General features: G+C 44.7%; 1 protein-coding gene and 1 non-coding gene across 2 annotated transcripts; one reads left to right on the top strand and one right to left on the bottom strand.

Annotated features, from left to right (window-relative positions):
* Window positions 1–17,643: 17,643 nt before the first annotated feature.
* SMS (spermine synthase) lies at window positions 17,644–66,045 on the bottom strand. The gene is made up of 11 exons (XM_032389603.1): window positions 65,649–66,045; window positions 45,400–45,520; window positions 41,978–42,068; window positions 41,011–41,075; window positions 35,949–36,124; window positions 34,815–34,969; window positions 33,811–33,900; window positions 25,919–26,033; window positions 25,030–25,109; window positions 19,603–19,718; window positions 17,644–18,163 (listed from the first exon to the last, which is right to left on the bottom strand). The coding sequence occupies exons 1-11, from the start codon at window positions 66,028–66,030 to the stop codon at window positions 18,124–18,126; spliced, it is 1,431 nt and encodes a 476-aa protein (XP_032245494.1). The 5' UTR covers window positions 66,031–66,045; the 3' UTR covers window positions 17,644–18,123.
* LOC116622927 lies at window positions 26,485–26,591 on the top strand. Its single transcript, XR_004297641.1, has one exon. It is a non-coding gene; the product is annotated as a U6 spliceosomal RNA (small nuclear RNA).
* Window positions 66,046–72,089: the final 6,044 nt, after the last annotated feature.

Below are 72,089 nucleotides of genomic sequence, written 5' to 3'. Positions count from 1 at the left end.
AAAGAAATAGAGAGAGTGGCAGTAATGGACCTCTTCTCTGAAGTTACTAGACATCAAGGACAAGAGGGAAATCATTTCTTGTTCATGTCTCCTCTGCCATAACAACTCACCATTGGATTCTTTAATGTCAAGTGTTCTCTGGGTGCACTGAACCTGGTTTTTATCAAATGAACACCTGTTCTATTCTTGTTCCGTAGAACTTTCTGCCAATAGAATACTCAGTGGAAAAGAAAAAGAAAGGATGGATGCCCATTACCTACGGCATCTCCTACAAATGGGGAAAGGGAATGAAGATAAGATTTTCAAATTTCAACTGGTTATTTTCAGTTTCATAAAGTTTTGAAAGTTTTTGACTCCAAAGAGAGCTTGTTTGGGGCACCTGGGTAACTCAGTCGGTTAAGTGTCCGACTCTTGATTTTGGTTCAGGTCATGATCTCAGGGTCGTGAGATCGAGCCTCACGTTGGGCTCCACACTCAACGGGGAGTCTGCTTGGGATTCTCTTTCCCTCTTGCTCTGCCCCTCTCCCCATTGATGCGTGCACTCACTCTCTCTCTCTGCCTAAAATAGAGAAATCTTTAAAAAAAAAATAACAATAAAAAGAGCTTGTTTGACACAATATAATATTTGCCATTATTCTTCCAAACATAGCTTAATGAGAACTCGCTGTCCATATTTTTAGACATTTTTTACACAGTTCCCCAGGCTCATACCTACACTGCAGGATCTGAGATCAGAGTACAAAGGCAGGTCCATCCATATACCATTTAAAACTATAAATCAGGCTACAAACTGTTAAATGCATTCTATCCTCCTAACTTGTAAATATCTCACTTAGTCACCTGAAAGGCCAGGTTCCCATTCAGAATGCTCAGACTCTGTGAAGCTCCATGCAAAAACATGTTGGCACGCCAGGGCCCTCAGCCACCCCCTTCTCTTTACTCACACCCCCACCAGCAGCAGCACCTTGACCACCTGCCAGAGCCCGGGCAGAGTCTTCCATCAGGACGATGGGACAATAAACAGAGAAAGAGGCCCCTGTGGGCCCTGGAAGTGCTCTGAGCAGCTTGGGCTGGAAATTTCAAGTCTTGGGGATACAAACTGTGTTCCAGAAGGGGACGCGGGCACACATCCCCTCAGTGCTGCAGACCACCCACCCAGTGGCGAGGGGCACAACTGTTCGGAGAGGCTGAGCAAAAGGCCCTTCGAAACCAGGACCCAGGGCAGGGCTCCTCTTGCCCAGTTCTAAGGGCTAAGCTGTAGACCTTATCACACAGCTTACCATTTACATCCTTTCACATCCAACCTACCCAAATAGATTTAAACTACAAGAATTTTTTTTTTAAAGAGAAATATAGGTGTTGGAGATGAGCTACCTACTGCAAGTGGGGGCCTTGACAGCTTAAGCAAAAAGGAAAAGACCTCAGTTAGGCATTCTTAAATGAAGTAATTTATGCAAGTTCGTTTGTTGAAGGAGACAATGTTTTTCAACATGTCCAATTCCAGGAACATTTCATTGTGTTTGTATTATACAAAATTCATCAGGTGATATATGAATTTCAAAAAAATGTACTACATTACACAAACAGGAAAGATCATTTGTCTTCCTAAGGAGGTGATAAATACCACATTACACAACAGACTGCCTCACTGATATTATTAGCCACGAATTCCATTTGCAGTTTACTGCTCGTCTTAAAGGCTTAGCATTATTTACCTGTACTAACCCCCAATCATAACCACTCAGACAATCGATTCTGTTTAATCACTGATGTTTCTGAAATGGGGAAAAGGCTGGATTATTTTTGTTTGAAGTTAGCACAGCAAGTCCCATAGTATGGTATAATTAAGAACAACCGTTTACTTTTTCTTAAATTCAACACCCCTCACCCCCACCTCAAAAGCTAGACATTAAAGTACTAAATATAATGATCTTGGAAAACCAAATTGCTATGTTCCTGGCAGCCCTTCCCTGGTTTCCCTTAAACATTTCTATCTGAAATGATGATGAATAAAAAAAGGAAAAAAAAAAAAAGAAACCTGGAAAATACACAGCTGTCCCTTCACTGTATGTTCCACCTAACCATCAGCGTTTCCGTTCGAGTACTGAAAAACAGTCCCTCCCTCCTTCCTCTGTCCATTTTTGGCTATTTTAGATTGTTACCTGCACTGTTTCAAATGTCCATGGGGCACACCATGTAGGATCATGAGACACCAGCCTGCTATTTTATGTCTGTGAGTTAGTCTCCCCACGTAGATTGGGGGATGTTTCTGAGGGCCTTGGTCATCTTGGTATGTTCGGTATCCCCACCAGGGCCCGACTCACACAAGTACCCACAGTGTTACTGAATAAACGAATGATTATCTTTTTTGCCCTCACGAACTATGTAGTACTGACAGGTGGTCCTGGCATAAAGAATGTCTGCCTCAGTTCCCTGTGGAAGCGGATTAAGCCAGTGTGCCTACTAGCACAAGGTTTCGAATCTAAGACTTAGAAAGTCTAGATGTAAGATCCTGGATGATTCCATTCAAATCCCACTGGATAGAGGCTGACAGATAGAGAACTCCCAGAACTTGGTGGCAAAGACAAGACTGACAAGGCACGCCCTTGCGAAATCTTTTCTAAGACACACTTCATTTTAATTACATTTTATAATCATCAGGGGACTAGGCTTGACTATGCTTTGAGTAATTATACAACATTGCACTTAATACAAGGTTGTTTTTTAGAGGTGAAATTAAAAAGCCATCAGATCCTGGAAAAGCTTAGAAGGGAATCATTCTGCAAGGGGTTGGAATAGGTGAGCAATACAGTATGGCAGCTGACAGCTTTCTTCTGCCCCCAGCTACCTACTCTTTTAAATGTGTTTTCACCCTGTGAGCCGCCTGTGACCACTCCTGGGAAGAGATGAGCTATAAAGTCTGAAGACAGACAGGTAACTACGTGGATTTCATTGCTTACCTAAGCACAATTTTGTGGTCACCAAAAAACTAAGTAAGTAATGTTTCTTTTTTAAGGTGGTGCACGGAGCCTGGCTGAACATATTTACTAGCCTTTGAATTGTTCCCAAGATACAGTTTTTTTTTTTTTGGTCGATTTCATATGCTGAACTGTTCTGTCCACAAACGTAATAGACTTAGATATAACTACCACATTTGATATTTTATGCACAGCATCTTCAGTAATGTGTTGTAATGTAGTTGTTTAGCCTACGATAAGTAATCCCACACAACTTAGCTGTTAATTTAAATGTTTAAATTTAAAGCCTAAAAATAAATTATGGGGACCCCTGGGTGGCTCAGTCAGTTAAGCGTTTGACTCTTAAGTTTAGGCTCAGGTCATGATCTCATGGGTCATGAGATTGAGTCCCGTGGGCTCTGCGATCGGAGGCAGTCTGCTTGGGATTCTCTCCCTCTGCCCTTCCCCTGACTTGCGCATGCACGTGCGCGCATGCGCGCGCTGCCTTTCTCACTAAAATAAATAAATCTTTAAAAAATTATATAGTGGGCCATCAGAAAAAATAATTTCATCTAGAGTGTGATCAACATCTTTCCCTTTTTTTAATACTCTAGAATAAAATACAATTCATTGGCATTCTGTGGCCATCTGTATATCTTTTTTAAAGTACATTTTTGGCACAGCCCCGTCAAATATCACTTTCTCCAAGTCCAAAAAAGCTGCTGTACTCAGAAACAGGCCCATGAATAAATGAATAACTTAATGTAGGACAACACAGGCATTTCAAATCACTGACGAATGAATGGACAATTTAATCAAGGGTATTGGGACAAATGGTGATCACAATGGAACAAAACAACCTCACACAACTCCTAGCATACCAAAACCAAAACAAAAAATCCCCGAAAGACCCTTCCTCACATCCTACCAAAAAAAAAAAAAGAAAAAAGGATGCTAGATAAATGAAAGAATTAAGTATGAAAAGCAGAAGTTTAAAACACTGGGGGAGGGAAAAAAATATATATATATGTAAGATCAGGCTAGGGAAAAGTTTCTAAAACAAGACCAATAAACACAAACCATAAAGGAAACAGACTGACAAATATGACTACAATAAAAAACTCATGTGCATCAAAAAATGCCATGAATAAATGAAAAGATAAAGCATGGCCAAAGTTGGTCTCCTGATGATTACAAAATGTAATTAAAAAACAAAGTGCAGCTTAAAAAGATTTCACAAGGGCAGACTGGGAGTAGATACTCGTAACCATACAAGCAACACAGGATTATTATCCTGAAGATATAAACACAACAGATCAACAAGAAAATAAAAGCTCAATAGCCAAATGGACAGAAGACATGCATTTTTCCAAAGAGGAACACTGGCTAGCCAATTAACTTATAAAAATGTGCCCGACCTCATTAGTAAGTAATCAGGTAAATAAAAACTTAAACCATTACCATTCACACCTCCGGGCTGGCAAAAATTTTTAATTCTAACAATACCAGGTGTTGGCAATGGAGGAACCTCAACTCTGATGTCCTGATCGTGTGTAAATTGGTACTTTGTGTAAATTTCCACTTTGGAAAGCAATTTAACAACATCTAATAAAGTTGAAGCCTGAAGAAGCAAACCTGTGAGAAGGTCCTGGAAGAGTGGTTTGTTTTTAAATGAGTCTACCACGAGGTGCTATTTCTAAAAGAATTGTAAATTTAAAGGCCAGGAGCCAAGCAGTAGGGGGTAGCAGATAATTAAAGAAGAGGTGTAGGTCACCTGACAAATGTTGCCAAGTACCTTTCTAACTTCTGATGATTTTATTAGCCCTTCACATGCAGTGTTGTTTTAAAGGGGTGATGTTTTTAAAGGAGCTCTTTGGCGCATAACAGAAACCCACAATAATGTTATTTTCCAACTTCCCCATTGCTTTCTTCCTAGTAACGTTAAGGTAGCATTCTGATTCTTCCATGAGGATGTTGCCGTTAGTCTTCCAAATTTTGATGGCCTGTGGATTTCAGCCAGGTTAAGTGCATTTGTTCCATGAAAGAGAAAGCTGGTCATCTCAGTTTTTTGGTTGTTAATTTCTTTATATGTCAGTGCCAAGTTGAAACATAAACTAGTCACTATTCTTACTGTTAAGTTGAATCACTTGCTAAGGCTTTTGTAGGTTACTGGGTCTTTCATACCCAAACTATCAGATACACTATCTTTTTGATGATTTACATTCCATAGAATCTCCTTTGATCATTTATATTTTCATTCTCTTTATTGGGTACTGTGTGCCTGCTCAACTCTGGGGATGTCAAGCTCCTTAGCGCATGGTTCTTACTCTCCAGGAGCTTATATAATAAATATCTAAACTTAACCGATTTTAACACACAAAGAGTTCACCCAAACCTGCCTTAAATGAGTCTTTCTAGGACACATCAAAAATACCCAACCTCCGTACTGCCCTCACTTAATTATCATTTAATATAGCCAGTTACCTTGAAGATGTGTGGAGAAATTGGGAGAGAAAAAAAATGAGCATTTGGGAGAATTACTGGTTTTTAAAAATTAAGTAAAACCAAATCTGAATAATTGTTCTTGGTGAGTATAAAGACTGAAGAGGGCGTGGCACTTAGAATTCCTTAAGATTCTACCACACGATTTCTTGTAAAGGCAGCAGTGGCCCAAAAAACTTGAGTTTGGCCGCAGTGGTATAAATTATGACTTTGCATAACTCATTTTTTGAAACTTGATTCTTGCTGGTAAATAATAAAAAGCTAACATTTGAGCCCTTACTCTGTGCCAGGCACCAATCTAAGCCTCACAACGACCCAGAAGAAAGTTGCTATGGATTGAATGTTTGTGTCCCTCTACATTCCTATGTTGAAATCCTAATGCCCAAAGTGATAGTATTAGGAGAGGGTGCCCTTGGGAGGTGACTAGGTCATAAAGGTGCGGCCCTCATGAACAGGATTAGTACCCTTATAAAAGAGACCACAGAGAGCTCCTTGACCCTCCCACTACATGGACACAGAGAGAAGAGAGCCATCTATGAACCAGGAAGCTGGCTTTCACCAGACACTGAATCTGCCAGCACCTTGATCTTGGACTTCCCGGCCTTCGGAACTTTGAGAAATAAACTTGTTTATAAGCCACCCAGTGTATGGTATTCTCTTCTGGCATCTCGAATGGATGGAGACGGAGTCACCATGATTATTCCTATTTTACAGATGCCCAAAAGATGGCCAACATCCCAGAGCCAGGAAGTGGCAGGGCCAGGATTTTAAGCCAGTAGTCTGGGCCCAGAGCCTCTGCTCAAAATCACCTTCACATTCTGCACCCCATGAGTAAATCGTATTTGCAGGAGTCAGCACTGCTTGTCGTGAATGTGAGGAGTAAACTGTAACATCACTAAGTATGTCTGAAGCACTATTGACTTCTAGTTCTGGAAATTTATAATGGTTTCTCAAGCCAGGTCTTGATCCTGCTACTAAAAGCAAGGAGTGAAGTAACAATGCTGACTTGACTTCCATGTGCAACAATTCAGTCTTGTGTTTCAGGCTCCCTAGTTACCAATATGTTTGCCAAATGGCACCTTTCCTAAGTTTCCTGAATGATGTTCCTTCCAGGGAGCCACTGACTTTGGCATCTCATAGCCAAGTAGTATATCTTTACAATTCACAGTACTATTTTACCTTATGAGGCACCTGTCAGTGCTTTGCTTTTTTCCTTCAAGATTTTACCATCTCTTCGCTACTAAGAGGTCATCTGTTGACTGCTTCACTCAAAATGCAATACAGGGTTTTAAGATTCAGTCTTCACATATTTGTCAGTTAAGATGGACAGTCTGTGCTACTATCCCTGAAAAAGACATACTTCCTCGCCTCTCAGCCTTGGGCTTGGCAATGCAATGTGCTTTGACCAACTGGACAGAGACAGACCTGAAACAGAGGCTAGAGATGTGCCCCATCATTGTGCTTGCCCTCCTGTCTTCCGCCATGAGAATGTCTCAGGTAACCACTGGTCCAAGGAGGATGAGAGGCGTGTGGAGCAGACCTAGACCCAAAATACAGCTTGGAGAAAAGCTCAGCAGAGCCCAGCCTGGATCAGCTGAACCCCAGCTAACCCACAGGTGGGGGAGAGAGAAATCAACACTTGCTACTATAAACTGTTGAAATTTGAAGTCGGCTTGCTAGGCAGTATTACTGCAGTTAACAGCTGACTAATACAGAATAAGCCCTCCTCCGTTTGCCGTCTAATTATCTTGAAGACCACCTGTATTCATTTCCCGGGATGAATGTAACAAAGTACCACAAGCTGGGTGGCTTAAACAACGAATTTATTGTCTCACAGGTCTGGAGGCTAAACCTCTGAAATCGAGGTGTCAACAGGGTTGGTTCCTTCTGAGGGCTGTGAGCAAGAATCAGTTTCATGCCTTTCTCCTGAGGCATTCCTTGGCTTGTAGAATAATGTTCTCCTGTCCCCACAATGTACGTTTCTGGGTCCAAATTTCCCTTTATAAGGATACCAGTCATATCAGATGAGGGCCCACCCTAATGACCTCATCTTAACTTGACCACCTGCAAGGACCCGATTTCCAGACAAGATCATGTTCACAGGTACTGGGGGGTTGGGACTTCAACAGCTTTTGTGGAGGACACGATTCGACCAGAGCAGCAGCCCAGATGTCCTTCTGGTGGGGGAGAAATAAGACTGGAAGGGCTGATGGCCTTTGGTTAAGGCAAATCTAAGAGTTGATCTTTTTTTTTTTAAGATTTTGTTTCTTTGAGAGAATCTCAAGCAGACTGTGCTGAGCGCGGAGCCCGACATGAGGTTCGATCTCATGATCCTGAGATCATGACCTGAGCCGAATCCAAGAGTCAGACGCTTAAAAAGGCTCATCCAGGCGCCCAAGAGTTATTCACCTTTTTGTAGAGCTGTAGTTGGGATAAATAATTGGGTTTTGCTGTCTTCTTCTAAACGGATGGAGTTTTAAAAACCACTTGTATAAATCACCTCCATCCCTACCCATCCCCTAGTGAAAACCTGTGTTTTCTTTATAGCCTTCACCTTACGAAGTCTATGCTTACTCCTGTGTGCTTCCGTTTCCTGCAGCCCTCATAGTGTGCTGTTGTTTTGAGCTGGTGTTCTGCTTATTGTTCTTTGCTCCTTAAGAGGCTGCCCACAGGTTTTCTTCCTCTACACAATGCCCTGAATAGCCCCCAAACATTGTCTTCCGAGACCCCCTACACAGAGGCTGCGGTGGCCAAAGCGGCCAATAAGTGCTACTGAAAGCTCTGATATGTAACCTCTAATCCTTCCCCTTATTATTCTTCGCATTTTGAATAAACCTGCAAAAGACCCAACCTGGAATTGAAATTTGTTCTGGGTTTTACTCTCCACAGAAATAAACAAACTTAACCTAAACCCATGAAATCAAAGCACAATCCAGGCTTCAGTAAGTTACATGTTTAGTTGAATAAGAAGTATAATCCCTTATCCTTGTGTTGAGAACCTTCTAGCTGTCGGGGCAATGTCCGCACCCTGAACGGGGGTTCTCCATATCCTTTCAGAATTGTGAGGACAACTCGAAAATTTCGACACTGTTCCTTGCCTCAAGGTCTCCACTAATTGGCCTCCATCCGCTGCCAATTTTTCAAATGCTGGGGGTGTAAATGCCTTTGGTTTGGGGAGTATTGGGAGCTTAAAATCAAGCCCCAAATTAATGGTTTATCCAACTGCCTTTTTTTTTAAGATTTTATTTATTTATTTCGACAGAGAGAGACACAGCGAGAGAGGGAACACAAGCAAGGGGAGTGGGAGAGGGAGAAGCAGGCTTCCCGCTGAGCAGGGAGCCCGATGCGGGGCTCGATCCCAGGACCCTGGGATCATGACCTGAGCCGAAGGCAGACGCTTAACGACTGAGCCACCCAGGCACCCCCCAATTGCCGTTTTAACAAAATCCACGAGAACATTTCTAACCCTTGGAACTCAAACAGAAACTCACTTGAGCAATTACGGCAGCAACAACTATTACTTTTGAGGCTACCTGACACAATAAGTTGATATTCAAAACATTTGGATTCAGCAGTGGGCCATGCAAGAGCTTTCTGCATTTTCCTACAGGGCCCCCCATCTTTCTTTCCACTTACAGCACTCTCGCTGAGAACTACTCCGAGCGTGGTCCGCACCCGGGCTGCACTGACGTCAGCCGACTGGACTGTGAGACATGCAGACTCCGGGGCCCGGCCCCAGACCTACTGATCAGACTGTTTTTTAAGAAAATACAATCAGGTAATCCTTCTGCGCACTCAAGTTTGAGAAGCACTGCCCTCTTTTTTCTATTCCTGTTTCTGAATAGCAGGACAACTACTGTTCCAGCTGAACCTTTTAAAGTCCTCAGCCAGTTTTCCTGTAGAACTAATAGTTTTTTTTACTGTGATCCTACTTGTAAACCTAAAATAGTATAATGTGGGGCTCTTTGCCTTCAGTAAAGAGGAGGCTTCAGGCTCGCTCTCCCTCTCTCCATTCCTCTCCTCTGCCACAGACCTAGGGAAAGAAAACAACCAGCCTCTTCATGCCCTGCAGCATCTTAGCAGAAGCTCAGGAACAAACATCTCACAGCAAAGAAACAGTGGTGTCTTTGAAGAGAGATCTCTGCCCGAGACCTTTACCCTCTAAGCCAGCAGGACCCACAAGAATCCGCAAGTGGATGGAGAGCCAACTGCCACACGATCCTCGTCCCCTTGCTGGCTCAGCCTTCATGGTCTCTGGCGGGGACCCTGGCAGGTACTGTGTAGGGAGTCAGAAAGCCTCAAAACCAGTGTAGCCGTTAGGACTTCTGCCTCAAGAGCATCGCATCCTGTACTAGATCTTAAAAGCAGCACATACTTATTTGGGTCCCTTGAGCCTTATTCCTCTTAGGTTTTTGGTTCTGTGTCCAAAAACCTTGCTATCGTGTCCATCAGGCAGACGGGAGACCAATTGTGCCAGGAGCACCCCTTTCTTAATTTTTTTTTAAGATTTTATTTTAGGGGCGCCTGGATGGCTCAGTCAGTTGAGTCTGACTCTTGATCTCAGCTCACGTCTTGATCTCAGCTCACGCCTTGATCTCAGGATCGTGAGTTCAAGCCCTGCATTGGACTCACGCTGGGTGTGGAGCCTACTTAAAAAAAAAAATCATTTTACTTTAAGCAATCTCTACATCCAACATGAGGCTCGAATTTAGAACCCCGAGATCAAGAGTTGCACTGTCCACCAACGGAGCCAACCACGCATCCCTATTTTTTTCTTAATGTTTGTTTTACTTGGAAAGAATTTCAAACTTAGAGAAAGGTTGCAATAAGGACTTAAGTAAATTTAATACCAATACAATACTTGTATCGAAAGTACCGTTCATATTCCAGTTTGTCAACTGATGCAATAATCCCCTTTAAGCATCTTTCCTCCAATATGGGACCCAGGGTAGGGCCAGGTGTCACATTTTGTTGCCACATCTCTTCAGCCTCCTTTAATCTGGAAACCTTTTCAGCCTTTTGTGTCTTTTGACATTAATACTTTTAAAGAACACAGGCCTTTTTAAAACAGAATATTCTCCTTTTGGGTCTAATGCTTCCCCGTGATCAGATTCAGATATGCATTCTTAGCCAGCCACAGGGCTGCACAGGTGGTGATGGGCCCTTCACAGAGTACTGGACGCACGTATGTCCATCTGCCCCTTGTTGGTGATTTTGATCACCTGGGCAAGGTGGTGGTCAATTTTTCCATTATCAAGTTGTTTTCTCTAGCAGTAAGTGGGAGGCTGAAGAAGGGCCCCCTCTGGATGTCTACATCCAAATCCCAGAACCTTCTCCGTTACTTTATGTGAATGTTTCCTTATATCGCAAAAGGAACTTTGTGGCTGTGGGAAGATCTTGAACTGGGGAGACAGTGGATCACTGGGGATTATTATGTAATCCCAAAGGGGCCTTACCACAGGGACACAGACAAGTCAGAGAGAGAAGACAACGTGAAGACAGAAGCAGAGGACACTACAGAGCTGGCTCTGAAACTGGAGGGAGAGACCAGAAGCCAAAGCGTGCAGATGGCCTCCAGAAGCTAGAAAAGGCAGGAAAATGGATTCTCCCCTCAACTTTCCAGATGCAACCAGCCCTGCCCACACCTTGATTTGAGCCCTGTTACGACTAGTTTCAGACAGGCACCTGGCTATTTTAAGCATCAGTCGTTAAGCGTCTGCCTTCGGCTCAGGTCATGATCCCAGGGTCCTGGGATGGAGCCCCGCATCGGGCTCCCTGCTCAGCGGGAAGCCTGCTTCTCCCTCTCCCACTCCCCTTGCTTGTGTTCCCTCTCTCGCTGTGTCTCTCTCTGTCGAAATAAATAAATAAAATCTTAAAAAAAAAAAAAGACTAGTTTCAGACTTCTGATCTCCAGAACTGTAAGATGATAAATTTTGTGTCCTTTTAAAGGAAGGAAGTTTGCGGTTAACTTGCTAGAGCTACAATAGGAACCTGATACACAACTCATAAGCAATCTGTAGGAGACGCTTTACAGCCACATAAACAGGCTCCTTGTCAAATTTTCCCCAAGATTTTACATCAGAGGGTGACTTCTGCCTGATTCGGTCTTCACTGTGATGATTACAAAATGCTAATTTTTCAACTCCAGCACTCACAAAACATAGTTGGCACTCAGCATTCTATGGTAAGCACGTTATGTTTATGTGTCCCCATTTATTTGTACATGTTTTCCATATACCCTCTTACAATTTTTTTTCAATGGCTTGTAATTCATTACTATTCTTAACTATTTTAGTGCACAAACCCTTCTGGATTATCCACTGGAAGCCAAGGGCCAGGCTGTCCTGTGGTCTTGCTGCCTGGTCTCCGTGGACCGGCACTGGGACCCAAGCCATGGCCCAAAGCAGACGCCTGGTGCAAGAATTCCACCTAATGGGTGGGGAGTCACCAAGGACGGAGACATTCAAGAGTGTAAGTTGACAGTGGACCACAAACAGGAAAAAAAAAAAAAAGAAAACTCACAGATATGGCTGACACCAAAATGGCCGCAGATCTTCATGTCGTTCAGTTTTACGGTCTGAATGCTGTACACCTTCCTGAGTTTCTGTGCTTCTTCAGCCCTTTAGGGCACCAAGAAGGAGCCCAAAAGACACAAGCCCTAGTGAAAGGCCCCTTTCGCCAACACAGCACTTTCACCCATACTGGGACGGTACCCTCACTTGGGTAGGGTGGACATTCTTGCTCCTTCTATGTGTGAAGGTGCAAGGACTTCTCCCTGTATCTCTGTTTTTCTTCTTGAACATACCCAACCCTGTGTAATGTCTTCACACCAGCCTATTTCCTCCATGTTCCACTTGGAAAATGCAATTCCAAGAACTCCCTTTACGGCGCACTTGAACCTCCTAAGTGCCTACTACATGCGCAAAGCGTTAAACAAACGTGACCAAGAGGGACCGGGTCATGGCCGTTGGAGCGTACATTCTCGCCATCTGTCAACCAGACTTGGCCTCAAGAACTTGCCTCCTCTGCCCCCAGACTTCAGTTAAAAACCTCCAGCTCTTACAGGGCAGTCAAAACCCATACCGAGGTGTATTCTTTCTCACCAGGGCACACTGTCTCTTCAGACGTTAAACGTTTAAACATATGTGGACGATACGTAATGAAGAATATTTAATATGCCTTGAGGAAAAAGTAGAAACACTGAGTGTGAAGGGCCTGCACAGGGCGTGTTGGTAGAAGCTCCCCCTCAGCACTGGGAGAGAGGATGGGGAATTTCGTGTTATCAAATTTAACTCGCACAACCGAACGGAGGCAAAGGCAGAGTTGTCTAGAAAGTAGAAGACATGGAATGTAGCCCAAGGAGCATTTCTGTCCCTCTGCAATGAATTTAGAGCTGTCCGAATCACTTAGTGGAGAACCTAAATTACCAACATAATCATCAACCTATCAGGGGCAATCTCTCCTAAGTTAACACCCGAGTCAAAGCCCTTGTCTATGGAGACCTGCCCGTTGCCTGTATTTATAATCCTGGGTTTTCATCTCTAGCCAGTGGGGTGGGACAACCCTCCAGGCTTCCCTCTTGGGATATTGGAGGGCTTCTGTCAAAACAGACCTGGCTTGTTTAGCTTGCTTTTAATTTCTTCTGCTACATTCCTGAGCAAATTGGCCAGAGAGGGGCCTGTTCCCTGATACTTCATCATAAAGCCGCTGCTCACTGAAATGGCCACATCACTGGCTGCCGCCCAGGGACCGCATCTGCATTAATGAGCTGGCCAGGGCGTCTGCGAGACCCCCAGATACAGGAGATAAGCATACCTGTCCAGTCACATTTATCATCGGATTTCCCAGGGAAATCACATCCAAGAGTATTCAAAAAGCTTTCCAAAAGCACTGGGCTGTTTCTTGCCCATGTTCTATTTCTCATTTTTGAAATAATGAGTAAAGCACGAATCAGTGGAATGACGGCAGTAGGTAATTGAGATTTTAAATGGTTCTGGCCGAGAGGAACTGATCTGCCAGCACTCATTTGAGGTTCTGACAGCAGGGTGAAGGGACCCAGCTACCCCTCCCCACCACCTAAACACAATCAAACAATGGAAGCAAACACCGTAGGCTAGAGGTTCTTAAACTGGGACCTATGGACAGAACTGTGTGTCCCTAACTTGAATGGCAAAACATTTCTATCTTTACCTGCACTAACCTCTACCGGAGCCGTAGCACTTCCTTTAAGCACGAACGTAGGTAACAAACCATATTAGTACTGCCAGTAACTAGGACTCTGTCAACAAGAGAAATCAGATGCATTCTTAACCACATTGCACTTGCTGCAGGTCTTATAAATATTTGTGTCCATTACTACTCCCAAAATATGGTATCTGATCCACCACAAGATCCAGCTATGTAAGAAGTTATGACAGCTCGAATACTGACATTAATTTTTAAAAAGCAATATAACTCGTTTCCTCATCATCAATCATATCTACTTTATGTATTAAAAAACAGGTTTCAGCAAGCTGCCAAAGGAGTCCAAGGTACAAAAAGAAAGGTTAAGAACCCCTGTGGTAGGCTTACAGATAGCCAATTCGGAATGCTGGAACGCAGAGTCAAATCGTGACTAGCTGTGGGACCCCTGAGGCACATTTCACATCTTGACTACTGGCCCACTCGGTGATAGGAACACTGAATTCACAAAGCTATTTTCAAACTGTGCAAGATAATGTAAATAAAAGGGGTTTATTAGCCCAACGCACAGCAATATAAAAGATTATTTAGTACAAAGACACGCAGCAACAGGGTGATAGAAAGAGGCTGAGTGTTTCTTCACGGCCACATAGCGGCTCCTATCGTCAAGCAATGCTGCCCAACCAGCGTCTAGAACAGTGTCACAGCAAGTGTTATTCCAGACTGGGTGAGGAGCACAGCTGTAGTGTCAACCAGCAGACAGCTTGCTTCTTGAAGAAGGTCTTGCTAGGAACGAGAAATTCAGCTGAAGTAAACAAAGTGCTTAGAAACCAAGAACGGGCCGAAGGACCACATTTTGAGGAGTGCTGCTCTCGAGGCTCAAATACAGGTCAGGGACATGTGACCTCACACACACACTTCCTGTGCCCAATCCCAGGAGTCATGGGAACGGAACAAATTTCATCCATCCGAGACAGACGCAAACTCCTATTCAGTAATAGTTAACGCAAGCAAGGGGGTGATTATTCAACTGCACCGGAAGTAGTAGGCACCGTTTTATTTTGACATCAGCACTGCTCTAGCCCAGTAAAAAGTTAACCCAGCCTTCCTCCGCCCACCATTACTGGAGTTTTTAAGATATTCAGTCACCCTCTCCCTCTGCCCTTCCCCAAGCTCGCTCTCTCAAATAAAAAAAACTTCATTTAAAAACCGGGGGGGGTGGGCGCCTGGGTGGCTCAGATGGTTAAGCGTCTGCCTTCGGCTCAGGTCATGATCCCAGCGTCCTGGGATCGAGTCCCGCATCGGGCTCCCTGCTCCTTGGGAGCCTGCTTCTCCCTCTGCCTCTCTCTCTCTCTCTCTGTCTCTCATGAATAAATAAATAAAATCTTTAAAAAAAAAAAAAAAAAAACCGGGGGGGGGCGCCTGGGTGGCTCAGTGGTTGAGCTTCTGCCTTCAGCTCAGGTCATGATCTCAGGGTCCTGGGTTCGAGCCCCACATCGGGCTCCCTGCTCAGCAGGAAGCCTGCTTCTCCCTCTCTCACTCTCCCAGCTTGTGTTCCCTCTCTCGCTGTGTCTCTGTCACATAAATAAAATCTTTAAAAATAATAATAATAAAATAAAAACCGGGGAGGGGGTGCCCGCCGGGGTGGCTCAGTCGGTTGAGCATCCGACTTTTGAGCTGGGCTCAGGTCATGATCTCAGGGTCATGGGACCGAGCCCCACATTGGGCTCTGCACTCAGCAGGGAATCTGCGTGTGATTCTCTCTGCTCTCTCAACTTAAAAAAAAAAAATTGCATAAAATATTCAATCACATTTGTAGGAGAAAGCAGCATTTTTAAAAATAAACCAATTCTTGATATCTGCTCATGTGTTGAATGGAATTTCTATTATAGCCAGTATTTGTCTTTAATTAAAAAAATGGCTGTATGATAAGATGGTATATTGTTTGATTATATATAGATCATATAAAGCATAACAGCCATTAAAGTAAAATAATGGTTTAGATCGTATTACATTTCCTTAAAATGCAGCAAAAGTAGAGGTTGTTTTTAGCTATCACAGTTCAGTTTGCCTTAACAGTTACAAAGATGTTCAAAAACAAGCAGGCATCATCCTTTCTCCAATACAAAAAATGAGCAGGGTCGGAATCTACCACATCACCCCCAACAAGTATCTCGTTTCCTTCTTGCTCCCATACCGCACCCCTCACTCTCTCCCAAATGCATCCTCTATGGTCTGGCCCAGCCCGCTCCACCTCAGTTCTAACTCTCAGCTCTGGGCGGGACGAGTGTGTCATTAGACTCAGCACTGGCTTGGGCCTTGGCACCAAGCTCGCCTTCAAGTATAAAGTTATGCCCCACATATTAGTAACACCATATCCAGACAGCAAATAGACTTAGTTTCTTTTCTAAAATGGAAAAAAAAATCCAATTCCGTTAAGCTAAAATGGTGTTCTAACGGTCATAATACCACCATTTTGAATCTCACACGGTAGGCAAAAACAAAGCCTTTGCAAAGCATTACAGAAGAGTCTGAGGGTGTAGGTAGGATTCTTAATGTCCACCAATGCTGCTTTTAAGCTCTATGCACAAGAAAAATATTTGCTGAAAGCCGATCTAGTTCCAACATGACTAACTCTCCCTTTATTCTGTTACGGTTTCTTCTCCCATGCCAATCCAGTAAAAAAGTAAAGTCGGCATGCACTCACTTTTTAAAGAATATCCATTAGAGAGGCGTCTGGCTGCCTCAGTAGGTAGAGCATGCAATTATCTATCTTGGGGTCATGAGTTCAAGCCCCACGTTGGTGGAAATTACTTAAAATCTTAGGGGCGCCTGGGTGGCTCAGTCGTTAGGCGTCTGCCTTCGGCTCAGGTCACGATCCCAGCGTCCTGGGATCGAACCCCGAATCGGGCTCCATGCTCAGCCGAGACCCTGCTTCTCCCTCTCCCACTCCCCCTGCTTGTGTTCCCTCTCTCTCTCTCTGTCAAATAAATAAATAAAATCTTAAAAAAAAATCTTTAAATGAACAAACAAACAAAAGATACCCCACCAGGGCGCCTGGGTGGCTCAGTCGTTAAGCTTCTGCCTTCGGCTCAGGTCATGATCCCAGGGTCCTGGGATCGAGTCCCACATCGGGCTCCCTGCTCAGCGGGGAGCCTGCTTCTCCCTCTCCCACTCCCCCTGCTTGTGTTCCCTCTCTCGCTGTGTCTCTGTCAAATAAAAAATAAAATAAAATCTTTAAAAAATAAAAATCTTAAAAAAAATGAAAACAATGATTAAAAAAAAAGAACATCTGTCAGACAAACCTATCTTGGGAAGAAGGATGTTCTGGGTTGACTCTAATTCTATCTCAAAACACACACTGAGTATTTCCATTTTGAATGCTTTGCTTACTGCAAATTCACCATAAATGAACTCAATCCCTTGATACAGCATAAACCTTTTATGAAAACAATATAAGCAGTGATGTCTAATAATCGCAGTCAGTTACATCTCCACCCTTGATGTGGCTTGTCACCCACGTATACACTACACCAAGCCGCTACTTGCCTGCCCTTCCTTAGGGGAGTTTACACTCTCTTGTTGCGGGTCTCTCCACAAACTAGCATCCTATCTCTGTGCATCTAAAAATCTTAAAAAGTTTCACTGCAGCAATCCAAAATGATCTTTATTTCCACATCTAATACACCACTAAGAGTGGGAATAGAAATAAGCTTCTGACTTTCAACTTTACAGTAAGGCCAAATCTTTTCCTATCCTCGGGTCAATTTTATAATGAAGAACTGGTGAATGTAATAGGTTGTGTATCATTTACCACGGCGGTAAACGAAGTCATTACTACTGTTCAAAAAAGGCCGAAAGGCCATCCCGTTATAAAGAGATAAATGGCGCTGAGTGATAGAATAGAACTAAAAAAAGACCAGTAGACACCTTTGTTCTGTGAGATCAGCAGTGAGAAAGTAGGGACCTGGCTGAAATAAAACAACAAACACATGAAATTTCTCATTTATAATTTTAATCGAAGCATTGCTATTCATTTTTTTCTTAACTCTTTCTTATAAGCACCAAATTTTAATAGCTAAGTCAATTTTGGGGGAAAAAAACACCATCAAAGAACTTCCCTCCAGAACAAAACAATGATGTTCATTCCTCCAAACAACCAAATTCAAAGTCTACCAAAACAAAAACAAAAAGCCCACACACACACACAAAAGTAACAAAAATCACATTCTAGGGGTTCAGTGCATTTAGCAGCCTTCGCTGTGCTGTCTAATCATCCTTCAGCTGACTTTCAAAAAAATTAACACCCTAGCGCATCAAAATATACATTTTCCATTTGCTTTGTTTAAATTAAAAATAATAATTAAAAAAAGAAAACTTGAAGGAAATCACAATCAATTGCCTGACTCATTTCGATGTCATGTACAGCATGTGAAGGTCAGGAAGGCTATTTGCAGCACACGTGATTAGGAGAGATTGGTCTTCAAGGTTTAGCTTTCTTCCAAACAGTGTAAAATACCCACCTGGACAGGGAGTCAAGGAATAAGAGCAGGTAAGTCAAAGAAGAACAGGCAGCACTTAAAATTTGTTTGCTGGCCTACAAATTGGAAGACGGATGAGTTTCATGGCTCGAAGCATTGCGGCGATGAGCATTAAGGCCTCTTACCAAGGCCACTTTACGGCCTGAACGCCTCTCACCTGCGACCAGGACGCCAGTGGGGTGAAGGGAGCAAAGTGGAGAAAAGGCTAAAGGCATGCAAATATTCCCTCCGGTAATGCTACTGCTTCCTAGGTTTTAAGATGTTTTAGGGCATCAGTAGGACAAGGAAGGGTGGGAGGGAAGTGAGAGATTGGGAGGGTGGGGGAGGGCAACAGGGGTGGGAAAATGAGAGGGAGGGTGAGAGAGGAAGAGAAAAAGACGGAAGGATGGAGGGGAGCCAGAGGGCAGAAGCCTTTTCTCCAATTGTTATCAAATGATTTCTACAGTCTCTCAATATATAAACAGATCTGACTGTAAAAAATGCTCCAAAAGGAAGCCACGATGAAGGTGGACGGCTGGGGGGTGAGGGGGAGGTCAAGGATCTCCTCAGGCCATGGAAGAAAATGGCTGCCCCACAGACAGACCGCTCCCCTCCTTCCAGGGGGATCTAGGGGGCTTCCTAGGGCCTGTGTCTCTGTCAGAGGCTGCCGGGGGCTTGCAGGCAAGGACTTCCCTGAGGGCCTAGTAGTCACAGGATCCTAGACAGCAACGCAGACTGCTGTGACAGGAAACTGGACTTGGCCACCTCAGATAAGGAAGTTTTTATATCTGTTGACCAGAGTCCGCCTTTTAGGAGAAAGAAAAGCATTTTAAATTTCCACTGACAATCCTCACTCTGGTTTTTCTCTGGGTTCCTTTATTTCTCTGGACTAACTTCACTAAGGGGAACTAATGAAGAACACCAACATTAACTCTGCAATCCCCAGCATTATTTTTAGCTCGTGGTTTCTAGTGCAAATCAGGATCAAGTGAAGTGTAGAAACTAGTATTAAAGTGGGGTTAATTTTAATATAAAAGCAGAATGAGCATATTCATTCTTTTTGCCTGCTGCAGCTCAGGGGTGCTTTCGACTAGGGCTTCTGAAGCTTTAGATGCACATCAGTCTCCAGGCAGGCCGGTTAAGATGGCTGCCCAAGCCTTGGCTCCAGCCTCTGATGGGTGGGGCTTGAGAACCAGCGGGGCTTACTCAGTAGAACTACCTGGGGAGCTATGGTAGGCCATGCCCCAGAAGCTGAGGGTGGGACCCAGAAATCAGTATTGTTTTAAAGTTTCAGGAAATTCCAATGTGCAGCCACATTGGAATACCATGGCCTTATGGAGTAAAGAGCGAATCCCATTTATTATTGGATTCAAATGTTGAAGTGGCATGGGATTTACTTGGGTGTTGTGATCTGACAACACAGTGTTTTGGTCTAAGGATACAATTCCAAGTATGAAGGAACACAGACGATCTCCTTTGAGAATTCCACAGGACAATACAGGCGCCCGAGCTGTTCTTCATAGAGCGACAAGGCTTCTGTCAAATTGACACAGTTACCCTAAATCAAAGAAAGAAAAGCAAACAATGGGATTCTTGAGTCTCACTGAGGGCCCCCCGCTCATTTGAAGGTCTCTAATAAATGAAAACAATTTTAGCTTTAGATGAAAGTTCATCTTTGAAAATGAGATAAGGCTTCTGTACTTTGACAAATTGCATCCAGTTCTACTTATAGATCCATTAGCTCATTATTCTTCTACCTCATTTACCAAGCCATTTCAAATTATTCAGAGTCTGAAGCGACAGAAAGCAGGGAGACCACTTTCTCACTAGTAATGCAGCCATTGTATCAACACCACACAATTAGCAAAGGTTCATACACATCGCCATTCAAAATGTTTGCCCAGTCGTCACCACGGTGTTGAGAATGAAGTATCAGAACGATAATGTTCTCGATTTCCAGAAGGGCTTAAAACTACAACCCTAATCTAAGACAATGACACAGAACTATATTCCCATCTCCATGCTTTCCCCCAGATATGTGATTTGCAGGCTTATGAGAACAAAAGTTTATTCAGAATATATGGACTAAGGCTAGCCCGCAATTCCACTCCTTATCAAACATCTTCTCCTGACTTCATTGTTCTAATTTTTCTCCCTTTCTTGCCACCACTTTTTCAGCTCCCCCCAGCAGCCAGGAGCAGTCAGGGAGAGACAGCGAAGTTGGGGGGGGGAGGGGGGCGACCGGGAAGGTTTCTGCTTCCGGACAACCAAGGATAAACAGAGTGACCCGCCTCTTCACTTACTTCCTGCCTAGAACCTAGAGGGGACATTGGAAGCTGCAGCAGCCGCTCTGTGACCACGAAGGAAAAAAGGGTGAATGAAATGCAGGCCAAGAACCGAGCAGAGCTATGGGTGCAGCATCTGCGTAGCTCCAGGGCAGTGCTGCTGCGGCTTTTTTATTTTTGTAAAGTCATCTCTCCGCCCAACGTGGGGCTCAAACTCAGGTCCCCAAGATCAAGAGTCCCACGTTCCACTGACTGAGCCAGCCAGGCGCCCCTAAAGCAAAGCTTCTTAATCTGTAATGTGCATGTGAATCACAAGTGATTTTCATTCCGTAGGTGTGGGATAGGGCTTATCATTTTAGCACAATTTCCCCCAAGGGCTTTTCATAATGGGTACTTAATACCATCTATTTCCTTTTAACCTCTGAAGTTCTTAACATTCTGAAGACTACTGAATATATGTGCTGATTCTATTTCTTCTTAACAACTTCACTATCAATGAGCCTCAGAACAGCCAAGTACAATGTAAAATGAAAATCATTTACAAATGAAGGCATCCTGTGATGTAAGCATCCCCACGGAGGGCATTTCGAAACCAACCAACCAGCCACAGGCAAGTGGGCAAAAAGAACTATTCTGAGAGCTACCCTCAGTGGTTTTAACTTAGCACATTCGCTCAGCATGACATCGTCCTTCAGTGCCAGCCTGTTTAGTAACCCATCATCTAGGGTCCTGCAGTGGGATTTGGCCAAAGTGCCCTTGGCCAGTATATAATTTGGTTTCAAGATCAAGTTCACCATGAGAGTATATAAACACCACACGTGTAATTTAAGGTTCACAAATAGAAAACACTGCCTGGATGTTTTTAGAACACATCACCACTGGGGAAGCTATAGAATGGAAAATGCCACCTAGGTGCACAGTTCAATGGTTTTTCTTGCCATCTTAAAATTGACACCACACTCTCTTTATTGAGGTCATATGGGAGGACGTCATTACTGAGAATGTGGTAAGGATATAGGAAAGTTTCAATTTGTTCTTCCTCAACATTGTCAAAAAGCAGTTTAAAAAAAGAAAGGAAAAAACCTCACCACAAATGGAGACCTACCCAAAAAAAGTAATGTGATACATTTTACTTTCCTGTGTTTTTAAATGGAAATACATTTCTTTCTTTTCTTAAGAGAGACATATTGGATCTTTGCTGCCGTAACGGTGCACATGAATGTCCTGGCAGATGTTCTCAAGAGCACTAACAATGCTGAGAAGAGAGGCAAACGCCAGGTACTTAATAAGCCAGGCTCCAAAGTCAATGTCTGGTTTCTCACTGTGATGTGCATGTGACTCACAAGTGATTTTCATTCCGTAGGTGTGGGGTAGGGCTTATCATTTTAGCACGGTTACATTGGTGAATCTGAAATCACTGATGATCACAGAGCTGGGAACACTGTTGTGAACCTCACGGGCAGGTGAAACAAGTGTGGAGTCATCGGCCCCAGATCTGATGTACAACTCAAAGATCTAGAAAAATGGCAGAAGAATCTGCTCCCGCCGCACCAGTTTGGTTTCACTGTACTGACACCCTCAGCTGGCATCATGGACCATAAGAAGCAAGATGAAAACACACAGGAGGGAAAATCCTGGGATTCTTTTTCTAGGGATGTAATACATATGTGCAAATAAAATGTCTCAATGGACAAAAAAAAAAAAAAAAAGACATTGGAGATGCAGAACAAAAACCCAATAGCAGAGAATTAAATACCTCTTAAGGATGGGAAGGGAATCACTGGAGGGGAAGGCATTCTAACAGGTGAATACCAATTCAGTAGTTTGGTCAAAGTTTTCCTTGCCCCATGTTACGTGTGGGTAGGTGACACTTGCTTTTTTACTTTATAGATTTCTGTACTGTTTTTATTTTTTATTATTATTTTTTTTAGAGAGAGCATGGGGGTGGATGGCGCAGAGGGGGAGAATCCCAAGTAGGTTCTACACCCAGTGCGCAGCCCGACGTGGAGCTCAACCTGAGTCAAAATCAAGAGTAAGACACGTGGGGTGCCTGGGTGGCACAGTCGGTTAAGCATCTGACTCTTGACTTAGGCTCAGGTCATGATCTCAGGGTCGTAAGATCGAGCCCTGCGCCAGGCTCTGTGCGCAGCAGGGAGTCTGCCTGAGATTCTCTCCCTCTCCCTCTGCCCCTCCCACTCGTGCTCTCTCTCTCTCAAAAAATAAATCTTAAAAAAAAAAAAAAAAAGCGTCGACACTTAACCGACTGAGACACCCAGGCACCTGTTTTTATCTTTTAAATTTTACAGTTAGCAGCATAAGATTTCTGTAATGTAAAAAAAAAATAACAGGTCCAGAAGAATACATTCTTAACAAGTTCAAAAGCAAGGTAAACAATATAATGATTTAGGAAATTACACATATGTGAAACATCTATAAAGAAAAGTACAGGGGCCCCTGGGTGGCTCAGTCGTTAGGTGTCTGCCTTCGGCTCAGGTCATGATCCCAGGGTCCTGGGATCAAGCCCCGCATCGGGCTCCCTGCTCCGCGGGAAGCTTGCTTCTCCCTCTCCCACTCCCCCCTGCTGTGTTCCTTCTCTCGCTGTGTCTCTCTCTGTCAAATAAATAAATAAAATCTTTAAAAAAAAAAAAGAAAAGTACAAGGGGGCTCCTGGCTGGCTCACTCAGGAGAGTGTGTGACTCTTGATCTTGCAGTCATGAGTTTGAGCCCCACATTGGGCACAGAGTTTACTTAAAAAAAAAGAAAGAAAGAAAAAGAAGAATACGGGAATAAAAAAGAAATGGGTTACCTTCTGGAAGGTGAACAGGAATTAGGGAGGAATGTGGATATGCCAAGCGAGGGTACTAGTAACGTCCACTTCTCAAGTGAGGGGGGTTGGTATTTAGCATAATCATTTACAAGAATGCCACATACATAATTTTGTATCAAAGAACCTCTAGGGTTTTTCTTAGTGGGAAGTGGGGAAGAGAAGGGAGGGAGGTCAAGTCCCAGGACCTGTCTCTTCTAATCTCTTAAAAGCCGATCTTCCTTGGATTCAAACCCACCGGGCCCACCAGAGCCAGCTCAATTCCCACCCGCTCCACAGCGCAGCTCTTTGAAGCCCTCCCCATATAGACTTCCTATAAAGCATGGGTCTGCAAACTTCTGTCAAGGACCAGACTGAAATTGTTTAGGCTATGCAGATCACACAGTCCTCACCACAACTACTCAATGCTGCCCCTATAGCATGAGAGCAGCCAAAGGTAAAATGTCATGAATGGGTGTGGCTGTCTGCCAAGAAAATCTTATCAAAACAAGCAGTAGGGGAGATTTGGCCCATAGTTTGCAGACCCCTGCTTTCTAGAATGTGTTAAAAAAAAATCATTTCTAAACATCAGGCCAAAAAAATCCATTCATAAACAGTTGTCGGTTTCCCTCGAAGCTTCCCAGTATTTTCACCAAGTGCAAGGCCTAGGATTAATCACCATGGGGGCGGTGGTGTCTTCGTGCAGGGAGAAAAGAAGGAAAACAGGATGGACTGAACACCAAATCAAGGTGTCTCTTAGAGTTGCCAAGTTGTTTTCAGCATTATTAATCTCAGATCCCATCAACTCCCCCGGGCCTGCATTAAAATGCCTCCTTGGAAGAATAAAGTTAAGACCTCTCTACTAGTTTTTGACATAAATATACTAATGCTTTTTAAAGGGGTGGGGGAGGTCTACCGAAAGCACTTTAAGAATTACAGGGACCGGGGCGCCTGGGTGGCTCAGTCGTTAGGCGTCTGCCTTTGGCTCAGGTCATGATCCCAGGGTCCTGCGACTGAGCCCAGCATCGGGCTCCCTGCTCCACGGGAAGCCTGCTTCTCCCTCTCCCTCTGCCTGCCACTCTGCCTACTTGTGCTCTCTCTCTATCTCTCTGTCAAATAAATAAATGAAATCTTTAAAAAAAAACAAAACAAGAAGAATTACAGGGACCATAGTGCAATACCACCCAAGTAAATGTTTATCTTCTGCTTATGAATCAAGGGATTGTTGTACCAAGTAAAGAGACTCAGATCATCTTCAGAATTTTCTTCAGGGCTTTAGTAGGTTATATATATGTAATATATATTTTACATAACAAGATATACAAACTTTAAGCTTTCTTTTAAATTTAAGAATCCCATAGAGAATGAGAAACAAACAATTTGCTTCCACCTGGTGGTAGGAGCTCATACTACAGGCAAAGCAGTTTATGAAACTTAGGTTGATAAATTGGCTTTCCAATGAAGACTCTCCTAGAGCGTGAGAAGAGCGAGAAGTCAAAAAAAACCCCAATCCCAATCTGTGTCTCCATCTGGTGGCAGCAGCGCATACTACAGCCAGAGCCCAAGGTTGCTCAATCGGACAGTGGGCAAGGGGGACACGCACGGACTCATGAATTCCCAAGAGATGACAGGTCAGCTATTTATAAGCTACTGCTTGAAAGAACATAATTCAGTTACGACGTTCTATCCTTAACAGATATAAATTTCAATAAAATACATGCAAATTTCAAAATATACAATTCTCATTGGGAGTTTTGGGAAAAAACAATTAAGTAGTCTACCTGTGTAAAGTATTTCCCATCCTGTTTCAGTACTTTCATTGAGAGGTCAAGAATCAGTCTGAGAAACTCCCATGTGGAATCTGGATGTTAAAAAAAAATTTTAAGTTATATAAAATATAGGTTTGCATTCATCAGAAACAACATCTAACAAGTCAAATATCCACAACAATACCCAAAAAAGAAAGAAATAGCCAAGAGCTTAAGACCCAATATTCAAGAGCTCATTCATGAAAATTTACTGTCGTTTTTGGGTGTCCTGCACACACGTGCACATACTCAAGCAAGGTCAAAAGCAAATATTCATGTGCTTAGCACTGCTTTAACGATACCAATAAAGATTTAACCAAAAAGGCAGTGGCTGAAATCTGAAAGACAACAGCTTAAGGGGGAAGCAGCGACATCCCAAGAGAGAAACACCAAGAGTCATCACGTGGGGACTCAGTCTGCCAGCTCAGCAGGAAGGCAAGATTATAGGAAAAAAACACTAACACCGAAATGCCACACCAGCAGTTGATTTGGAGCGTGTGGTTTGAGCGTGTGGTTTGAGAATGGGGAATTATCTCTGGTGTTGCAGAGAAAGCTCACCAGTTTGTCCCAGTACAGGTTAAAAATCACATAAAAGAAATAAATTCTCAAACAAGCTAATTTCTCAATGATGTAATTGTGAGTCATTTTATGTAATGTTTCTCTCCAACGACTGAGTAAATTTGCTCATTCAGTGACTGAAATCCAGCCATCTTTTCCACTGTGGGCCTCAGCTGAACGACCTTGAAAAAATTAAGGAACCAATTAAGGAGACAAGCTCTGAGATCCTTCCATTCTCACAATGCGCCAAGTAAAACATTTTCATGAACATTATCTTGGTTATATAAGAAAAAACAGAACCTACCTTCTTCTGGAGATGTGGAGATTGGAACGGCTGTCAAATCATTAATCACATAATCAAACTCTCTCCCTTCTTTGGCGTACCTCTTCAGTACTGGAATACAGTCTTCTATTAGAACCTTCCAAAGAAAAGAGGAATAGATGCACGTGAGCTGACGCATGTGGGTGGAAATATTTAAAGCCTCGTAGAGGAGGGAGGAAAATGCAAACTGCTGCTGGGATCCAAACAAAAATGACTTCCATCCATGCCTCTTAACAGCGACAATTCAGTGCCTGCTAGAGGCTTTGTCTGCCTTCTCATTTAATCTAAGCAACAAATCTACAGGTACCATCAGTATCCACAGTGTACAAATGGAAAAACCAAGTTGCGAGGTTACGTAGGGGCGCCTGGGTAGCTCAGTCGGTTGAGGGTCTGACTCTTGATTTCGGCTCAGGTCATGATCTCAGGGTTGTGGGTTCGAGCCTCACCTCGGCCTCCGTGCTGGGAGAGGCATGAAGCCTGCTTAAGAGTCTCTCTCTTCCCTCTACCCCTCCACCCCTCCCTCTCTTAAAAAAAAAAGAGATTATGTAGTGTTTTCTTCGGCTGCACACATACTAAAATTGGAATGATACAGGGAAGATGAGCATGGCCTCTGCACAAGGATGAAACACAAATTCCTGAAGCATTCCATACTTTTGAGAGACAGAGTGAGGGAGGGAGAAAGGGAGGGAAAGGGGGTAGGGGTTATGTAGCTTGCCCAAAGGCACCCAATAAGAAACAAAGCCAAGAAGTACGCCTAGATCTATATGAAGGCCAAGTTCACACTTTTAACTCTAATCTGTATTGCCTCTCCTACTACTGTCTCTATTTTCCTCTACTTTTAGTTTTTCTTTTATGCTAGGCACTGAATGACTTCATTGTCTATTGATTTTTTGCATCTCACCTCGAACTATTAACCTACAGTTTTTCATTTTTTTAACCACTTTGAGTACTGTTGGTAATACAACCGTGTAAGAAATACCAACTCCCACAATCACAATTACTAACAAGTACAGCAGTTAAGAGTTGGAATTCTCGAACAGATCCTGTGCAGTAAACACATTTATCCTTGAACAACGTGGGTTTGAACCGTCTGGGTCCACTTATTCGCAGTTGTTTTTTTTTTTCTCCTAATACAGTACAACATTGTAAAAGTATTTTCTCTTCCTTATGATTTTCTTAATCACATTTTCTTTTCTCTAGCTTACTTTATTGTACGAATACAGTACATAACACATATAAAATACAAAATGTGTTAATTTGACTATGTTCTTGGTAAGACCTCCAGTCAACACTATGTTACTAGTTAAGTTTTGGGGGAGTCAAAAGTTATATGCAGATTTTTGACTGTGTGGGGGGTCAGCACCCCAAACCCCCATGTTGTTCAAGGGTCAACTGTATAGGAACTCAGTTTGGGGCTTGCCTTAATCTTTGAAGTACTGAAGCTACATGCTGGGGACCCATCTGGCTGTAGGCAACAAACTAGCAGGAGTTACTCTCCTTGTCTTCTACTTTTCTAGTTACAAAATACACTCATGAAAAACAAATTCATACAAGTCAGAAGTTTGTCAAAATTCCCTAAAATAACCTATTCTAGAATTTTTCCTCTGAATGTTCTTACACAGATCCTCACTCACAATTTTAAGAAGCTGATCTTACAGCCCTACTGTTTTAGAACCTGCTTCACTTAATGCATCATCTAAGTACAACCACAAAACGATCTAGAAGACACTAATCAATCCTGTGGGATATGCTCAGTGTTCTCCTATGCTCATATACTCTTACCAACACACATTCTCACATAAACACATATGCTGTTCTTTTTTAGAACTAGGATCACACACATTCTGAACTTAAAAATTTTCATCTAACATCGTTCTAGGTAAGGATAGATTTTTTTTGAAGGGTAATGGTATTTTTTTTAAATTATATCATTCCATAAAAAATGTACTACTCTTTAGCCTCCTCGTAGGCCAGACATTCAAACACTGGGTTGCTGAGACCAAAGGCATGTCCATTTTAGTTTTTATAGTTTAGATGGCAATTCACACTCCCAACTAGCAATGCATGCAAGCACCTGTTGCCTGGATATTGTCCCTCTTTCTATTTTGTCAGGTCCCTTGCTAATGTTTTCACACGAACTTGCTGGGCCACTAACAGAGGTGAGCATCTTGTTATAAGTTTATAGGATATTTGATTTTTGTCTTCTGAGAAATACCAGTTCATGTCCTTTATTATTTTTCTATATAGTTATCTTATTTTTTAAATCTTAAATTGTAGGGGCTCTCTGTATTATTAAAGGGATTAAATCCCTGTCGTGTTTGTTACCAGTTTTTCAGCTTCGTTTATGGGATTAGGTTGTTGTTGTAGTTTCTGGGTTTCTTGTCTTTCTTTAAAAGATTTTCCAACTCCAAGGTTAAATATGTTAAATTTACCTAAATGTATTAGTTTTTGTATCCAGAGCTTAAGCCATCTGAGATTAATTTTTCTATGGCTTCTAGGGTCATGTTAACTTTGTTCTCATGGAGATGGACAGCCCATTGTGTTGGCATCACCTATGAAATCAACTCAATCTCCTTTTCCCAAGCAAACTGAAATATACCTTAGGCCATCTATTACTTGTATGAATACACACTCAGACATGTTCAAAATCTCTGTGCCATTCCTCTTATATGTGCATTCCTGTGTCAACATCACACTCCCTATTAGATTACTATGCTTTAACAGTAAATTACTAAACAACAGGGCAAATTTCCCTGCACTATGATTTTTAAAAAAATTTTTTTCTTGGAGGGGCACCTGGGTGGCTCAGTCGATTAAGTGTCTGCCTTTGGCTCAGGTCATGATCCCAGAGTTCCAGGATTGGAGTCCCAGGATCCAGCCCCACATCAGGCTGCCCATTCAGCAGGGAGTCTGCTTCTCCCTCTGACCCTCCCATCTTGTGCTCTCTCTCTCACCCTCTCAAATCAATAAATCTTTTTTTTTAAGATTTTATTTATTTGTCAGAGAGAGAGAGAGAGAGCACAAGCAGGGGGAGTGGCAGGCAGAGGGAGAAGCAGGCTCCTCCATTGAGCAGGGAGCCCGATGCGGGGCTCAATCCCAGGACCCTGGGATCATGACCTGAGATTAAGGCAGGTGTTTAACCGACTGAGCCACCCAGGCGTCCCAATAAATAAAATATTTTAAAAAATTTTTTTCTTGGCTATTCTTAAGTATTTATTGTTACAAATGAAATTGAAAATCATTTGATCTAATTCTAAAAACCTCCTTGGGATTCTGACTGGAATTACTTGTAATTAGGAAGTTATAGACATTGTTCTGGTATTCTCATCCTAGAAATGTAACATGTCTCTCCATATATTCCAACTATAGTTGTGGTCTTTCAGTAAGATCTCGACATAATTCTCGTAAGATCTTGACATAATTCTTATCAGTCCCACAATACCATTCTTATTTAAATATATTCCTAGGTATTTAACAATTGGTCATTATTCCTAAATGTGAAGCCTGAAAGTACAAAAATCCTAGAAGAGAACACAGGCAGTAACATCTCTGACATCAGTCATAGCAACATTTTTCTGGATATGTCTCCTGAGGCAAGGGAAATAAAAGCAAAAATAAACTACTGGGACTACATCAAAATAAAAAGCTTCTGTACAGCAAAGGAAACAATCAACAAAACTAAAAGACAACCTACGGAATGGGAGAAGATATATTTGCAAATGACATATCTGATAAAGGGTTAGTATCCAAAATATATAAACGACTTACACAACTCAACACCCAAATACAAATAATCCAACTTAAAAATGGGCAGAAGACATGAACAGACATTTTTCCAAAGACGACATCCAGACGGCCAACAGAGATAGCCAAGAGACACATGGAAAGATGCTCAACATCACTCATCATCAGGGAAATGCAAATCAAAGCTACAATGAGGTATCACCTCATACCTGTCAGAATGGCTAAAATCAACAGAAGAAACAGATGTTGGCAAGGATGCAAAGAAAGGGGAACCCTCTTACGCTATTGGTGGGAATGCAAACAGCGGCAGCCACTATGGAAAACAGTATGGAAGTTCCTCAAAAAGTTAAAAATAGAACTACCCTATGACCCAGCAATTGCGCTACCGGGTATTTACCCAAAGAATACAAGAACATCACTAATTCAAAGGGATACGTGCACCCCAATGTTTATGGCAGCATTATTTACAATAGCCAAGATATGGAAGCAGCCCAAGTGTCCATCAACTGATGAATGGATAAAGAAGTGGCGTTTATGTGTGCGCGTGCACACACACACCAGAATATTATTCAGCCATTAAAAAAGAATGAAATCTTGCCATTTGTAACGACGTGGATGGAGCTAGAGAGTATTATGCTAAGTGAAATAAGTCAGTGAGAGAAAGACAAATACCGTAAGATTTCACTCATACTTGAACAATCAGATGGTTGTCAGAGGGGAGGTGGGTGAGGGGATGGGTGAAATAGGTGATGGGGATTAAGAGTGCACTTATCGTGATGAGCACTGAGTAATGTAGAGAATCGTTGAATCACTATATTGGACATCTGAAACTAATATAATACTCTGGTTAACTACACTGGAATTAAAATTAATAACTTAAAAAAACAATTGGTCATTATTCTTGGTCATTCTTCTGAATAGGATCTCTAGCCCACTCTCTACCTCCAATTTCCATTCAAACTGTTTTGCATTTAGCATAGCTTAAAAAACATTTTTTTAGACTATCTCCATCCAATCACTTCACCAAATTCTCATGAACTCGACTAATTTTCTAGGTGAGTTTCCTAGATTTTCTAAGCATTCATATCATCTGCAAATAATGATTCTTTCTATATTTATACTGTTTTCATTTTCCTACCTTACTGTATTAGCTAATGCCTCAAAAACAATGTTGAATAAAGTTAACAAGCATCTTCGACCTTATTTCCAGTTTTACTGGAAATGCCTTAATGTATTTTGCCTTTTTATATAACATTAAGTTTCTGACAGTTTGTTACGTTTGGGTAGTTTCCCTTCTATTGCAATTTTATCTTACTTAAAAGACTTTTTATTAAGAATGACTGCTAAATATCCCCCAAATGCTTTGTCATCTGTTAGTACATTATTTTCTCTTTTAAATAATTCATATAATAAATCATGTTGACAGACTTCTTAAGATTCCCATCTTTATGTTTCTGAACTAAATCTTTCTTGGGTCTAATAGAGTTCTTTAAATAAACTGCTAGATTTAATTTACTCTTTTACTTGAAAATCTTGTATACTCATCAAAACCAATCTTTAGTTTTCTTTTTGTACTACCTTAAGGATTCTAGTATTAAAGCTACTCAATCATTATAAAAGGAATGGGGAGCACTTTGGAACATTTTCTACTTTTCTAAACATGGTTAACAGAGTAACCATGTGTTTTTGAAATAAACATTTGCAAAGACCTGGTGTTTTTTTAATGGTAGTATTTTAATGGCTAAGGGGCTTGCCTGTGAATACCCCCAGACGAGGAACCCCCCACCCCTTGAGAGCACTCAGAAAACCCTCAACCTCAGAAGAATTTTCCAGGCTCCCCCAATGGTTGTTCTAATCCAGCAAGAAGACGGAAGGGGTGGGCGGATGTATTCAGACACCCAACTTCCTCAAAAGCAGAGCCATTTCAAATAAAATACTACTTTTCCATTCCCTAGACTGTCCCACTGTCAATGTCACCACCTGCCTTTGGTGCTCTGCTTTCAGACAGACATGCAAGAGTTGTTTTCCAAAGCCATTAGTAAAACGTCCCACGTACATCCAGCCTCTAATTACAAGAATCTACAACTCCACAGTACTGCAGGTTTGGGTTTGCAGTTCTGCTTATGCTTCAATTGTTTTTCCGAATCCATATAAGGAAGTTCCAGAAGGAGCCAGGGAGCCGGGTATCGGAGTGAAATCACTCTTCTGAAGTTACCCTATAACCTTGAATAAATGTCCTTCGAACTCTCAAAGTTGAATCTTCTTCAACCATAAAAGAGAAATAATAGCTGCTTGGTGCAGGGTTGAGGATTACAGGTTAAAACACCTTAGGCAGAGAGTCTGGCTAACAATGCAAACATTATTTGACAACAATGGTAACTTTTAGCTCCATGAAACAAATGAGTGAAACAAACCTGTCATGCTCTGATGAACCTAACTCCCCTTCCCCGCGTCCCTTATTAAAACTCTCAAACAGTACATGTGAAATACATATATCCTTCTTTCTCTTTTGCCCACAAAACAATCACACCTACATGTCAATATAGACAGAATTCTCTTTCAGCTTAAAAAATTAACATGCATGCACCATGAAATCAAATTTGGATGCAAACACATTAGGGAAGATGGGGTAGGGATAAGCAATTTACAGATCAACAAATGAAAGCACTCGTCTAAATTGTTTATAAATCTAGAGTAATACTTTTTTTTTTTGAAGACACATTTAAGATTCTGTTCAAATAAAATGTATTTGCTTGGTTATCTTGTTCTAACAAGTATTGTAGATGTAAGCACTGGACACGTGCATGTTTAAAATACAATACAAAACATCCAACAAACTGTAATGATTGGTCAACTTGGAAGTACAGTACAATTTAGGACAGAAGCGAATTTGCTTAGCAAGAAGCAACTGTTGAGATGTACACGTAACTCACACAGAGTCTGAAGAGTAGCAGAAGATGCCACCTCAAAGTATGCCACTTTGGTGTATTATTTTGAGCTGTATAGGCACTTGAAAAACAGCAAATGCAGAAGGCAGCTTTCTCCGAACTCCCCTTCAATCTACCTAAGATAGATCCTCCGAAAGAAACTCAATTGTCCGAGATCCCCTCCCTAGTGGGTTCAACCAGGGACGGATGACCTCTATCACAAGACAGGAAATGGATACCACACCCAGACAAACTTAGTCACAAGTATCATACCTACCCCATCTATTCTTCCAAGGGCCCATTATCTTTCCTTAAAAGTCACTCACTCTCCCTAAGACACCTATGACCCCTTTTCCTATTAAGTTGGTATTTAAGCCTAAATTTTAAAGCTACCTCTGAGTTACTCACTGATCTCTGGGTCTCTCCCAAGTACACATGAGGTATATATGTTACTCGACTTCTGTATTTCTCGTTAATCTGTCTTTTATTACAGGAGTCTTAGCCAAGAACTAGAAGGGCAGAGGGTAAGGGTGCTGATAATACTGAGTCCATCTTTGGCCCTCTTATCTTGTTCATGTTTGCTCAATGACTTCTCTTGGGACTACGTGTTCTGGCACCTTAGAGATTAATATACGTACGTCAAAAATGCCTGCCAAGGAAGGCTGGCATTTTGGTTTCCCATGAATCTGTTAGAGATAACGGTCTTTCCCCATCCTCATACACAGGTCGTGCCATAAAAGCTAATGAAAGGTTAACTTGATTAAAGGTCAATTAGTGCACGCATACCCTCTGAGGTACATGGGAATGGTATGATCTCACTCCAGTGCCCTTCCTGCATGTCCTCTCCCTCTATAAAATCCGGGGACTACAGTCTGGACTTTGCAGAGAGTAACTACGCAGCTGCCACGGACCATCCTCCACCCAATCCCGCCTGTCAGTTAGGTGTCCCTGAGTAAAACTCGGTGTAAACTCTATGGAGTGGCCCACTTCGCTTTCCGGTCACCAATGCCTTCTCAGTTTGGGGGGATACTTTACTGTCCCTCCTCCACCTTCTAACAGTAGAGGGAAAAATTATCCTTCCCTCCAAGATGATCTATTTATCTTCTTAACCAACTACCCTTAGAGCTGTTTTAGGAAGGTACAATTCAAGTCAATAACATATTATTAGTTGACTTCAAAATGTTATCTAGAAAACATAATTACCTGATAGCAGTCTCCTTTAAGATTGTCTAAGACGTTGCCACATGTTTTTCGCATGTATTTCTTACATCCATCAATCACCATTTGGTCAATGTTCAAACAGGTCAAGGAGAAATTGATCCTGAATTTGATCTATCAAAGAATTCTGAAATAGTAATACTTTAAAGAAAAGGTAGGGGCACCTGGGTGGTTCAGTCGGTGAAGCGTCTGACTTTTTTTTTTTTTTTTTAAGATTTTATTTATTTATTTATTTGAGAGAGAGAGAGAAACAGCATGAGAGGGGATAGGGTCAGAGGGAGAAGCAGGCTCCCCGCCGAGCCAGGAGCCCGATGCGGGACTCGATCCCAGGACTCCGGGATCACGACCTGAGCCGAAGGCAGTCGCTTAACCAACTGAGCCACCCAGGCGCCCGAAGCGTCTGACTCTTGATTTCAGTTCAGGTCATGATCTCAGGGTTGTGAGATGGGAGCCCAGCATCCAGCTGTGTGGAGTCTGTCTGAAATTCTCTATCCCTCTGTCCCTCCCCATGCTCTCTCTCTTTCTCAAATAAATAAATAAAATCTTAATAAAGTAAAATTAAAATCTTAATAAAGTAAAATAAAATCTTAAAAAAAAATAAAGGTAAGACAAACATGAATTTTATAACACAAACTTGGGTATCAGATTTACCAAAAAAAAAAAAAAAAAAAAAGATGAATGAGACAATGATTTCATTGTTATACCAAGGTCACTCAAAAAGAACTGAATTTTCCCTTTTCATGAAGAAGCCCTTTCACAAAGTGCTAAGCAGCAGACGCAGTACCAAGGTTGCTTTCTCGTTTTCTCAACTAGAGGATCTCTGCTGCTTTGTTTGTAGCCACATGAAAAGGCTATTGGTACTAAATGGAAATGTTTGTTCAAGGCAGTATTTAAAAGGCATTTGCCTCATAACATTAGCTGGAGTCTTAAGACAAAAAAAGAGGAACAAAACAGAAGCCAATTGAACTTGATCTCCAAACAAAGGATATCTCTACCATAGTGACCATCTTTGGTTTCAGTTTGACTATTTCACATAATATGCCCCCATCTCCACCCCCAAGAATCAGCACGTCTTTGCCACTGTAGTCTTCTTTTCCACTGCCCATGATGGCCTGGGTATACGCCAAATCACTCTCTGCCAGATCTAGGGAGGAAAAACACAGGTACAAAATGGTGATTCTACCCAAACCCACACAGAGACCTGACTTGCCATGCTAGAAAGTGCTGGAATCTAGTCTAAAATTCAAATTTTTTTCATTTTTGATCTTTAAAAACTATCAACAATGTGCAGAGGTACTTTTTTTTCATCAACCCTACTCATCTGACACCTAATATATTACATACACATATACCATGGTCAGTGGAAAAAAAAAAATTCAGTCTTAAGAATGTTCTGATATGCTAATTAAAAGCAATCATCTTTTATTACATGAAATACGGCATCTGAGAGTTGTTCCAAGTAATAGGAGAGACAAAGTAAACCAGGGTTTAGGGGAAACAAGATTGGCCAGGAGTTTCTAATTGTTAGCACTCAATGGTGAGTATACATGGGTTCATCATACTATTTTGTCTACTCAGTTTTGAAATTTTCCGAAACAAAAAAATTTCTTAAAAAATAAGGAATCATATTTTCTTTATATGAGCATAATTCAAATACTCAGCACTAAGAATACTAAGAAAAAGGAACATCAAGACAAAGTTTTCATGGCTCTGCTATAAAACATGAAAGCCTAAGGGCGCCTGGGTAGCTCAGTTGGTTAAGTGTCTGGCTCTCGGTTTCAACTCAGGTCATGATCTCAGGGTCATGGGTTGGATGGAACCCCGGGTCCTGGTCGGGCTCTGTCCTGAGTGGTGTCTGCTTCCCCTCTCCCTCTGCCCCTCCCCCCCGCTCACACATTCTCTCTAAAATAAATAAAATAAAATCTTTAAAATAAAAAATAAAAATAAAACAGGAAAGCCCAGACAATCCACAGGTTAATATGACATAAATATTCCTTTCAAAAAAACAGCACTGCCAAGGACAAACTAGGACAAATCCACAATGGTGCTATTTGTCAGAAAAGCACCATTATCTAAAACACTGTCACTCTGCTATGCAATTGGGGTAGGGATGGAATACTTACTAACATCCCCACTAAGGATGAGAATATTTCCAAATTGCTTCGAGTGTAGAATTTTAATGTTCTGATAAGGTGAATCTTCATCATACACCACTTCATCTATGTCATACTCAACCAGGCGACCATCAGCAGTGGGCCAGTATCTGTCGATAGCTCCTCCTCGAATTATGGGTGGTAATCTGGAAAAAGGGAAAACAAGAATGAGCCTTTACAGGAACACCGCTTATGGTGCCGCTGCCTTAAAGTGAACCTGCAGGGGCGCCTGGGTGGCTCAGTCGTTAAGCGTCTGCCTTCGGCTCAGGTCGTGGTCCCGGGGTCCTGGGATCGAGCCCCGCATCAGGCTCCCTGCTCCGCGGGAAGCCTGCTTCTCCGTCTCCCGCTCCCCCTGCTTGTGTTCCCTCTCTTGCTGTGTCTCTCTCTCTCTCAAATAAATAAATAAAATCTTAAAAAAAAAAAAAAAGTGAACCTGGAGGGGCGCCTGGTTGACTTAGTCAGCAGACGATGCCACTACTGATCTTGGGGTCGTGAGCTCAAGCGCCACGTTGGGTGTACTGATTACTTAAAAAAAAAAAAAAGTGAACCCGGAAGTGTGAGTGTACAAAAGCAAGCAACGTGCCCTCCAGCCAATTCCAGAATAGTATACAAATCTAAAGCTTGGGCTTTCAGCTTTATATACAAATATGGCCACTACCAAATCTCAGCAACTGTTGTACATTAAGAGGTTACTTTTTTAATAAACCTTTCTGGCATGCCTTCAATTTTTCCTAAAAAAATGTTGGAGAAGGGGTGCCTGGGTGGCTCAGTGGGTTAAGCGTCTGCCTTCGGCTCAGGTCATGATCCCAGGGTCCTGGGATGGAGCCCCGCATCAGGCTCCCTGCTCGGCGGGAAGTCTGCTTCTCGCTCTCCCGTTCCCGCTCCCCCTGCTTGTGTTCCCTCTCTCGCTATGTCTCTGTCAAATAAATAAATAAAATCGTTTAAAAAAAAAAAAAAGTTGGAGAAAATGGCCACCTCAGACATCACACTCACCCCAAATACTTCAACAGGAATCTCTTAAGACCGCCTACCCCACCACACTTCCACACCACGTTCATGCAAGTGCACGGGGGTGTAATACCATCATCTGGTACACAATCCACATTCAAATGCCCCCAAGACCGTCCCAATCATGTCATTTACAGCTGTTCTGCTTTTGAATGAAGGATCATATGCTGTACTTTCTTTTCCTTTTTTACCCTCATTTCGTCTATTTTAGTTAAGTTTTTCCACCCAATGTGTTTCATAACATCTCAGGGAAATGCAGACCAGGTGTTCTGCAGAAAATCCCTAAGGTGGGTTTGCCTGAAGACCTCTTTCTTCATTAAAGTCAGGGTGGTAGATATTTACAGAAGCATCACATCAGGGGCAAAAGATGTGTGCTTGTCCTATTATTAGAGATGCTAAGTGTGACCAGTTGGTTCAAGTGAATGGCACCAGATCCCTCCATTTACAAAGGTACCTTTTTTCCCTTTGAAATTACTAAGCAGGCTGTGGGATAGCCCTCTCAAACTGGTGAAGCCCCTGAGCTCTCAACAAACCTCCAGTAGTGGTTTTGGCATCTAGAAGATTCTTGCCTGTATCAATTATTATTACTAGAAGGACCGCAAACTGAGGATTTTCCCATTCCATTCTTTTGCAAATGCTCCGTATTTCAGAAAACGTGAATGTACTAGAAACTACCAGCAGAGGACACTAAATGACAATGAAAACCAGAGCCAGAAAAGGGGCTTGGCAAATCTAACAGAAACACAAAGTGAGAACTCGCTGCATACTAACACAACTGTGTGCAAGTCATGTGTTCTCAAACACAGTGGTATTCAACAGTAAAACAGCTGGATGATGGGGTATGCTACCTCTTGACTTGCTCTGCTGAGTCTCTGCCCTCCCACTCACCTGTTACCAGGAATACAGTCTGAACCTCTTTTAATGAAGCTTCCTCTGAGCAAACACTAACAACCATAAAGAACACTAAGATTGGGGCGCCTGGATGGCTTAGTCGGTTAAGTGTCCGACTTTTGATTTCAGCTCAGGACATGATCTCAGGGTCGTGGGATCCAGCCCTGCATCAGGCTCCGTGCTGGGTGTGCAGTCTGCTGGACATTCTCTCTCTCCTCTGCCTCTGCCCCTCCCCCTGCCTGCACGCGCTCTCTGTCCCTCAATAAATAAATAAAATCTATATATAAAAAAAAGAACACTGAGATTTACAAAGCAAATTCCCATGAACTCTCATTTAATCCTACCAACTCCTGATTTAACCACTTCTTGCACCGTTCAAGTGAACAAATGCAGCTGCTGGAATGTCTGCAGACTAGGTTTGTCTTGTAAAATGTGCAGCCCCAAACAAGACAATACCACCCCTCCCCCGTCCCCTGCCCAGCCTGGCCTGGCCCAGAGCAGGCAAACAGGACTTGGGGGAAGCCTCTTCCACCCTTGGCTGATGGTTGGTGGGTAGACGGAGGTGGGAGAGTAAACCACCTGTGACATTAGATGAAGGTGACAAATATCAAGTCATGGGTTTTCAGGAGAGAAAACCCACCCCCTGGTTGACAGCCAGCCAGCTATACGAAATTACTAAACTGCACAAACCCGATGAAAATAAATGTCTATTCTCAAGTGTGTCACTAAGTGCCTTGGCTAAAGTAAAGAGCTCTTCCCTCAATTGCAACACAATGGTTTTCATTTTTTAAAAAATTTTTTTTAAAGATTAATTTAAGTAATCTCTACACCCAAAATGGGGCTCAAACTCACGACCCGGAGATCAAGAGTCGCACGCTCCACTGACTTGAGGCAGCCAGGCACCCCGAAACACAATGGTTTTTAAAGACTGGCAAAGAAACAACAAGGATCTCTAACAGGATGAGGAAGCCATTTATCTTGATGAAATACTCATCCTAGCATGAAGTGCATCTCCTTGTAATGGGCTACAGGAGATATTCTGGAGCCCAGCACAACTCTTCTTTCAACTTTCACTGCTGAAAATTGAAAATGGATCGTAGAGAGAAAGTCAGACAGAGTATGTCCTGGGTCTCCGGTACACTGTGTCTACTGCAATATCTCCCTCACCTCTAACCCCCAACAAAACTTAACGGACGTAAGCTTGTTTTCCTGTTCCTTTTCTTTGGAAAGGTAGAATATAAAAATAAATTATCTAATACATCCCATGGCTTCTTAATTAAAAATTCAGATTTAACTCACTGGCCACAGGGGAATAATGATTTCAGATAATGTTATGAGTTACTTGTTAATGACTAAATTTCTAACCATGTCATTCACCAGACAGAAAAATGGCGCCATCCTTCTCCTTTTGAGGCCAATTAAAAAAGCCTGCCACCAAGTACTCCCAATAACTTCTGGACCCCTCTACCCTGATTTTACGAAAAGTTGTAAAAGCAGTGACGAGCAAAAGCAAGGTCTGTATTTTGAACTGAAAATATGAAGCTTAACTCCACTCTCACTTAGCTCCTATATCCAAAACAAAGACTTCTCATGAGTGCTGAAACCCATAAATGTATTCCATCTATTTACTTAGTCCTAGAAGTAACCCTAATAAAAGTGAGACCAATAAAACTCAGAGGCATTTCGATGTTGGCCAATTCATTATCACGGAGTTAATACATTTTAGAACAGAGTGGGAACCCGCTGAATTCAGGTTGGTGCAGATAGGTCTGCAGCAGTCGAAGGAATGCTGAAAACCTCTGCAAGCAGGGAAAGGTGGAAAGTCCAGAAAAGTGTGTGGGTGTGGACATGCTTTTAAGGACTGGGAAGAGGGAAATATGGCTGAGGAGATGTACACTGAACTTAGGTGGGGTAAACAAATCTAGGTGCTCTGACAGATTTCAACCACGTGGGCAAGTTGTACACGGTTACGTTCATTTACCTGCAGTTCCCTGCTTTCTACCCTACCAGAGATTAACCAACCTTCTAGTTAACCTTACACCAACCCTGGAGCTTTCCTATGGGCTGATGAAATTTAGCATGCTGAGCTAGTAAGTCCCTCACATCCTAGGTCTTGCCAAAATGAATGCACGCTTCTACAAAGTGCTGTCAACTAGAGACATCTGTATTCTGGTCGCTTCCATCAGTGATGGCGTGACCTTGATAAAGTCCCTCTAGGTCTCTCTGTGTTTGCTGTTGTGAGTAAGGGACAGGCCTCCTACTTTTTGGGGCCTGATAAGGATCCACCCAGACAGGACAGGAGCAAACTGGTGAGAATTACCTGTTGGGTATCCATGATTAACTCCTATTCTTAATTCCCAGGACTCACACAAGACTCTATCCATTCCAACAAATGCCAAAGCTGTTACATCTATTAAGGCTCTTTTAACATCTGTTACCATGGACAAATACTGCTGCACTGTTCAAAAGAAATGTTCCATATCTGCATGGTACACTGTGATAGTCACTAGCCATTAGCTACTGACAGGAGGCTAGTGAAACTGAGGAATGGAACTATCTTTATTTACTGAAGTTTAAATAGCCATAGTCAGGACAGGGGAAGCTTAACTGTCTTTAGTATCATTTGAAAAGAACCAACCAGTGGCTGCTCAAGGTAGGTGGCCTCTCAATTCTTAGTATCTTGCAAAGTCACCTTACTTGAAAGCTTTGAGGCAAATTTTCTATCACCTCATCTTGTCATAAATCTTAGAAGTGAATTCCACTTTGGAGCCCAGAGCTCTGAGCAGAGACAGCAACCTTTTCACTTTACTGGACCAGGTTGGGGAGTTCTCTCACTCTCTTTTGACTGAGACGGAAGCCCCCCCCCCCAGCTCTCTGCTTTATACAGTTCCAGCTCCTGAGATTCGCCCCATTATCTCCTTTCTACCTTTGTTTCATTTTACACAGCATGCACGCGTTTGTGTGTGTGTGTGTGTGTGTGTGTGTGTTCATACATTTTGTCTTGTTTGGATGTGAGGCATCCATTAGCTCAGTCTACCCATGTTGCCAGAAGCAGACACTGCTCGGGGACAACACCACCATTCCAATTTTACCAGTTAAACAAATATAAAAGGACATTCGGGAGTGGACTTACCGCTTCACCCGCACAGCACTGTCCTGACTCAATTCTTTCATTCTTTCTTCTACTTTGTTCAAAAGCTACAATTAAAAGAAAAACTACAATTAAAAGAAAAGAAGTCAATGGGCTTATAGAATAAGGTGAGTGCAACAGCTAAGTTTCCAGGAGGCTGAGGCCGTGGTGACAGCTGTGTGATATTCCTGACCTCCCCCATCCCTTCAGCAGCCTCCAGGCCTGGCCCAGTTCCACACACCCACACCAACCAGCCCTCATGGTGCTACCCTCAGTGCAAGTCACCAGCAAGATAATGGGAAAGGGGAGAGCACATGGATAATGCAGATATAACATCCTGCTCAAAGGTTTACATTTCATCATGGAAAGTAAAACTCTCAGTTTTTAAGCAGTCAAGGGAATGAGGACAAGCCAGGTTCCTAACAACAACTGAGGAACCACTATTTTTCTTCTAAAATCACTTATCTGGAGGGAGGAAATTTAAAGTTAACTGGGAGATCAGCAATTACATAAAATAATTTTATCATTAAAAATATGAGATTTTCATATGGTTTCACTTATTTGTGGAACATAAGGAATAACATGGAGGACATTAGGAGAAGGAAGGGAAAAATGGGGGGGGGGGGGGAATTGGAAGGAGAGATGAACCATGAGAGACTATGGACCTGAGAAACAAACAGGGTTTTTGAGGGGAGGGGGGGGGGGGATGGGTTAGCCCGGTGATGGGTATTAAGGAGGGCACGTACTGCATGGAGCACTGGGTGTTATACGAAAACAATGGGATCGTGGATCACTACATCAAAAACTAATGATGTATTGTATGGTGACTAACATAACATAATAAAATTTAAAAAATAAATAAATAAATAAAAATAAATAAAAATATGAGATTTGATGATCCTCAAATACTTGTAATTACAAATAAACAAAACAATAATTAAATAAAAGTAAATAAAAGTGAAAAACCAACACTGTCAACTTCTTGGCCTTGCGAATCACCGTCATAACTCTGAAGATCCAACAACACCAATCCATGTGGGTAAATTCTCAAACTGGCAAAGCTACAAAGGAAAGCATAATTTTAAGGTTAGGAATTGTATCATGGCATTCAAAAGAAGAAAAGACACCAACCCACCCAACTAAAAGCAAAGACCATTGCTCTTTTTTTCCTAAGTTACATGGTTAACCCTTTTGCTTTCTTAGGAGAACCTCTTCTTGGGGGTGGGAAGCCCACCAATCATTTAGGGAAGATTTAGACAGTCACCAGATGCTAACGTTTTCAGATAACGGGTTCTTGGGCCCAGAAAGTGATTCAGTAGCAGTTCTGTGAACCAGATTTTTTTTTTTTTTTTTAAGTAAACTCCACCCAACTCACGACCCCGAAATCAAGAGTCGCATACTCTACCAACTGAGCCAGCCAGGTGCCCCTGTGAACCTGATTTTTAAGAAGGTTCCCTGGCACGTGATTCGGCCAAGTTTAGTGACCATGGCCCTCAAATGAAGGGAGGGTAGGAAGGACAAACTGGGTCCTCCCAATTAACCTTCAGAGAGTTCAAAACAGAGCCGTGGTTTTCCGACTGCAAGCGGGTGGTGGTTAAACTGATTTAGTTCGGGGTTGGCACACTCCAGCCTACACACTGCAAACCACCAGATCCAGCCTGCAAGACTTTTTTTTGTAGAGCCTGCAGACTAAGAATGGTTTTTACATTTTTAAGGAGTTGTTTAAAAAAAAAGGAGAGAGAGAATGTGACAGACACTCTATGTGGCTCCTTACGGAACAAGCTTTCTGACCCCTAATTTAGGGGATCTGCTCATTTTTCTTAAAATATCAGAGTGTATCACATGCAATAAAAGTCAATGATGTGGAGAAATTTCTGTTTTGATCATACGTGTATCTGTACTGTCTAGACACAGATGACTATGTATGGGGTTATGATATAAAACTACTTCTCGGGGCGCCTGGGTGGCTCAGTCGTTAAGTGTCTGCCTTCGGCTCAGGTCATGATCCCAGGGTCCTGGGATCGAGCCCCGCATCGGGCTCCCTGCTCAGCGGGAAGCCTGCTTCTCCCTCTCCCACTCCCCCACTTGTGTTCCTGCCCTTGCTATCTCTCTCTCTCTGTCAAATAAATAAATAAAATCTTTTAAAAAATAAATAAAATAAAAAATAAAACTACTATTTACTAAAAGTCGTGGTTAAAGAAACATTGGATTAAAAACTAAACACTACTAGTTAATTTCACCTTCAGCCTTTAAATGGCCCCCAAATCAAGTTCAGGTCCAGGAAACCACAAATCATTTACACCTGAATGCGCCTATCATTTTTTTCCCCCTCCACCACCCACAGCACAAAGGAGAGGGGCTGGAGAAGGGAAAGGGTAGAAAAACCTCACCCCTAACCAGCTGGGTGGTTCTAGTGCAGTCCTCGGCCAATGGAACTGCAGGAACACAGGAGCACAGACAATGCTGGAAGTTAGTACAAAAAGCTCAAGGGATTAAAACCAGGCTGAGGACCAGGACTTCAGCATCACAAAGTGGCTATTAACCAGAAGTCAGGCCAGAAGCTGGGTATGGTCCCCCTGAGCTGGTGCCTGGTCGCCCAGGCACGGGTGGGAGCAGTGAGGTTTCAGGACAGGCACCATGGGGATGGGTCCCAGTAGAGCAAGTGAGAGAAGAGGGAGACCAATGTTGAAAATACGTTTTTAAACTAAGCATGTCAATTTTCATTTTTTCTGCTTTCAGAAGCAATTTCTAAACAGCTCTTGTCATTAAAAATTCCCTTCTGGGAAGAATTCTAGGCCCCCCAGACAACTGGAAATGGTGTGTATGGTAGAAGATTCAAGAAGTGAGGCAGAGAAGTGCCTGGATGCAAAGGCAGTTAGGAGATTCTAAGAGAATCAAGGCTTCAAAGAACTTATGGGGTGGCAAGGTGACATGGTTCCATTTGCTGTGGTCCCCCCAAAGGATGGACCACATCCAGGATAGCAAGAGACCGTGGCGGGGAAGGTGGAGAAAAGAGGCTAGGACAGAGAGAGGCTGAACCCAAGCCTGCAGGAGCTGAAAGGATCAAGGACAGCTGCAAATCTCTACTTGCAGGAAACGTGCTATTAACTGGGCCGGGCACGGAGGAGGGAAGGTAGGAGAGTTTGGTGGTGGCGTTGATTTGGGATCACCCTAGAGAAGAAATGATTTTAGATACATCTGAGGTATCTGCTAAACACTTATGTGGAGATTTGCTGCATAGTTAGAAATACAAATCTGGGCTTAGGGAGAGAGGAGCTGGGAAGTCCTTGAGAGGCATCAAGAGAGGGAAGACCAGTAACCCCCATGGGGTGGAGCATGTTGACTTAGAAAGAGAGTAACCGAAGGGGGCACTCAGAAGTCAAAGTTTCCTGATCTCCCAGCATTGCCTTCTGGGCCTCTGAGGTCGTGGGGGTGGTTATTTTTCCTTTTAATAGAGAAACAAGGGACAGAATGTGGGACATTAATGAAACCATGTGGAATTCTAGTACTTTGTACCCATTGGGGGAAATGGAATTAAAGCCATTGAAAATACCCAGGAGTTCACATTTTAAAATTAATAGTGCAAATTACGAAGACTCTTACTAGTTTTGCATACTAAACCAGTCTAGATAGGATACAAACCTAGACTTAGGAAAGCACAAAGAGCTCAACATGCTGGGGTCTTCTGTTCTCGGTCAGTTCTTAATTTAGGTTTCCTTCCCTATTCCCAGAACATATTGGCTCTCATCTACATATTGATTAGGTAAAGTCTGGATAGTCTATAAAGGTCTTAAGGAAAAGAAAAAAAAACCCAACTTGAAATCTTGGGTCCCCTCAGCTTCCTGTCAACCTCCCCGTAGACATTCTCATTCCGCATTTGATGATGGTCTGCATTAATTGCTAATAACTTATAACAGTGCTACTCACAGTGGGGTCAGCCGACCAACAGCATCGGTGTCCCCTGGGAGCTTGCTGAAAATGGGATTTCCGGTGCTACCCCAGAGCGGCTACATCAGAAACTCTTGGAGCGGGGCCCGGGAATCTGCTTTAACCACGTGTGAATCGTGGCCTGCAGTTCACACTGCTTCTGCTTCCCAGGGGTTCTGGGTCCTGGCCACACAGCAGAATCACCTGGCCGGGGGGGTACTTTGGAAAAATACTGATGCCCACTGGCCTCAATCTCTGGGAGAGTGACTGGGGTAATGGCGTCTTGTGAAAGCACTCCCGGGCGATTCTACTGTGCAGCTAGGGCTGTGAAGCACTGAATTCTAGCCCCCCTAACAAGATGTCACAGGAGGAAATAAAAAATAACCTGGACGCTACCCCTCCCCACTTTGTCATCCGCCCCCAAGCCCCACCAGCTGAAGTGCTCAGATCTGAAGGCCACCTCACCTGCCGTTTTTGTTGATGTAGGTCGCTAGATAACCGTGGTCTTGCCAGTTGTGCACCGACTCTGTCATCCCTTGCTCCTGGAAAATGGACCGGAGGCCTTTTAGAATGGTCTCGCCATCAGCTGGAGAACAAGGGAGAGAAGGCAAGGTGGTCAGGATGAAACACATTCCAAAGGAAAGCCAGCGAGGCGCAGTTTGACGACTGAACTTTGGAAGAAAACCTGAACAAAGATTTGCCGGCGTCACGCCCGTTGTCAGGAGCTATGAAGGTTCTCAACCCCGTGAGGAGAGGCTACACGGATTACCGGGTAACAAGACAGACACAAAAACACCAACCACAAAGTCATTGCACCAAGGATGCAGACAGGTCTTCAGCCAACCAGAGATGACACAACACAATGTTTAGCCTAACCAGAAATCAAAGAGATGCAAATAAATGAGCTTCCATTTTAGGGTATATAAATTAATGAGCCTATACAGTGCTAGAAAGGGGATGTCCACCCACTCCTGATGGGTATCATAAAGGACTTCAAAACTTTTGCCTTTATGTTCCAGGTGTCTCACAATAAGCATGGGTTGCTATTATAATAGGGAAAAAGAAATTAAATGGGGCCACTCAGTAACATATTTCTATACAGTAGCGACTGAACAATTCCTTATGGAATAACCTGCTATGTACTGACCCTATCCTTGGCCAGGGGCCCATCTTCCCCTCTCCCTCCCCACCCACTTCCCAAGTGGTATCCCCAGGTAGGACTTCGGTCAAGGTTATAGAAATTGCATTAATCTCTGCAGGTTCACTTGATGCCAGAATCTTCAGGAACATCCAACATTATGACGCCTAAGAGAAAAGGCAAAATGCAATTTATTCTCCTCTAGTTCGATCTGCTAAGCACTCATTGCCTGAGAAGGGTAAGGTAAAGCACCGAGATGAGACAAAAGGAATTACTCTGTACTGTCCCACGAGCCCTCCATGGGCTGGTGTTTTTTCCACATGACAGAAAAAACAGTGTAGGCTGCAAAGCGTCAAAACAGAGTATGTACGAAGAGTACGTCTGCGACCTGAACCAAGGCAAAAGAAAAAAACAAAAAGATTCACAGCTGAAAAGGTTTCACCAGAAAAATCACACTAGAATTCCTTCCATAAACTAAGTAGTGCCAACGTTTGGACTAGACGTTAAGGATTTTTTTCACCCTACTTAGAATCTATCTCCAGCCATGTCTGGAACTTTGTTCCCAAGACCTTCCAGAGCACAGTTAAGAATGAAGACCACAAACTGGGTTCAGAGGCCAAATTGGGCAGCAAATGTGTCTTATTCTAGCAGGCACAGACTTTTCAAAAAATTTAAAGTCAGTTGCCACTTAAAAACCAGATTTCAGGGCACCTGGGTGGCTCAGTCGGTTAAGCGTCTGCCTTTGGCTCAGGTCATGGTCCCAGAGTCCCGGGATCAGACTGAGAACTACATCAGGTTCCCTGCTCAGCGGGGAATCGGCTTCTCCCTTTCCCTCTGTCCCTCTCCGTGCTCGTTCTCTCTCTCTCAAATAAATAAAATCTTAAAAAAAAAAAAAAAAGATTTCACCTACCCACACTGTAGTGGGTGGAATGGTGGCCCCCAAAAAGATATGTCCACATCCTAACCCCCAGAACCTGGAAGGGTGACCTGATTTGGAAAAAGGTCTTTGCAGATGTAATTATGGATCTAGAGATGAGATCATCCTGGATTATGCAGGTGGGACCTAAATCCAAGGACAAGTGCCCTCATGACAGACGGAAGAGGAGAGACGGGGATAAAGAGGAGCAGGTGATACTGGTAACAGCCACAGGCCAAGAACACCAGGAGCCGCCCGCAGCTGGAAGAGGCAAGCAAGGGCTGTCCCCTAGAGCCTTTAGAAGGTCCACGGCCCTGCCAACACAGTTTTGAACTTCTGGCCTCCAGAACTGGGAGAGAATGTGTCTGTTGTTTTAAACTGCCCGATCTGTAGCACTTTGTTAGGGCAGCTCTGGCAGACGGATACACCCACCAAAACAGGTACTTTCAACTTCACTTAACAAACGATAGCAAATAGCGTAGCAAAAATGGCCGTGAGGGCATCCACCTTCTAATCTTTTGAGTTCCCGAACACAGACAGAGCTATTAGGATAGCACAACCAAAACTCACGGATAGCATTTAAAAACACAACTACATGAGTGTGCAGCCCCAAGCCCCCAAACAGGAGCAGGTGGGCACAAGTGTGTCCACCAGCAACTGTGTGAGAGGAAATCAGAAAGCAAAGGGACTTCACACTTCTCATAAAAATACCAGCTGGGGTTCACCCACAAGGAAGGCGTCTCCTCCTCTGAGACGGCAGCACCCAGGAGGGAGCAGGGACCTGGGTAGAGCCAGAGAATGTCAGCGTGGCCAAGCCCGATGAGAGCCAGCTGAACTGAGGCTGCATCCAGGAAAAAGCCCCTCATCAGGGAAAGACTCCTGGAGCGGAAAGCACACCACACACCCATCGCAACACAAGCATCAGGCAACACGGGTGGTGACCTCATGTCTCATTAGTCTCGCTCATTCCCAGCAAAAACTGTGCCTTTGGGAAACTCGTTTGGAAGAAAATAGCTGGCTTCACTATTCTGAAATTGGAAATTAAAAGGGGGAAGCCTGAATTATATCCTCTGAATGATATTCGGTTTTAAGACTGAAATCCACCCCCTAAAAAAATTCCGATTTCAAACTTCATCAAAAGAAGGGCCCTCGTTCAGTCTGTTTGTCACTGAAGCCTGGTGGGGTCAAGCTACCGCGGAAGTGACTGAGCTGCAGGGCGGGAAGGACAATGTGCCCAGCACGGCCCCGAGGCCCGCATAGCCCAGAACTACTTGCCCTCAACAGGAGAGCCACTATGTCATTATTCAATCCCTCCTTGGCTAGAATACACGTTTTCTGATTTGAAAGTGCATAAAACAAATCATCACTCCTGGTAAATGGCCTCAAGACTGGGTTCTGTTGGCACATTACAAAACAGAACACAAATCCCCTATATGCTGGTGAAGGGGACGATCCAGACAGGGCCACCCTGTGCATCACTGGCCAGGCTGCGCAGGAGAGGACCTCAGCCCCAGGGCTGAGCCGGGGCAAACTCTCTCTTGGGCCAGGGAAAGGGGTGTCTTTGTCTAAAACACCTAAAACCCGGGGCGCCTGGGTGGCTCAGTCGTTAAGTGTCTGCCTTCGGCTCAGGTCATGATCCCAGGGTCCTGGGATCGAGCCCTGCATCGGGTTCCCTGCTCAGCCGGGAGCCTGCTTCTCCCTCTCCCGCTCTCCCTGCTTGTGTTCCCTCTCTCGCTGTGTCTCTCTCTGTCAAAAAATAAATAAAATCTTAAAAAAATAAAAATAAAAATAAAAATAAAACACCTAAAACCCTTGACTGCCGGCCAAATGCAGCACGGCAACCACCCCCCTTTTTCTAGCTGGCACCATCAGTGGAAAGGTACTGAGGGGGCTAATGGAGGCCCTCCAACCAGGTTTCAAACTGAAGGAAAACATATTACGAAAGAAACCCAATGGTGAGTGTTACTTATGTCTATACTATGGGCTTGCCCCTCAGTTTAGAAGAAATCTGCCAGGTCTGAATGTTATTTCTGGCGGTCACCACCGCCTGGTCCCTTGTGGGCACTGAATGACCGTGTGCCTTTCTGCACTTTCCTCCTGTCTTCTCGTCCTCCACATTGCTCCCAGCCCTTGGAGACGATTCCAGAAAGGGGCTCCAGAGCTGAAACAACTGCCCAGCAACTCTTTTCCAGAACCAAGGTTTGAAAATGAAAACAAAGCCAAAGACATGAGCTCCACTAGGTTCAACGATGAGGCTCGCTTGGTCATCTTGATCTCAGGGGCTCAATAAATGTTTTGTGGGTAAATGAAAATTTATTTCAGTTGCCTAAATTAATCATCTATATTGCTGTATCTTTGCAGAGTTTCTAGAATATCTAAACCAGTGGTTTTCAATCCCAGCAGTGCATAATTACCTGGGGAGTTTTTAAAAGTGGTACGTCACATCCTAGACCAATTAAATAAAAATCTACGGGTGAGAACCAGGCATCGGTATTTTTCAGGGCTCCCTGGGAAATTCCAATACACAGCCATGGTTGAGAACCACCGAGCTAAACCACTAGATAAAAGAAAGAACAAGAAAACCCCACTATTTTCAAACTAATTAGTCGAGTCACCAAAAGGTTATAGAAAATGTTGAAAAAGGTCTGAAAAAAGCCTGAACTCCTTACTAACAGGCAGCCTAGGACATGTCCCAGAAAATGCTTTGCAGTTATCCAATTTCAACCTTCATGCCTGTCTAGTAAGAAACATGTAATATGACCAAGCAAAATGTACTTGGCTGTATCGGGGTTCCTCAACTGGGGTTGACAACATATGGTGTGAAGGACAGTCTTGTCCCTCACAGGACTTTGGCAATCCCAGTCATACACATTACATGTGGGTAGTCCCCCACTTTGTCTGAAGAGAAAAAAAAAAAGACCCCACACTCCCACTGCCCAGGGACAGAAGTGGGGCAGGCAATACAGTCCCTTGAGAACTACTAGATGCTCCATAGGAGTGAAAATAAGCCTGGGCTCAGAGCATGCCCAAATGTGGGAACACAAGACTGCAATGTCGTAAGTGGCTACAAAATCAGAAAATTTGAAAGCAAATTCAAATGCTAAAAGAGATATAATCACACGGCTTTCAAGGACGCATGGTAATCCAAACTAGGCTAACAAAATGTTTGGCAGAAGTTCTTAGAAAACTCTGGCCAGGCAAGAATGATGTGCAACTCGTAGACGACTCAGCACTCCAAAGTGCGCAGCAACACAGTGACCTGTCCCAGGGCAAAATGTGTCCTTTGTCCACTAGACAACTCAATGTCCCCGTTTCCAGACCACTGCCCACTTTGTGTTTATTCAACAATAACTTAGAAAGAATCAACTTGGAGGTCTGGTCCAAATTAAATACATCACTACCAAAAGAAAGGAAGAGAGGATGAAAAGTGGGGTGGGGGGGCAGGGGCAAGGCATGAAGGCCCAAGTTTCATCTCCCTGCCTCATTTTCTCCCAGAGATCCATTTTTAGAGGCCGCTCTTGGAGCACTCTGACTCTGACCGTCAGCTCCATCCAGATGGCTGAATCCCAAATCCTTATACCCAAATGGAAACTGCTTTCTGCCTAACTGCTCAACACACTGTCCCAGTCAAGTCTGAAATAAGGCTTGGACTTCTCTATTCCCTCCCCCAGATGTTAATACCCTTGCCACTTAAAATCCCCCAGGATGCTCCCCTTGAAGCTTCTTACACAAATCACCCACCGCAGCCTCTCTGTCCCTCCAAACTCACTGGCCAGGCACCGCCCCCAACAGGCATCACGCCCTCAACCCTCAAGATGGGGACACCACTTTGCAGTGTTCCTTCCCTCCATCCCTCGTGGTCTGGGGCTGCCCTGTAATCGGCGCTCCATAAGGTGGGCAGCCCCAAGTGGACGTTCAGCTGAGCAACTGCACTCACCCAGGCTGACCAGCCCAAGAAGCGGAGGGATTTGTGCTGAATAAACACCTAAGACACCCGGCACCCTGGCAAAAAGGGGGGAAAACATCCTTCAGTTAGACCCATGCCCACTTTCTTCCATTTTAAGTAACGGCTAAGATCCTGTAACCTCCTCAACAAGGTGAATTCCAGTAGCGGCTGCCCTGAGGGAATAAGCAGTTCTCTTACTTCCAGAAAACACCTGCAGACCTCAACTTGCATCTTGAAGTCCTTTCAACTTCGAACACTTGAGCAAAGAAAACTCGGGACAGAGTGTGTGGCAGCCGCCCCTCGTGCAGGACCTTCAGCCTGCCCGGCCTCGGGCCAGAGCCGCCCTGGCCTCCTCCGCAAAGTCAGGGGGCTGGACCGGGCGAGTCGCTCCCACGCTAGCAGCATCCGGCTCGTGAAATTAGGAGACGAACTGCTATCCTTGCCAAGCGTATCTTTAATTACGAGCCCTGGAAATTCCACACCTCCCCATCAAGGCCCTGTCCCGTTACTTTGCTTCCTAGTTCTCCCCCGCGATGGCTCAAGCTAGTCCGTCGCGAGGGGTTGATGATCGCCGTCATGGCACCATGCCCAAGTGGTGGGGCCTAACGCCCGGCCTCCTCCCAGCTCGCCCCTCCTCCACAGAGCCTGGCATCTCCAGAGCCCGGTGCCCTTAACTCTCCTCCATCCTCTGATCCCGCCCGCTGCCTCCCCCTCCCACTTCCACTTTCCATCCAGGTCAGGGGCCACCCCCACGCCACCCTCCTCCTGAGAGCTGGACCCCCCTAAAGGGGGGGGGGAGTGGCAGCACGTACACCAGCAGCTCACAGCAAGGGGAAGCATCAAGGCGGGCATCCTTTCCCCCAAACCTGAGACACCCTGGTGTCAGAGAAGCGAAGAGCCAGGTTTGGGTTGTGTGGTTTCCCTTCACACACAGACCAGCTTTCGGGTTACCCTGATAGGCTCTTAGGCTTCCTCTAAACCTAAAGAAGAAAGGAAAACTGGACTCCAACACAGTTTGAAGCCATTCAAGTACCTGCTTTAAGCATCCACTCAGATGTCCTAATCTTGACAGTGGTGGTGCTTACATGACTGTATGCATTGGTCGAAACTCAGAACTGTACACAAAATTTCCTCGATGTAAATTATATCAAGTTTTTAAAAATCTATTCCAGGGGCGCCTGGGTGGCTCAGTCGCTAGGCGTCTGCCTTCGGCTCAGGTCACGATCCCAGGATCCTGGGATGGAGCCCCGCATCGGGCTCCCTGCTCCGCGGGAAGCCTGCTTCTCCCTCTCCCACTCCCCCTGCTTGTGTTCCCTCTCTCAACTCTCTCTCTGTCAAATAAATAAATAAAATCTTTAAAAAAAAAAAAAAAATCAATGCTGATAGGCAGCAAGTCCAGATTACCGAAATCAAATGATATACAGGGAAAGCCTTCATATTTCACAATTAAAAAGAGCTTAGCACTTACAATTATTTAAAAATTTGTTTTATTTTTAAATGTTAACAAAGAGGGTCTGTGTATCAGGAGACATCTCAGACATACAGAAGCCTAATAAATTCCCAGAGATTAAAGTGAAGGTCAAGCAGGTGGTTGCCTGGGCTATCTTACTTCGACAGCTTTGTCTTCAATTCCCGTGTCCAGTTCTTTTTACAACAGCTGCAAGATGATTAATCTCATCACACAACACCCAAGACAACGGCAACGTTCAGAGCAGCAGGTTTCACATTAATCAAAAAGTGGAAACCCAAACTGTCCGTGAAACTCTGACTGGATAAGCAAGCTGTGGTCTATCCATACCATGGACTATTTATTCAGCCATAAAAGGAATGCAGTACTGATATATGCTGGGACATGGATGGCATAATGCTAAATGAAAGAAGCCAGTCACAAAGGGTCACATGTTGTAGGATTCCATTTGTATGACAGAGCCAGAAAAGGCAAATCCCTAGACATAAAAAGCAAATTAGTGTATGCCAGGGACTGGGAGCAACTGGAGGCTAGGAGGAATGGGGATGATGGCTAAGGGGTAGAAGTTTCTTTCCGGGGTGATTAAAATGTTCTAAAATTGTGGTGATGGTCACCCAACTCTGAATGTACTGAAAATCATTTAAGTGTATACTTTAAATGGGGGAACAGTGTGGCATAGAAGTCATCTCAATAAATCTGTCCCCAAAAATCCAAACATACAAGCTCCACTTTTAGATTCTCAGCTACTGTGAGGTAATCAAGGCAACAGAAAGTTCCAGAAGTGGGTTGCTCCCTTTCAACCAACCATAAGCCAGGCCCGAGGCAGCAGATTAAAGGGGCTGGCAGGGGCGGTCTCCTCTGCCCCCCCCCCCCCCCGCGCCACAGACGTGTCACAGAAAAAGGAGTATCCGAGCAGCTGCTGTGTGCACTGTCCCGGGCACCGGACGGATGCAGCCCTGCAGCCAGGCTCAGCCTCAGTTCGTTCACGGCGCCAATGTACAGCGTAGCCGCTACAGTTAGGAACTGTAGCATATATTTGAAAGTTGCCGGGAGATTGAATCTTAGAAGTTCTCGTCACAAGGAAAAAAATTATTTAACTATGTGTGGCGACGGATCTTAACTAGCCTTCCTGTGGTGATCATTTCACAAGATATACAAATATCAAATCATCATGTTGTACAGCTAAATCTAATGCTTTATGTCCATTATATATTTCAACAAAAAAATTCTTTTAAATTTTTTGAATTTAAAAATCATAGCACTGAGATGGGGCCACAAAACATAGAGAGGGACAAATGACAATTTGGTGGGCTTGTTTTCAGAGCACAGCTCCTCCTCTTTCTCTTTTGAGAGCGCGCGGGCACGCGAGCGCAGGTGTGCGTGACAGCGAGAAGAGGGGCAGAGGGAGAGAGAGAATCCCAGGCAGACCCCCGCCGGGCACAGAGCCAGATACAGGGCTCGATCTCACGACCCTGAGAAATCAGACCCACGCTGAAATCGAGAGTCAGACGCTTAACCAACCGAGCCACGGAGGCACCCCCCAGAGCAGTTTCTGATGTTCATACCGAAGAACAACCAAACCAGGAAAAATTAGCTACAGAAAGAAAGAAAAAGACCTGCTGAATTGGATTGACAGCCATACAACACAACACAGAAATAACACCCAAGCTCTTTTCATGCAAGTGTGCATTAAAGAAAACCACATGGGGCTGTTTACAGTACCAACCACAGGGACTATTTCTTAAAACTCACATTACAGTACCCTAGGCATACTGTAAATGTGTTGCTAATTATTTCATTGCCCTGCCTTCCCTTTCCCACTGCAAGAGAACAGTTAGAAAGGCATTTCCCGTCACCCCCAACAGCTACTGAAAAGGGGGAAGAGCCTCACTCTACTCTAATATAACCACCTAGGTCCCTCCATGAGCCAATCTCCTTATGACATTAAAGAAGGGCTCACAAAAAGAGAATTTATGAGACACAACCCTAACCCCTCTTTAGTCTGGAACCCAAACAGTAATGCAGTATTGTACCCTCTTCTTCCTGGTAAACCCGTCACCCCCACAAGGCTATGGGAGTCTTCAAAGCAGCCACAACCCACAAGCCTCAGTCAGCACAGAGAGGGAGGCACCTCCACGGAGTGCTCATGTAGCTCAAACTATCCAGTCCTCACATTCTGACCTAGTCCACATGGGAGGCTAACCAAGAATTATAAAGAAAGGCACAGAAAGGGGAGATCATGCAAGAAGCCTGGCTTTCGCTTGGGGAGAAGATAACGAATTGTGGCCCTGAGAAGCTGGACATCTGGCCACCTGAACTCTCCCAGAAGGCGTCTTCTGAGCAACATAAGGTGTGCCTAGACTCCATGGGTTCAAGATCCATGTTTCCAGAAGAGGAAGTAGTAAACTCGGGCTAGAGCTGTGGAAGAGAGCAGAAGACCACCAACGCAGAGGACACTGTAGAGGCCAGGACCACAAAAAGCCCTCTCTGGGCGCTGTACTCAACCCAATAGGAAGAAGCCCAAGAAATGAGGTGAAACCAGACCCAGCAGCTGCAAAAAAGGGATGAGCAAAGTGGTAAGAGGGAACTGATAGGGTCTGAGGTGAGAGGAAAGGAGAAGACCTAAGGCACCTGGACCAGGAAAACTAACCAGCCCTTACACCTTTAGTTCACAACTGCCCTCCACTGTCCACTGTGAGGAGTGAAAAGCATCCCAGCTGCCGACTGCCACCTCCCCTTCATCTCACAAAGCAGTGGGATGCAATCAGGTTACAGGCTGGCCCAAGGTCAGACGGCCATGGCTTCCCTCAGCTCCATGCAAAAGAAAACCAGGTTTCTTTACCAAAGTAGAAACTGCGGGATCGCCACTTTTACTGTCCAGGAGCGCTTAACCAGTATCATGAACATCCAGCTCTCTTCCCACTGCCTTTAGGTGGGCAGAATACCCTACGGGTTCAGATCTATTAACCACTTGTGTTTCTGCAAACAATTCTAGGGTTTGTGCCCAAGCTTCTCTGCCAGGCTGCAAATCGACAATGAAATAATATTTCCAGAGATAAAGCAGTTTGGACTTTGTGTCGTCAAAAGTCACATTTTTATCAAGCCATCCCTGAGGTGACCCCCTGCACCTTCTCTTCTTCCAGCTTTGGCCAAGGCAGACTCAGCGAAGTCAACATTCAGGACTGCGCCCTTCAGAATGAACCTCCACGGAGATTACTCAGCACCCAGGAAGTATTGGAAAAGTTAAGTGCCACAGAGATGAAAGTCAAAGGACACAAGTCAAAACTCCCCGTACAGAGGGAGGAATGTATACTATGATGGATTCCAGATGAGAAAAAGGCCATGTGGGGGCCTGGGAATCTGTACTTGAATGTCTTTCCAGATGGCTCTAAAGCAAGCCACACTGGACTTAGTCTGAAGGCATGGGTGGACAAACTTGTTCCTTAAAGGGCCACACAGTAAAGATTTCAGGATTTGGCAGGCCAAATCAGGGCCCTGTCAGCTACCAGAAGGCCATACAAAGGAGGCCAAAGAACAGGATGTGGCCCAAGGGCCCAAGTTTGTTGACCCCCCGTCTAAGGTCTTTTCCAGCTCTAAGTTCCTAACCAACAGGCACAGGGATGCTCAGCTGTAATTCTACAACCTGAATTTCCAGAAGTGACATTCTTAGCATTTGGGACTAGAATAATCTGAGGAATACTTCCTCCATTCAAGTTAGCAATTTATTAAATGCGGGGGGACAAAATAACAGCTAATAACCCATATAACCAGGACCCCAGTAGACACCAAAAGGATAATAAAGGAATTCTACAAACAACTCTACACATAAATTTAGCGACTTAAAAGGAAATGGGCCAATTCCTCAAAAAACACAAACTACCACAACTTACCAATAAGAAGTAATCTGAAGAGCCCTATAACTACCAAAGAAATTGAATCCATAATCTAAAAACTCCCCAAATAGAAATCTTGAGGGCCAGATGGGTTTCACTGGAGAGTTCTACCAAACATTTAAAGAAGAATAACACACTTCTATACAAAATCTCTTGCAGAAAACAGAAAAGGAATGCCTAATTCATTTTATGAAACCATTGTCCTAATACCAAAACCAGAAAAAGACAGTCCACAAAGAGAAACCTACAGACCAGTATCCCTCGTGAATATATAAACACAAAAGTCCTTTGCAAATCCTTAACAAATAAGAATTCAGCAATAGGGGCGCCTGGGTGGATCAGTCCGTTAAGCCTCTGCCTTTGGTTAAGCCTCTTGCCTTCGGCTCAGGTCAGGATCCCAGCGTCCTGGGATGGAGCCCCGGCCTCAGACTCCCTGCTCTGCTCCCTGCTCAGCGGGGAGTCTGCTTCTCCCTCTCCCTCTGCTGTTTCCCTGCTTGTGCTCTCTCTCCGTCAAATAAAGTCTTTAAAAAAAAAAAAATTCTGCTTTCACTTAAAGAGCTCCTTTAAATAAAGGAAGACCAACCTTCAAATCGCATGCCATTGCATTATTTTCTGCCTCTTCTTTTGCCAGCAGAACCTTCCTTATCTTTCAGTAAGTTAAATTCACCCCTCTTTATAACTGAGCGTCTTTATCCACTGGCACAATCTCAAAGTACTCAGCCCTAAGTACTGCAATTAGTGCTAAGTGTTTTATGTATCATTTGACACTCTTCCAAACATTTTATTGGACATCCCACCCAACAACACAGTGTGTGGGATCTGGGGATCATTAGCACCTTCATGCAGAGGGAGAAAGTAAGGCGCATGTGAAACTACCCGGAGGGTCATCTAAAAGATGCTACCGGTTCTTAGCAGCTCCTTTTGGGTTTGCTGCTTAGCACATAAACACATCTGATCCCAAGTATGGCCACTAGCTCAGTGGCTCCTTCCGGAACACAGATGACAGTATCAGTTTAATGAAATCCAGGCCCACCACAACTTAGGGCCCCAGAGTTGTTTTTCCTGGGGTCTGGATAAGTGCCTAGTCGTAAGGGTTTCAAAGAGCATTCGTGCAATGGTTTACATACTTGCTTTAAAGATTCAATTGAGGAGGCTTCCTGACTCTTCACAAGAACTGGGCGTGGAAGCAAAGTCCCATGAAATGGTGGCCGGCACGGCCTGGGTTACAACCGCTGGAGGCAAACGCCTGCCGTGTGCAGGACTCCAGAAACTCAACTCACTCACAGCTTTCCTGAACACGCTTTTCAACAGATGCCCAACCACAGCCCAGGCACTTCCGAACCGATCCTTACCTGCCGAGGAGCAGTACAACCGCGCCCGTCTCAATTCACATTACAAAGCCCGTCATTCCAAACTGTACCGGGTACCACGCCTGACGCCAGCAGCTCTAACTTTCCCAAGCTCGGAGCCCCTGCACCTCGGTCGTCTCCCAACAAGGTAACAAAGGCCTGGGCGGCCATTCAGATACAGCCCATTTCATGACACAATTAAGATGCAAAGAAGATTTCGAAAGTGGTTTAACTCCTCCACTGCAAAACCTTCCATTATGTGTAGACGATTTCCTCACGCTCTAAATATCGCTTAGTATCTTAAGTACTTTTTCAGTTTACAATCTGAGAAGTTAAGACCATTCTATTTTTATTTGCTTCTCTCCTTGTTAGGTTGAAGACCTTTATGTATACCTCTATTGCCGCAGCTGGTATGTTTTTCTCTCCTACATTACCTAATCATAAGCTTTTGTTTTTAAGGGTATACCGGTTTCTATTCATAAGACCTTCTGGCTTGCTGTTAAAAATACTAAATTGTTGCCACACATGACACATACATTTTCTATCTCGTCTTTTTAATTTTAGCCAACTTAAAAGCACCTCCCCCCCCCCAAACACACACACATACACACACACGGCAAAGTGTCTACTAGCTGGTTATGCAGTTGGAAAATGCTATCCTGAAAAAATGTCACATGCAGGGCTTCAGATTACTTGAAAATGCACCTCTCTCATTAGCTGGGGTAGAGATTGTTCTTAATGCCTGGATGATGGAGTCAATTTCTTAAACAGCTGTTATCCCTTCCACAGCACTTAAAATAACGACAGAGAACGACCAAATAACTAGATGAGGCTTCTTGAGATAAAGCACAAACTCGTTTTACCATACGCTACCTCCACAGGTTTAAAGAAATGGGTGTAACTTTGGGACTACACTCTTAAAAAGATTATGGTTTATACAATTTTTTAATGGCAAGCTCACAAAACTAATTCCCAGCAATGTGCAATTACTCAGCCTGCAGTCAAATACAGCCTGATTCGTGCAATTAAGAATCTTTTGCAGAGTTGGGGGAAAGAGTTAAAAAAAAAAAAGCAAAAGAGTGTGCCAAATGAAGGGAGATTCCATTGAGACCTCCCCCAAACAGCCCATAAAACATTTGCAAACAGCATTCAAGTACGAGAGAATACCTAAAGGACGAAAAATGCCTGCCCCAGAGCTGTTAAATTCTGAGTCTGGGTGCCTCCCAGCTACTTGGAAGCACAGGGAGTGTGAGACTCAAATGTGCGCAAGGGTAGGGACAGCTGGGCAGAAATGGCCCCAGGAGGGGCTGACAAGGTGATGAGGACACACAGGAGGCTTTTTAAATGAGAAAAGGGACAGGAGGAATCTGTTGAGTTTGTGGTGATCGAGCCCTTCCCCAAAATGGAGACACTGGGAGACTGTGGCCAAGAAGTGTAGCCAGGAAAAAGGTGAGCAAGGAATCTGAGAGCGTAGCAAGCACAATGTGCAGGACTTAAGGACTGGCTGCCTGGTACTTGGGGTAGGGGGACGCCCCACGTTCCTGATACAAGGGTTTTTTGTTTTTAATGAGGATCCTACTATACTGATTCTCGTACTTAATTAGCATCAGAATTACTGGGAGGAAGCTGGTTAAAAATGCAAATTCCAGAAACTCCTCCAGCCCAGACCGTGATTCAGTCAAACTAGAAAAGGACCCAAGCATGCATTTCCCCCTTCCCAGGCATCCGCCCCCTTAAGGCTACATTGTTAAAGCGGGTACGTGGGGGCGGGGGGTGTTATCACAATGGTAAAGTGTTACAACAAGGGATGATAATGCTGAGACAAAGGGGAAAGCTTTTTCTCCTCTTGAACAACAAAACACTCGAAGCGATCAAAACTGGATTTTTTTAGGTTTTGTGCTTATAGCTATGAATCGCACAAAGACGATATGCTTCTACCAGAAAGCAGCTCAACAAATAACACGAAAACAGTGGGAGCTCTGAGGATGGGAGGAAGGCTCAGGAAATCAGGGAGGGAGGGTCACCAGAAGCCAGTGCTGGCCAAGCCCTCTGCTCCTAACCGACCCCAGGGCAAACCTAGGAGGAAGGTAAGGCCCACCCTCCCTCTATGACTATTGATTTATGCATAATGGAGACTTCCAAAAAGAACCAGGGAAATTTCGCTGATGATCTGTCATCTGCATTAGAGCATCGGCTTAGCTAGAACTTACCCCGGGGATTCTCTGCCCCAGCACTATTGACATCTTGGGCTGTCAACGCTGTGGGGGGCCTGTCCTGTGCAATGGAGGGTGTTGAGCAAGCACCCCTGACCTACGAAATGCTAGTAGCACCTCCCCACTTATGATAACCAAAAATGTTCCCAGATACTGCCAAATGTCCCCAGGAAGGGGGAGGAAGGGAGACAGAGTCGTTGAGAATCACTGCCTTAAACTAAGAGGCTTCGCAGTTGTGGAATTAACAAAGGCCTTGGAATCAAATAGACAAAGCTTTGAATCCCAGCTACCCCATTTATTAGGTGAAAAGCTTCAATGGGCCTATTTATTCATCTTTAAAATGGGGATAACAGGACCTACCACAGGGTTGTTGTGAGGATTACGTAAAATAACGTGTAATGCGCTTAGGGCAATGCCTAGCCCAGGAGGCAACTAATAAATACCGGCTTTCATGTTTTCAAAGAGACGTCTGTCTTGAAGAGGAACCAGAGACATTTGCTTACAGCTCTGGCCTTGAGTGGAAACCTACTGGGCCTAAAAGAAACAATATACAGAAATGGCACTCTCCCTTCCCTGTCCAGGTAGGGGGTCTGAACCAGGGGTCCATGGACTTCCCAGGGGCCAGTGATTCCCAGGGGCCAGTGGATACAATTCAGGGGGGTCTGTGAACTCAGATGGGAAAAAAAAAATACACATCCTTATTTTCACTAATTGAAATTTAGCATTTTCTTCAGTTATGCTTGTAAAACCACACATCAACTATGGTGGCTATCGTCACCAATAAAATCTCACAGCTTTTTCTTACAACACAGCTGAAATACGATTTTCTCAGCTCTACTTCGAAATTGTGGAAGTTATTAGGCCTGATGCTAGATCATGTTATTTAATGTGCTACTGAAGAAGCACATATTACTAGTCTACATATTTGGGACTTTGTTTATTTTGAAAATTGTGTTTTAAAGTAATTGGGTTACTTTATGCATTTAAAATTCTTACTCTGAGGGGCACCTGGGTGGCTCAGTTGGTTAAGCGTCCGACTCGACTTCGGCTCAAGTCATGACCTCAGGGTTGTGAGATGAGCCCGCTTCGGGCTCACCGGGCTCACGTGCTGGGCTTGAAGCCTGCTTAAAATTCTCTCCCCCTCTTCTCCTCCCCCACTCCACTCCAAAAAAAAAAAAAAGTAAAATTCTTACTCTGAGGCTCCACAATCTTCCTTGATAAGGGTCAAAGGCACAAAATTAGAACCCCTATCCTAAATCTTTTTGGTTAAGCCCAATTCCTAAGCAGCCTTCTATTAATTTATTAAACAAGATCTTTGTTAGAAAACTACTTTCTGGGGGTGCCTCAGTCGTTGGGCGTCTGCCTTCGGCTGAGGTCACGATCTCAGGGTCCTGGGACCGAGCCCCGCATCGAGCCCCAGGCTCCGCATCGGGCTCCCTGCTCAGTGGGAAGCCTGCTTCTCCCTCTCCCGCCCCCCCGCTTGTGTTCCCTCTCTGGCTGTCTCTCTAATAAATAAAAATCTTAAAAAAAAAAAAAAGAAAGAAAAGAAAAAAGAAAACTACTTTCTGAATTGGAGTAACATAAGTCACTTTGTTTCCCTACATCAACTATAGATCAGCGGTCCAGAACCCGAACGTAAGAGCATCAGGCAGGTTTCCTCACTCAGGACCCGTATATGTGTGTCTCATTTTCCCCCTAGGGTACTTGAACTAGTTTTCCATCTTGACCGTAACATCAATCAGGTGCATTTTAACCAGCACTTATCAAACATCTATGAGGTACCAGAATTGTGTCCAGGATACAGACACTGGAGGCCGGCCTTCGCAGATACTCCCAGCCCGGGGGAAGAAATGAGACAGGGAGAGGAGGACTGCTCGAGCTTTGGAGGGCTGACTAGCCAGAGGCTTGTTTGCTCTAACAGGGCAGGCAGAGGCTGTGCGTACCACACCACACTCCCCTCTGGATACCCAGCCCGCTTGCTGCCTAGTGTATATGACTAGGAACAAATCGTGTGTCCTCCACCAGCCCAGAGATGCTCAAACCATACAAACAAGGGACATGTTTATTCTTGTTAGCCTCAGCTGAGAAATCACAAAATGTTTTCTGGGTTCAGGAGTCCTCAGAATCCAATACTTCACTTGCATGATGACCAAAGATGAGGTTTTGTTTTTTAGCAAAAATTAAAATTTCCCGAGTTATGTCATCAGCCACAACACTAAACAGGCACCACCAGGCCCAACCTATAATTGCCCTTAGTGGCCCAGTGGCTGCTGGGTACTAGCTGGCTTGCACTGGTAACTAAGTTATATGGAATCGCAATATAACAACATAACTAAGTGGTTCAAGTTTAATTCCATTAAAATCACATCATGGAACTGGAGCATTAGTAAGGATTACTGACAAATGGGAAAAAGAACATGAATCCAGGCTCCACAGGCATTTGACTCACCCCTGAGTCACATCCAGTACTCACCATGCCAAGACTAATGCCTTTTGACTCATTATTATCAATTAAAATAAATGTTTTTGGAGACCTCACACACAGGTGGTAGATTTCTCACCAAGTGCCCCTAACTGAAACTTCGAAGAACTTACAAGATCCCCGTCTAGCCAGATTCCCTTATTTTCCAAGTGTAGACACCTACTGACAGCAAGGGTAACATGTCTCCCCAAATTAAGTAATGGGGGAACACAGTAAGAATCAGAGTTCTCGGGGTGCCTGGGTGGCTCAGTCGATTTAAGCGTCTGCCTTCGGCTCAGGTCATGATCCCAGGGTCCTGGGATCGAGCCCCATCTGGGGTGCCCTGCTCAGCGGGGAGCCTCCCTCTCCCTCTACCCCTGCTCGTGCTCTCTAATAAATAAAATCTTTTTTAAAAAAAATAAATACTAAAATAAATAAATACTAAAAAAAAAAATCTTACTCCCAAAACACTTTTGTAGGGTCTCAAGAACTAACAAAGATGAATATATACACATCCCCCTCCTTAGTATTATTTCTTCCTAGAATGTTCCTCAGCTCACCATCAAAATTTTCTCATCTTTAAGGTTAACAGGCTGAAAGGGGCGCCTGGGTGGCTCAGTCGGTTAAGCATCTGCCTTCAGCTCAGATCGTGATCCCGGGGTCCTGAGATCCAGTCCCGCATCGGGCTCCCCACTCAGCGAAGGAGTCTGCTTCTCCCTCTACCGCTCCTCTCTGCTCATGATCTCTCTCAAATAAATAAAATCATAAAAAGTTTTAAAAAAAAGATTAACAGGCTGAGAATTAAGGATAATTGGCTGGGAACGTTTGTTTTTTTATTTTCTCCTTGCCCAACTGAATTATTTAGATACCACTTCCACACCTTGCCAGCTTAGAATCTGCCAGTTTCTCCTGCTCTCCTCTAAACTATGTGTCTATGGTTCTCTCCCTCTCTGGCCAATGTCAGCCCCAAGTGTTAAAGTTCTCTTGCTTGGGGCACCTGGCTGGCTCAGTCTGAAGAGCATGTGACTCTTGATCTCCCTGACATGAGTTCAAGCCCTGCGCTGAGCACAGAGATTACTTAAAAGAAAAAAAAAAAATTAGGGGCGCCTGGGTGGCTCAGTCGCTTAAGCGTCCGCCTTCGGCTCAGATCATGATCCTGGGGTTCTGGAACAGAGCCCTGCGCCAGGCTCCTTGCTCAGCAGGGAGCCCCCTTCTCTCCCTCTGCGCTTGTGTGCGCTCTCTCAAATAAAGATTTTTTTTAAAAGATTTTATTTATTTATTTGCCAGAGAGAGAGAGAGAGGGAGAGTATAAGCAGGGGGAGCGGCAGGCAGAGGGAGAAGCAGGCTCCTCGCTGAGCAAGGAGCCCGATGTGGGACTAAGGATCCCAGGACCCTGAGATCATGACCTGAGCCAAAGGCAGACGCCCAACCATCTGAGCCACCCAGGCGCCCCATCAAATTAATAAATCTTTTTTAAAAATTTAAAAAATAAAGTTCTCTCTCCTTTTCTTCATAAAGTGAAGGTTGCCCCGCACTTTTACAACAGAACATAGAAGCCCATTGTGAGCCATCATTTCAACATACCACACCTGAATTAAGCTGAAAGCTGTTTAAGGCTTCAGGCACCGACACAGACTGAGAGAAGTGCCAGAATCTTCCAAGCCTCATCCTGATACTACCCTCCTTAGAGCCTAGAAAACCCATGTTCAATAAGTACAGGTCAATGTTCACACATGCTTCCACCAAGGACACTTCCTAGACTCACCTCTTAGCAGCTAGGTGACCCTGAACCACTAGTTCTTCCTCAAGCCTCATCCTCCTCACCTCTAAATTCAGTATGCAAGAACCTTCACTAAGCACTAATCCCTAAAGTTGGCAGGATAATTACTCAACAAAACCTTAGCCATCTCACACCCAACACTAGCTGCACGCCCCAATCACCATTTTATTTCCTGACTCTCCCAGTCATCTCCCTTCTCTCTATCCTCAACTAAGAAATGTGGGAACTAAAAAATGCTTTGTTTTCTCAGTCACTTCCCAACCACCGAATACACCGACATTACTTAAGAACCTTTTGGTGTTTTAGGGCAACTCCCTTAAAATTAAGCCCTATGAAGTGTGCACCGTCCTTCCTTGTTGTTTTTTTTTTTTAACCACCGGGAGGATAATACTCAGAAAGGTTGAGACGTTAAGGCCGAAGTCCCATGCAGAGCCAATCAAGAAAGACAAGGTCTTGCTTCAAATCCTCAAAGTTTTGTTTTGTTTTTAATTAAATCTTTGCCTTCGGAGAGCCTTTAAGCTTGGGGGAGAAAAATGCAAAATGAGATTTCAGAACTTCAAGAAAGGAGAAGAGAAAGACAGAAAGTGAAAAAGTCATGGTTTTAAGTGGGAACAGAAAAGGTTGCTCCATCCAATTCAAGGAAAACGGTGAAAAGGCAAGATATGGATGAGATGCTCCAAGTGGGATGTACAGGAAGCGCAGATTCAAGTCTGCAGCACTTATAGGTTTAAAAGCCACCAGAAAAAAAGGCTGGCAGCCCTACCCCCCCCCCCCCCCACGTTAGAAACACCCAAAGAAAAGCATGCAAAATACCCTTCCCCTTCGTAATTCCTGCACACAGTTCCGACTTTCCAGCCCTCTGTTCTGGCCGGCTGTGTTCCGAGCCTCCAAGACTCGGGGAGTTTTAGTTCCCGCGCCCAGACCTCACCTCCCCCCCCCATAATCAACGTTTCCTTTCCCGCCCCCCGTCCCTTTCCGCGGGACCCGTCTCCTACGCAGTCGGCTAAGAATTCTGCAAGCGCGGCGCGCTCCTGCCCCAGCCCCGGCTCCCACGAGGGGAGCCCCCGCCCCAGGGTGGAGGGAATTTACCCGCCTCCGAGAACAGGAAAAGGTCACGCGGGCGGCCCCGCGCGGCGCACGCCCCCCGCCCCTGCACTCCCGCCCTAAGGGGGGGCCCGCGGACGTTGGGGGGGGTGTTCCTCCCGAGCCGCGCGGCGCGAAGGGGACCCTCGCAAGGGCGGCCACGCCCGCACGGGGCGCGGGTGGGCGACCCGGGCCTCGAAGGGCGGCGCCGCCGGAGGAGGGCTGTGGGGGAAAGCGGCCCCTCCAGGCCCCGCGCTGCGGCGGGGACCGACTGGAGCGCGGCCTCCGCCCCGGCCGCCGGTGCACGCGGCCCCGCAGCGCGCTCGGCGCGGCAGCCGGAGAGACGCCGGGGCCGCGCGGGCCGTCCGCATTGTTCGGCCCGCGGCGCGCGCCCCGCCCGGTCCCCGCTGGCCCCAGCCCGGCGGGCGGCGCGGGCGGCCGGGCAGGTGGCGGCCGCGCGCCCTCACCTTTGGCGCCGAGCTTGAAGTCGAGCGTGCTGTGCCGTACTGCTGCCATAGTGAGGCGAGGCCCTGTGCCATGCCTGGGGGAGGCGGCCGCGGGAGACTGGGGGGCCGCACGGCGTGTCGGGCTGCGGCCGGCGGGGAGTGAGCCGCGCCGGGGAGGCCGAGGGTAGGAGGTGGGAGGGACCGCTGGGAGCGATCCGGGGCGCGGGGGCGGGGTCGGGCCCGCCTCCGGGAGGGAGGAAGCGAGGACGCCCGCAGCCCCGAACTTAGAGCGCAGGGTGTGGGGCCTCGCTAATGTAATGGTGGAAACGTGGGCGCCGTGCTCCCCGCCGTGCGTCACCAATGGCCGCTCCCGCGCCGAGGATCGGGCGGGCGCTCCCGCCATCCGTTAGGTCACCTTAGGTTTGAACAGCGCAGCACGACTTCCGGGGGGCCCACCCCCTACACATCCACACGTCCCCAGACCATCCCCCAAGCCAGGGCCCCTCTTATTTCCTGGCTAAGTCAAGAAAATCAAATGCTAGGATCCACCCTGTAGTCCAAAAGTACTGCCGCCTTTTCCTTAACTCTTCAAATGCTACAGTTAAACCCATCAGAATTATTGCCATTATTATTAGCAAGGGTCGGCTTGCATTTCGGGACCAAATAAAAACCTCTTGCGTATTTAAGTTACCTACGTTTGCATGAAAAATGGGAATGGTGGAGAAGCAAGTCAGAGGATAAGGTTAATGTTGATTTGGGAAATTACAGATTCCAGAGTTGCTCCTCCATTACAGATGCCCCTGTTCGAGGCGGTGAACCTTTCCGCTGTGGGCTTCTCTTTGACTTTGGGCTTATGGCTGCTATTCAACACGATGTGGCAAAGGAGAGAACATCAGTGCGCCCTAAAGCCCTCCTTTATTCCACTGACAGTCTCACTAGGCAAATGCTTCCATCATCCCGTCAGTCTTCTGTGCGTCTCTCAGGGTCCGGAAGCTCCGCAGGAATCGCTATAATGGCCGGACAAAGTTTAAATCTGACCTTCTGTACCCTCATAAAAGCATGAAGAAACTACGTATTAAACTCGCCTCTCCCAAGAGCAGTCCCCACTGGCTGTTTTCCTGAGTCCTTCACCATTCTACAAGAACTGGGCAGTATCTTCCCAAGTGTTCTTTAACAGGCCATCCTGTTAAGAACTGGATCTCCTTTTTAGCACTTGCTCTGCGTGTTTTCCTTTCTTCCTGGATCCCAGAGTCTCAATTTCACGAGCTATTCTGTTATCTCAGCCTTCGGTCCAGCTACCTTAGATTGCAGTGCCTGCTCTCGTCCTTGGACATCCTCCAGTTCTTGCCACTCCTCCGGAGTCCGGTCAGGGGGACACAGTTGTCCCTTGTTGCGCTACATGGACAGCAGGACTCCAGAGGTCTCAAGTGTCGCAGGGTGGGCCTCTAGGGCATGTGACCTGCGCAATGGCACAGGGTCCCCGGGCTCAGAATGGCCCTGAACTTGGTTTCTCGGCTCTTTCTTGAAATTCTTAACCATTTTGAACAAGGGACCCCGGGTTTTCATTTTGCACTGAGCCTGAAAATTATGTAGCCAGTCCTGCTCAGCAGCTCGTGTCCTGCAGTGCAGGCAGCAGTGGCCTGCGAAAGTGCCTCCCCTTACTTCTGCAAGGTGGAAAATAGAGGTGGAATTCCTTAAGAGGCTTTGTCATTAGCTAATCAGATAGCAGTAACAAAAGTGGAGTTTAACAAAAAGGCTTCATGACATCAGCACAACATCAGAGATCAATGGGCCTCGAAATGGAGCCCACACCGTTGAGGTAATTTTAGGAGTTACTGTAAAGGTGTTCGCAGTATTGTGCATTACCTACCAAGGACGGAATCCTGGCAAAATTGTTAAAGGTAAGTCATGGACAGGAACCAAGGTCTTGAGGCCTCTTTAAACACCTCCAGCTGGGCTGTGAGTACCTGTTTGGATTCTGGAATGTGTTCTCATTGTCTGGGTTTTATAATCCAGGCCCCTGGCTTCAAGGCCTGTTACAGGATGAATAATCATTTTGTTTGTGGGAATTGTTTGTGTTACAGTTGACCAGTGTATCCTGTGCAGCTTTTGTCACACCAGATAATTCAGTGACCTATCCTGCAACAGAGAAGCAGGAGAAATTTACCCAACTACAGCCTGCACTCTTGAAACAACCTCCTAATCAACAGAATCTTGGCAATGGTGAAAATGTGGATATTCATGGATTCACATCCTGACCTTGTCTGCTCTTGGCCAAAAGTGAGGCCTGAGACAGAAAAGCAGCCCCTGCCATCCGGGAGCAGGCCGGGCAGGCTTCCACTGAACATAAATAATTCCCCAGGACACCAACATCAGACAAGGCCACTCTGTGGCCAGCATGGGACAAGACAAAAACAAGACCACTCTGTAATCCTGGCTGAACACGGAGAACAAGTGAACCTTGTCCAAATCACAAACGGCCCCACACATCCCCGCATCCCGGCTAACAGGAGGGACTGCGGCTTCGTTACCAATCACAGCCTCTGTCTGGTCTTCCCTGCTTCTAGGTAAGATTGATGAGGACCCCCAGTCATGGAATTACCTCGCTTCCGGCCAGCATCCAATCCAGAGCAGCACCCAGCTTCCTTAAACGCTCCCCTAAAGCCCCTGCCACAGGCGCAGTCCTCCGCGTGGTCCGTCGCTGTCACGAGAGGAGAACCCCCTGTTCCACACCAGGTGTGGGCCTGGGGGCGGGGAGGGGCCGTGGCGGGAGGGTGGTAACAATAGTGACAATAACATGAAGTCAGTGCTTAGAGTGAAAAACCGTAGGTGATCCTCTATAGCAAAATGTTACTGATGTTACGTATTACTCTTATCGGAAACTCACCTTCACATGGACCCACCTGTTTCTTCGCAGTCGGGCCAACTTGGACGTCTGCAACAGAGTTTTTATAAATCCAGAGGAATAGGGGCGCCTGGGTGGCTCAGTTGGCTGAGCTTCTGACTCTCGATTTCGGCTCAGGTCATGATCTCAGGGACGTGAGATTGAGCCCCACGCTGGGCTCTGCTGCTTATCCCTCTCCTCTCCCTCCCACCCCCCCACCCCCACCCCGCTAGCTCTCCCTCTCTCTAATAGATAAATAAAATCTTTATAAACTCAGAGGAATAGCCACATTGTCTGTCCAGCTCAGCAACAGTAAGTACCTAGTGGGAAGAAGGAAGTGGAAAATGGAAAAAGGCTGTCCGTCAGAGAGGGGAAGGTGGTGGCAGGGAGGCAAGGTGCTACTTGGAAACCTCCCCAGGGTGTAAGAACCCAGAGGCCACCAACAGTGCTGCTTTTCCAAACCTTCCTTGTGAAGGGAGGTGGTGGGCGGGGTGGGGACCAGCAGCCCTTAGCAGCTGCACCTGCCATCAAAGCCAGTGGCCTTTTGTTTTACTGTTTTGTTTTTTCTGTTTTCAGCAGTTCACTTGGACCCTTGGAGACACTCCGCCTCCCTGCCCCCTGTGTGCAGCTGTGGTGAAATCACTTCCTCTCTTAAAAAAAAAAACAAAAAAAAACCTGGCCTTAGCTATTAGGGTTGGAATGGCTGACAGAAATCTGTATCACTCCCCTGCCATTTTTCAGATAAATGTGGGCCTGGCCCAGTCAGTTAAACATGATTTGAATTTCTGAGTAAAAAGACCATGTAACTGAGAGCATCCCGGAATCTTTGACACAGTGATTCTCAACTTTGCCCGCGTAGTGGAATCACCTCGGGAGCCTTAAATCCTGCTGCCAGGGGTGCAGCCCTAACATTGGGATTGTTACCAAAAATAAAAACCCAGGAGATTCCAACGTGAAACCAAGTGTGCCACTGCAAAGCCAAAAAGCAGTGTGAACTACGGGAGATACAACTCCACACCCCCAAGGCTAGCTCTGATATAAGTAAATAGATTTTGAAAGCCAGAAAATAACAAGGGTCAGCAAGGATGTGGAGAAATTGCTGGTGGAAATGTAAAATGGTGCCGCCACTGTGGAAAACAGTTTGGCGATTCCTCAAAAACTTAGACAGTTACCATATGACCCAGCAATTCCACTCTTGGGTATGTGCCTCAAAGAATGGAAAACAGGTGTCCAAACAAAAACTTGTACACAATTGTATTTATAATCGCCAAAAAGTAGAAACAACCAAATTTCCATTGATCAATGAATGGATAAACAAAAGATTATTCAGCCATAAAAAGGAATGAAGTACTGACTCATGCTCCAACATAAATGAATCTCAAAAACTTTATGCTGAGTGCAAGAGGCCAGACAAAAGGACAAATATTGTATGATTCCACATGAAATGTCTAGAATAGGCAACTCCACAGAGGTAGAAATCAGGTTAATATTTGAGTGGGAGGTGTGACTGATTAATAGGTATGGGGTTTCCTTTTGGGGTGATGCAGTATCTTGGAATTAGATGCAAGTGGTGGTTGCCCAACACTGCAAATGTACTAAGTGCCAGTGAGTTTTTCACTGTAAGATAGCTAATTCTATGTTATGTAAATTTTACCTCAACTGAAAAAAAAAAAAAAAAAAAGACTTGTAGCTGAACCAAGTTTATAAGGTAAAACTATACAGAAAAAAATTTTTTAAAGATTTTTTTATTTATTTTTTGACAGAGAATTAGAGAGAGGGAACACAAGCAGGGGGAGTGGGAGAGGAAGAAGCAGGCTTCTGCTGAGCAGGGAGCCGGACGTGGGGCTCGATCCCAGGACCCTGGGATCATGACCTGAGCCGAAGGCAGATGCTTAATGACTGAGCCACCCAGGCGCCCCTATACAGAAAATTTCTTTAAAGACTTTATTTTTATTTATTTGAGAGACAGAGATAGCAAGAGAGAGCACAAGTTGGGAGAAGAGGGAGAAGCAGGCTCCCCGCTGAGCAGGGAGCCCGACACGGGGCTCGATCCCAGGACCCCGGGATCATGATCCGAGCCGAAGGCAGATGCCCAACCAACTGCGCCACCCAGGCGCCCCATACAGAAATTTTTAAATTTTTTTTTAAGTAGGCTCCATGCCTAATGTGGGGATTGAACTCAAGACCCTAAGATCAAGAGTCGCCAACTCTCTGGACTGAGCCAGCCAGGCACCCCTGCTGTAAAGGAATTTTTAAGTGAACTTCATTACCTGAAGCAAATTTCTAGTACATGCCCAATCAGATGGAGTTGAAGTGAGGTGTTTACAAAAAAAGAGCAAAATTGAAGGCTGCTAGGAAACCATCCTCATGGTTGTGGTTTTCCCACAGAAAAACATTCTTCAGCCTCAGATGCTAACTTACTTAATCCTTACAACAGCCCTAAGAAGTAGGTGTAATTATTGCTATTTTACAAACAAGTTAACTGAGGCATGAAGAGGTTCAAGGGCTAGAAAATGGTAAAGCCAAGACTAGAAGCCAGGCAGGTGGCTCCAGAGTCCGGCTGTTCACCCCTGTGATTGCGCTGCCTGCGGGCTCGAGGTGTCTGTGCTTCCTTACAGCTCCCCAAAGCCAAGGTGTTTGAGTCTGCCTGCCTCCCCAGCAGGGTGTGTATGTAACTGAGAGGGTGTTCTGCCTCTCTGCAGCTACTGCCTATCTCCACCAAACAATGTCTGGGGTGAATTCCTAGCCCACCTCTTACTAGCTATGTGACCGTCAACAGGTTCATCAAGTTCTCTGTGCCTCCTTCCCCACCTCTGTAAAATGAGCTAATAATAGTACCCACCTCATAGAGCTGTTGTGAAAATTAAATGAGTAAATATATGACAAGCACAGAGGGCAATATCTGACACATAACAAGCATTCAGTAAATGGTAGGTAGCAGTGATGAGGAGGATGTTGATATCATTTTTTTAAAGATTTTATTTATTTATTTGAGAGAGAGAGAGTGCACAAGCAGGGGGAGCAGAAGAGGGAGAAGCAGGCTCCCCGCTAAGCAGGGAGCCCGATGCTGAGATGCGGGGCTCGATCCCAGGACCCTGGGATCATGACCTGAGCCGTAGACAGTCACTTAACCGACTGAGCCACCCAGGCACCCCTGTTGATATCATTATTAAGGCACAGTCTTAATAAGGCACCAGCTCCTTCGGGATGCCTGAGTTTTCACCTCTACGCTCCCAGTGCTTGGCACAGTGCCTGCACACAGTAGGCCTTCAACATCTGTGTCTTTGAAATGGACTGAGGAATAGAACGTCATGATTGCCACCCCGAAGGACTCCCAGCAGGGACCAGGTTCTCCGAGTTCAGATGCTGGAGAAGGGAGATGAGGATGACAGGCAACCCGTACAATTTCCCCACTCTGTTCCCCATCATTTGACTCATATTCCCAACCCCCAGGGTGCCAGGTAGTCCACTGCCCATTCAGAAGCCTCTAAAAGTTTGTTGGTAGAACTCTCTGGATAATTATTTAAGAAAGGTAAATGACAAAATAGGTTTTCCTCAAGACATTTCAAGCCAGCACT

The sequence above is a fragment of the Phoca vitulina genome, unplaced genomic scaffold (genome assembly GCF_004348235.1).
Source record: "Phoca vitulina isolate PV1807 unplaced genomic scaffold, GSC_HSeal_1.0 scaffold55, whole genome shotgun sequence".
NCBI classification, from domain to species: domain Eukaryota; kingdom Metazoa; phylum Chordata; class Mammalia; order Carnivora; family Phocidae; genus Phoca; species Phoca vitulina.
The sequence above is the reverse complement of the archived record's forward strand: the minus strand, read 5'-3'. Positions and strand labels throughout refer to the sequence as shown.

Excerpts from the sequence above, each read along its gene's own strand:
- SMS (XM_032389603.1), bottom strand. The coding sequence starts at position 66,030 with ATGGCGGGAGCGCCCGCCCGATCCTCGGCGCGGGAGCGGCCATTGGTG. Across the intron at positions 41,076-41,977 it reads AAGGCCAAGAAGTTGACAGT|CTTTTGAACAAAGTAGAAGA; the intron begins GTTGGTTTTTCA and ends TTTTAATTGTAG. Across the intron at positions 19,719-25,029 it reads ATGGGAAATACTTTACACAG|GGTAACTGTGTCAATTTGAC; the intron begins GTAGACTACTTA and ends TCTTTGATTTAG.